General features: G+C 42.0%; 1 protein-coding gene across 1 annotated transcript; it reads left to right on the forward strand.

Moving 5' to 3' along the window:
- The first annotated feature begins 2,782 nt into the window (after positions 1 to 2,782).
- On the forward strand, positions 2,783 to 53,216 carry LOC138646214 (transmembrane protease serine 9-like). Its single transcript, XM_069735677.1, has 15 exons — positions 2,783 to 3,234; positions 4,086 to 4,115; positions 19,096 to 19,258; positions 19,340 to 19,611; positions 21,290 to 21,459; positions 25,317 to 25,625; positions 33,213 to 33,330; positions 33,777 to 34,319; positions 36,785 to 36,899; positions 37,789 to 38,159; positions 38,638 to 38,661; positions 47,998 to 48,154; positions 49,407 to 49,678; positions 51,985 to 52,154; positions 52,240 to 53,216. The coding sequence occupies exons 1-15, from the start codon at positions 3,183 to 3,185 to the stop codon at positions 53,101 to 53,103; spliced, it is 3,630 nt and encodes a 1,209-aa protein (XP_069591778.1). The 5' UTR covers positions 2,783 to 3,182; the 3' UTR covers positions 53,104 to 53,216.
- The last annotated feature ends 5,645 nt before the right edge of the window (positions 53,217 to 58,861 follow it).

Below are 58,861 nucleotides of genomic sequence, written 5' to 3' on the forward strand. Positions count from 1 at the left end.
TCCGCATGCATTTTTTGCGCGCTTTTGATGCGTTTTTTTCCGTTTTTTCCAAATGCATAGAATAGCGGGAAAAACGTGAAAAAAACGCAAAATTAATGAACATGCTGCTTTTTTTTTACCGCAATGCAATTTTTTTTTGCAGAAAAAACGCATCATGTGCACAAAAATTGCAGAATTAATTCTAAATGATAGGATGCATAATGTATGCTGTTTTTAAGGAGTTTTTATCGTGAAAAAAACCCGCGAAAAAAACCTGAACGTGTGCACATAGCCTTACTCTGGTTTTGGCAAACTATTTCACAGTGGGAGGGGCTTAGTATAATGGGCGTGGCCTACAGGAAATATCCGCTATTTATCTCAGAAATCTCTGCCCAAACCTACATCGGCCAATCACATTTCTGCTGCATGTAGAGGCGAAGCGTAAGTGTATAGAAAGCATCCGCCTCATTGTGAAGGGATCATATTGTACTAAGTCCAGCCGGGGAGAACGCGGGCGAAATGTCACCGGTGGGCACAGACAGAAGAGGCCCCTGTGCAGACCACTCAGGAGAGGCCCCTGTGCAGACCGCTCAGAAGAGGCCCCTGTGCAGACCCCTCAGGAGAGGCCCCTGTGCAGACCGCTCAGGAGAGGCCCAGTGCAGACCGCTCAGAAGAGGCCCCAGTGCAGACCGCTCAGGAGAGGCCCCAGTGCAGACCGCTCAGGAGAGGCCCCAGTGCAGACCGCTCAGGAGAGGCCCCTGTGCAGACCGCTCAGGAGAGGCCCCTGTGCAGACCGCTCAGGAGAGGCCCCTGTGCAGACCGCTCAGGAGAGGCCCCTGTGCAGACCCCTCAGGAGAGGCCCCTGTGCAGACCGCTCAGGAGAGGCCCCTGTGCAGACCCCTCAGGAGAGGCCCCTGTGCAGACCGCTCAGGAGAGGCCCCTGTGCAGACCCCTCAGGAGAGGCCCCTGTGCAGACCCCTCAGGAGAGGCCCCTGTGCAGACCGCTCAGGAGAGGCCCCTGTGCAGACCCCTCAGGAGAGGCCCCTGTGCAGACCGCTCAGGAGAGGCCCAGTGCAGACCGCTCAGAAGAGGCCCCAGTGCAGACCGCTCAGGAGAGGCCCCTGTGCAGACCGCTCAGGAGAGGCCCCTGTGCAGACCGCTCAGGAGAGGCCCCTGTGCAGACCGCTCAGGAGAGGCCCCTGTGCAGACCGCTCAGGAGAGGCCCCTGTGCAGACCCCTCAGGAGAGGCCCCTGTGCAGACCGCTCAGGAGAGGCCCCTGTGCAGACCCCTCAGGAGAGGCCCCTGTGCAGACCGCTCAGGAGAGGCCCCTGTGCAGACCCCTCAGGAGAGGCCCCTGTGCAGACCCCTCAGGAGAGGCCCCTGTGCAGACCCCTCAGGAGAGGCCCCTGTGCAGACCGCTCAGGAGAGGCCCCTGTGCAGACCGCTCAGGAGAGGCCCCTGTGCAGACCGCTCAGGAGAGGCCCCAGTGCAGACCCCTCAGGAGAGGCCCCTGTGCAGACCGCTCAGGAGAGGCCCCTGTGCAGACCGCTCAGGAGAGGCCCCTGTGCAGACCGCTCAGGAGAGGCCCCTGTGCAGACCGCTCAGGTGAGGCCCCTGTGCAGACCGCTCAGGAGAGGCCCCTGTGCAGACGGCTCAGGAGAGGCCCCTGTGCAGTGGTAGTGGTCCCTTATCTCTTGGGCCCCTGTGCAGTGGCACAGTGTCTGCTGCTTGTGCTGTGCAGTGACTGAGCCCCGTGCCCGTCCTATATGTATTGCCATAAATACACCGCCACTTAGTGGCCGGGTCTGATGTAGAAACTAGTGATGAGTGATTATACTCGTTGCTCGGGGGTCCTCTGAGTATTTGTTAGTGTTCGGAGATTTTGTTTTCCTCACCTCTGCTGAATGATTTACAGCTACTAGCCAGCCTGAGTACATGTGGGGGATGTCTGGTTGCTAGGGAATCTCCACATGTAATCAAGCTGGCTAGTAACTGTAAATCATTCAGCTGAGGTGAGGAAAACTAAATCTCCGAACAGATGAGTGATGACAGAAAAACGACTGGTACATCCAAACTAGTGTGAATAGGGGCAGACCAGGAGCAGCTACCTCCTTATATAATATACAAAAAAGGTTGCACTCTATCGTGCCAAAGCATTGTCTAATATGGAATACATGAAATATGAATAGCAAAATGGCTTTTGAACATTAGGAAAATATATTTGAGAGACGCTTTGCACAGAATTTGGCCAAATAGTGTGAGCCCATCAACCATCGTCAAGGTGGTCTCATTAATCTGAAGGGTCTCTGACATGGTGACGGGAGGAGTGCTCAGTCAGTAGGCTAACATTGGCCTTCAGTAAGTGTTCACATTTGGACAGGGACCCATCAGTTTTGCGTCTCTCAAATATTTTCCTAATGTTCAAAAGCCATTTTGCTATTCATATTTCATGTATTCCATATTAGACATGCTTTGGCACGATAGAGTGCAACCTTTTCTGAACAGTTACAAATACTCGGAGACCCCCGAGCGTGCTCCGGAAAACCCGAGGAACGACTACTCTCGCTCATCACTAGTAAAAGCCTAATTTTAATCACCGAGTATTTCCTTTTCCAGTTTCAGTTGGGGTCCCTTAATGTAGCCCCCCATGAATGAGCTGCAGTGGCAGTGACTATACAGAGCCTCCCTCTGTGGGGGTCCCGGCGTCTCCCAGCATTACACAGGTGATGCCTTGGCTTCGTTTCTCCTGGGGGGGGGGGAGTGCGCTGCAGGGAAGCTCAGCTTCGGATTGTCCGGGTTCCCAGCTCTACCAGATCTGTCATGAAGAGAGCGATTACATTTTCAGCAGCACAGAGGGTTTAAGAAAGAATGGTAAAAATAAAGGCTGAGAGGGCGGGCGGTCCCAGCGGAGTCAGTGCGCTGCGCCTATTAATAGCTCCGTGTATCTGGACAGACGTCACATCTGATTGTCAGCTCCGCGGATGTTCTCCAGGAACCGGCTCTTCAGGTTACGGGGGGTGATCACGTCACAGGGCGACAATACTGATCCGTGGGGCTCGTTCCTGAGACCGCAGGGCGAGGTGCAGCGTCATCTATCTGCTGGAAATGTGCATTCAGGGCAGAAACTGGTTACCCCACATTCCCCCGAGACCGGCGGCGGAAGATCCGATAGTGGTCAGCGAGCGCAGAGCCGGAGCCGAGGATGAACTCACCGCCAGCGGCCTGGAGCCTGAGCCTGATCCTGGTCCTGCTGGGTGAGCGACCCGAGACCTCAACCATCTGTCTGTCTGTATCTATCCTTCTATCTATTATCTATCCATCCATCTATCATCTATCTATCTATCTATCTATCTATCTATCTATCTATCTATCTATCTATCTATCTATCTATCTATCTATCTATTATATGTTTATTATCTATCATCTCTCTATTATCTATGATCTATCCATTATCTATTATCTATCTATTATCTATCTATCTATCTATTATCTATCTATTATCTATCTATCTATTATCTATCATCTATCTATTATCAATCTATCAATCATCTATCTGTCTGTCTGTATCTATCCTTCTATCTATCTATTATCTGTCTGTCTGTATCTATCTATCTATCTATCTATCTATCTATTATCTATCATCTATCTATTATCTATCTATCATCTATCTATTATCTATCTATCTATCCATCTGTCTGTCTTCTGCCCACACCCTTGCATCACAGCACCGACCAGCAGAGATGAATCTTTCTGACCATTGGCGCCTTCCGCCGTCTCCCCTGGTCCCGCCGTGTGTTATGGATCACGTCACTGTTGCATTCTGGGGATTCTGTAACTTGCTGCTAAGTCCTTTCCCTATTCGGTGCCTTCCATACTCTGCACTGGCCGCTTTGTGTTCCTTGAGAAAGATCCACTCGTAGGACGAAACGTCGCCACATGGGCTAATAAATAGCTCCGCGATACTTGCTCTATGGCGCTGCTTCTACTTTTCTTCTATTATGTGTCTCTCTTCATGCTGATTCTTTGTCGCCGTCTCTTACATCTTGGATACTTTATCCTTGGAGGAGGCTAAATGTTAATTTAACCCTTTATTTCCCACCTGCAGGGACTTTTGGCGTTTGTTCATCTACACAAGGTGAGTCCAGACCTACAATTGTCTACAGATCAGAAAAACTAATATCAGATGTATAAGGGTTTATGTGTGCTGTAAGTGTGCGTCACCCACAGATCCCCCATAACAGCGCGTCACCCACAGATCCCCCATAACAGCGCGTCACCCACAGATCCCCCATAACAGCGCGTCACCCACAGATCCCCCATAACAGTGCGTCATCCACAGATCCCCCATAACAGTGCGTCACCCACAGATCCCCCATAACAGCGCGTCACCCACAGATCCCCCATAACAATGCGTCATCCACAGATCCCCCATAACAGTGCGTCACCCACAGATCCCCCATAACAGCGCGTCACCCACAGATCCCCCATAACAGCGCATTACCCACAGATCCCCCCATAACAGTGCGTCACCCACAGATCCCCCATAACAGTGCGTCACCCACAGATCCCCCATAACAGTGCGTCACCCACAGATCCCCCATAAGTGTGTCATCCACAGATCCCCCATAACAGTGCGTCACCCACAGATCCCCCATAACAGTGCATCATCCACAGATCCCCCATAACAGTGCATCATCCACAGATCCCCCATAACAGTGCGTCACCCACAGATCCCCCATAACAGTGCGTCACCCACAGATCCCCCATAAGTGTGTCATCCACAGATCCCCCATAACAGTGCGTCACCCACAGATCCCCCATAACAGTGCGTCACCCACAGATCCCCCATAACAGTGCGTCACCCACAGATCCCCCATAACAGTGCATCATCCACAGATCCCCCATAACAGTGCATCATCCACAGATCCCCCATAACAGTGCATCATCCACAGATCCCCCATAACAGTGCGTCACCCACAGATCCCCCATAACAGTGCGTCACCCACAGATCCCCCATAAGTGTGTCATCCACAGATCCCCCATAACAGTGCGTCACCCACAGATCCCCCATAACAGTGCGTCACCCACAGATCCCCCATAACAGTGCGTCACCCACAGATCCCCCATAACAGAGCGTCCTCCACAGATCCCCCATAAGTGTGTCATCCACAGATCCCCCATAACAGTGCGTCACCCACAGATCCCCCATAACAGTGCGTCATCCACAGATCCCCCATAACAGAGCGTCCTTTACAGATCCCTATAACAGAGTGTCACCCACAGATCCCCCATAACAGTGCGTCCTCCACAGATCCCCCATAACAGAGCGTCCTTCACAGATCCCCCATAACAGTGCATCCTCCACAGATCCCCCATAACAATGCATCATCCACAGATCCCCCATAACAATGCATCATCCACAGATCCCCCATAACAGTGCGTCATCCACAGATCCCCCATAACAATGCATCATCCACAAATCCCCCATAACAGTGCGTCATCCACAGATCCCCCATAACAGTGCGTCACCCACAGATCCCCCTGATAATCCTTGCCTCACAATAACTCTGTTTTCCGGTACTGAATGTCCTGTGTGATGATTTCGGCCGTGTGTCCCGTTCTATAAGACATTTCGACGCTCGTTCATTTCACTTGTTCTTTCTTGTGATAGTAAAATAATTATCAGCGACCAGATCCAGTAATAAAACCGAGGGAAATGTAAAGTATGAACCGATTAATACCGCATCATCCTGTGCCAGGAAACTGAGCCTGCAGGTCATACTGAAATAAATAGTGCCGCACCCATACACGGTGATAAGGGAACATGAAATAACCGGAGGAAGAAGACGTCATGTGATCACAAGAATCCAGAGAGTCAGGGAGGACACAAACTGCCAACTACAACACAGTCACACATGGGGGGCAGTATTATAGTAGTTATATTCTTGTACATAGGGGCAGTATTATAGTAGTTATATTCTTGTACATAGGGGCAGTATTATAGTAGTTATATTCTTGTACATAGGAGCAGTATTATAGTAGTTATATTCTTGTACATAGGAGCGGTATTATAGTAGTTATATTCTTGTACATAGGAGCAGTATTATAGTAGTTATATTCCTGTATATATGAGCAGTATTATAGTAGTTATATTCTTGTACATAGGGGCAGTATTATAGTAGTTATATTCTTGTACATAGGGGCAGTATTATAGTAGTTATAGCCTTGTACATAGGAGCAGTATTATAGTAGTTATATTCTTGTACATAGGGGCAGTATTATAGTAGTTATATTCTTGTACATAGGGGCAGTATTATAGTAGTTATATTCTTGTACATAGGAGCAGTATTATAGTAGTTATATTCCTGTATATATGAGCAGTATTATAGTAGTTATATTCTTGTACATAGGGGCAGTATTATAGTAGTTATATTCTTGTACATAGGAGCAGTATTATAGTAGTTATATTTTTGTACATAGGGGCAGTATTATAGTAGTTATATACTTGTACATAGGAGCAGTATTATAGTAGTTATATTCTTGTACATAGGAGCGGTATTATAGTAGTTATATTCTTGTACATAGGAGCAGTATTATAGTAGTTATATTCCTGTATATATGAGCAGTATTATAGTAGTTATATTCTTGTACATAGGGGCAGTATTATAGTAGTTATATTCTTGTACATAGGGGCAGTATTATAGTAGTTATAGCCTTGTACATAGGAGCAGTATTATAGTAGTTATATTCTTGTACATAGGGGCAGTATTATAGTAGTTATATTCTTGTACATAGGGGCAGTATTATAGTAGTTATATTCTTGTACATAGGAGCAGTATTATAGTAGTTATATTCCTGTATATATGAGCAGTATTATAGTAGTTATATTCTTGTACATAGGGGCAGTATTATAGTAGTTATATTCTTGTACATAGGGGCAGTATTATAGTAGTTATATTCCTGTATATATGAGCAGTATTATAGTAGCTATATTCTTGTACATAGGGGCAGTATTATAGTAGTTATATTCTTGTACATAGGAGCAGTATTATAGTAGTTATATTCTTGTACATAGGGGCAGTATTATAGCAGTTATATTCTTGTATATAGGGGGCAGTATTATAGTAGTTATATTCTTGTACATAGGAGCAGTATTATAGTAGTTATATTCTTGTACATAGGGGCAGTATTATAGCAGTTATATTCTTGTATATAGGGGGCAGTATTATAGTAGTTATATTCTTGTACATAGGGGCAGTATTATAGTAGTTATATTCTTGTACATAGGAGCAGTATTATAGTAGTTATATTCTTGTACATAGGGGCAGTATTATAGTAGTTATATTCTTGTACATAGGGGCAGTATTATAGTAGTTATATTCTTGTACATAGGGGCAGTATTATAGGAGTTATATTCTTGTACATATGGGCAGTATTATAGTAGTTATATTCTTGTACGTAGGGGCAGTATTATAGTAGTTATATTCTTGTACATAGGGGCAGTATTATAGTAGTTATATTCTTGTACATAGGGGCAGTATTATAGCAGTTATATTCTTGTACATAGAGGCAGTATTATAGCAGTTATATTCTTGTACATAGGGGCAGTATTATAGCAGTTATATTCTTGTACATAGAGGCAGTATTATAGTAGTTATATTCTTGTACACAGGGGCAGTATTATAGTAGTTATATTCTTGTACACAGGGGCAGTATTATAGTAGTTATATTCTTGTACATAGGGGCAGTATTATAGTAGTTATATTCTTGTATATAGGGGCAGTATTATAGTAGTTATATTCTTGTATATAGGGGCAGTATTATAGTAGTTATATTCTTGTACATAGGGGCAGTATTATAGCAGTTATATTCTTGTACATAGAGGCAGTATTATAGTAGTTATATTCTTGTACATAGGAGCAGCATTATAGTAGTTATATTCCTGTACATAGGGGCAGTATTATAGTAGTTATATTCTTGTACATAGGGGCAGTATTATAGTAGTTATATTCTTGTACATAGGAGCAGCATTATAGTAGTTATATTCCTGTACATAGGGGCAGTATTATAGTAGTTATATTCTTGTACATAGCGGCAGTATTATAGTAGTTATATTCTTGTACATAGAGCAGTATTATAGTAGTTATATTCTTGTACATAGGGCAGTATTATAGTAGTTATATTCTTGTACATAGGGGCAGTATTATAGTAGTTATATTCTTGTACATAGGGGCAGTATTATAGCAGTTATATTCTTGTACATAGAGGCAGTATTATAGTAGTTATATTCTTGTACATAGGAGCAGCATTATAGTAGTTATATTCCTGTACATAGGGGCAGTATTATAGTAGTTATATTCTTGTACATAGGGGCAGTATTATAGTAGTTATATTCTTGTACATAGGAGCAGCATTATAGTAGTTATATTCCTGTACATAGGGGCAGTATTATAGTAGTTATATTCTTGTACATAGCGGCAGTATTATAGTAGTTATATTCTTGTACATAGAGCAGTATTATAGTAGTTATATTCTTGTACATAGGGCAGTATTATAGTAGTTATATTCTTGTACATAGGGGCAGTATTATAGTAGTTATATTCTTGTACATAGAGGCAGTATTATAGTAGTTATATTCTTGTACATAGCGGCAGTATTATAGTAGTTATATTCTTGTACATAGAGCAGTATTATAGTAGTTATATTCTTGTACAAAGGGCAGTATTATAGTAGTTATATTCTTGTACATAGGGGCAGTATTATAGTAGTTATATTCTTGTACATAGGGGCAGTATTATAGTAGTTATATTCTTGTACATAGGGGCAGTATTATAGTAGTTATATTCTTGTACATGGGGGCAGTATTATAGTATTCATATTCTTGTACATAGGAGCAGTATTATAGTAGTTATATTCTTGTACATAGGAGCAGTATTATAGTAGTTATATTCTTGTACATAGGAGCAGTATTATAGTAGTTATAGCCTTGTACATAGGAGCAGTATTATAGTAGTTATATTCTTGTACATAGGGGCAGTATTATAGTAGTTATATTCTTGTACATAGGAGCAGTATTATAGTAGTTATATTCTTGTACATAGGGGCAGTATTATAGTAGTTATATTCTTGTACATAGGGGCAGCATTATAGTAGTTATATTCTTGTACATAGGGAGCAGTATTATAGTAGTTATATTCTGGTACATAGGAGCAGTATTATAGTAGTTATATTCTTGTACATAGGAGCAGTATTATAGTAGTTATATTCTTGTACATAGGAGCAGTATTATAGTAGTTATATTTTTGTACATAGGGACAGTATTACAGTATATAAATAACAGAAATACAAACTGAACAGGTGCATACCAAAAAAAGCAACTTATATATCAAAATACGAAAATGGTTGCCCTCAATTGTCTAAAGCATGTCAATGTAAAATAGATGAAGTGGGAATAGCAAAATGACTTTTGAAATTTAGGTAAAAGACACGAGACGTTTATCACAACATTTGGGTAAATAATGTGAGCCCATCCACCATGGTCAAGGTAATCTCATGAATCTGATGGGTCCCTTACCTACCTGCCACGTGTGAACACTTGCCTATGGCTAATATCTGAATGCGTGGGTGAACATAAACACCTCTCTAGGTAAAGCCTACATTGATGAGTTGGTCGGAACGTAATGTGATTAGATGTAATTAAAGTCACTAATGTTGGAGTGTGACAGCCTGAGGGTGTGCACAGGTGTCTTTTATACTGATAACAAGATCAAACAGGTGCCATTACTACAGGTAATGAGTGGAGGACAGAGGAGCCTCTTAAAGAAGAAGTCACAGGTCAGTGAGAGACAGAAATCTTCCATGTTTTTCAGTGACCAAATACTTATTTTCCACTATAATTGGCAAAATCAATCTTACCAATTCAGACAAGGTGATCTTCTGGATTCGTTTTCTCATTTTGACTCTCATAGATGTGGTTTACATACGATGTCAATTACAGGCCGCTCTCATCTTTATAAGTGGGAGAATTTGTACAATTGGTGGCTGACTAAATACTATTTTTCCCAACTGTATATTCTTGTACATAGGGATCAGTATTGTAATGTATGTACACAGTGACTGCACCAGCAGAATAGTGAGTGCAGCTCTGGAGTATAATACAGGATGTAACTCAGGATCAGTAATGTAATGTATGTACACAGTGAGTGCACCAGCAGAATAGTGAGTGCAGCTCTGGGGTATAATACAGGATGTAACTCAGGATCAGTAATGTAATGTATGTACACAGTGACTGTACCAGCAGAATAGTGAGTGCAGCTCTGGAGTATAATACAGGATGTAACTCAGGATCAGTAATGTAATGTATGTACACAGTGACTGCACCAGCAGAATAGTGAGTGCAGCTCTGGAGTATAATACAGGAGGTAACTCAGGATCAGTAATGTAATGTATGTACACAGTGACTGCACCAGCAGAATAGTGAGTGCAGCTCTGGGGTATAATACAGGAGGTAACTCAGGATCAGTAATGTAATGTATGTACACAGTGACTGCACCAGCAGAATAGTGAGTGCAGCTCTGGAGTATAATACAGGATGTAACTCAGGATCAGTAATGTAATGTATGTACACAGTGACTGCACCAGCAGAATAGTGAGTGCAGCTCTGGAGTATAATACAGGATGTAACTCAGGATCAGTAATGTAATGTATGTACACAGTGACTGCACCAGCAGAATAGTGAGTGCAGCTCTGGGGTATAATACAGGAGGTAACTCAGGATCAGTATTGTAATGTATGTACACAGTGACTGCACCAGCAGAATAGTGAGTGCAGCTCTGGAGTATAATACAGGATGTAACTCAGGATCAGTAATGTAATGTATGTACACAGTGACTGCACCAGCAGAATAGTGAGTGCAGCTCTGGAGTATAATACAGGAGGTAACTCAGGATCAGTAATGTAATGTATGTACACAGTGACTACACCAGCAGAATAGTGAGCGCAGCTCTGGAGTATAATACAGGAGGTAACACAGGATCAGTAATGTAATGTATGTACACAGTGACTGCACCAGCAGAATAGTGAGTGCAGCTCTGGGGTATAATACAGGATGTAACTCAGGATCAGTAATGTATGTACACAGTGACTGCACCAGCAGAATAGTGAGTGCAGCTCTGGGGTATAATACAGGATGTAACTCAGGATCAGTAATGTAATGTATGTACACAGTGACTGCACCAGCAGAATAGTGAGTGCAGTTCTGGAGTATAATACAGGATGTAACTCAGGATCAGTAATGTAATGTATGTACACAGTGACTGCACCAGCAGAATAGTGAGTGCAGCTATGGCGTATAATACAGGATGTAACTCAGGATCAGTAATGTAATGTATGTACACAGTGACTGCACCAGCAGAATAGTGAGTGCAGCTCTGGGGTATAATACAGGATGTAACTCAGGATCAGTAATGTAATGTATGTACACAGTGACTGCACCAGCAGAATAGTGAGTGCAGCTCTGGGGTATAATACAGGATGTAACTCAGGATCAGTTATGTAATGTATGTACACAGTGACTGCACCAGCAGAATAGTGAGTGCAGTTCTGGAGTATAATACAGGATGTAACTCAGGATCAGTAATGTAATGTATGTACACAGTGACTGCACCAGCAGAATAGTGAGTGCAGCTCTGGAGTATAATATAGGATGTAACTCAGGATCAGTAATGTAATGTATGTACACAGTGACTGCACCAGCAGAATAGTGAGTGCAGTTCTGGAGTATAATACAGGATGTAACTCAGGATCAGTAATGTAATGTATGTACACAGTGACTGCACCAGCAGAATAGTGAGTGCAGCTCTGGAGTATAATATAGGATGTAACTCAGGATCAGTAATGTAATGTATGTACACAGTGACTGCACCAGCAGAATAGTGAGTGCAGCTCTGGAGTATAATACAGGATGTAACTCAGGATCAGTAATGTAATGTATGTACACAGTGACTGCACCAGCAGAATAGTGAGTGCAGCTCTGGGGTATAATACAGGATGTAACTCAGGATCAGTAATGTAATGTATGTACACAGTGACTGCACCAGCAGAATAGTGAGTGCAGCTCTGGGGTATAATACAGGATGTAACTCAGGATCAGTAATGTAATGTATGTACACAGTGACTGCACCAGCAGAATAGTGAGTGCAGCTCTGGGGTATAATACAGGATGTAACTCAGGATCAGTAATGTAATGTATGTACACAGTGACTGCACCAGCAGAATAGTGAGTGCAGCTCTGGGGTATAATACAGGATGTAACTCCGGATCAGTAATGTAATATATGTACACAGTGACTGCACCAGCAGAATAGTGAGTGCAGCTCTGGAGTATAATATAGGATGTAACTCAGGATCAGTAATGTAATGTATGTACACAGTGACTGCACCAGCAGAATAGTGAGTGCAGTTCTGGAGTATAATACAGGATGTAACTCAGGATCAGTAATGTTATGTATGTACACAGTGACTGCACCAGCAGAATAGTGAGTGCAGCTCTGGAGTATAATACAGGATGTAACTCAGGATCAGTAATGTAATGTATGTACACAGTGACTGCACCAGCAGAATAGTGAGTGCAGCTCTGGGGTATAATACAGGATGTAACTCAGGATCAGTAATGTAATATATGTACACAGTGACAGCACCAGCAGAATAGTGAGTGCAGCTCTGGGGTATAATACAGGATGTAACTCAGGATCAGTAATGTAATATATGTACACAGTGACAGCACCAGCAGAATAGTGAGTGCAGCTCTGGGGTATAATACAGGATGTAACTCAGGATCAGTAATGTAATGTATGTACACTGTGACTGCACCAGCAGAATAGTGAGTGCAGCTCTGGGGTATAATACAGGATGTAACTCAGGATCAGTAATGTAATGTATGTGCACAGTGACTGCACCAGCAGAATAGTGAGTGCAGCTCTGGCGTATAATACAGGATGTAACTCAGGATCAGTAATGTAATGTATGTACACAGTGACAGCACCAGCAGAATAGTGAGTGCAGCTCTGGAGTATAATACAGTATGTAACTCAGGATCAGTAATGTAATGTATGTACACAGTGACTGCACCAGCAGAATATTGAGTGCAGCTCTGGCGTATAATACAGGATGTAACTCAGGATCAGTAATGTAATATATGTACACAGTGACTGCACCAGCAGAATAGTGAGTGCAGCTCTGGGGTATAATACATGATGTAACTCAGGATCAGTAATGTAATGTATGTGCACAGTGACTGCACCAGCAGAATAGTGAGTGCAGCTCTGGCGTATAATACAGGATGTAACTCAGGATCAGTAATGTAATGTATGTACACAGTGACAGCACCAGCAGAATAGTGAGTGCAGCTCTGGGGTATAATACAGGATGTAACTCAGGATCAGTAATGTAATATATGTACACAGTGACAGCACCAGCAGAATAGTGAGTGCAGCTCTGGGGTATAATACAGGATGTAACTCAGGATCAGTAATGTAATGTATGTACACTGTGACTGCACCAGCAGAATAGTGAGTGCAGCTCTGGGGTATAATACAGGATGTAACTCAGGATCAGTAATGTAATGTATGTACACAGTGACTGCACCAGCAGAATAGTGAGTGCAGCTATGTCGTATAATACAGGATGTAACTCAGGATCAGTAATGTAATGTATGTACACAGTGACAGCACCAGCAGAATAGTGAGTGCAGCTCTGGCGTATAATACAGGATGTAACTCAGGATCAGTAATGTAATGTATGTACACAGTGACAGCACCAGCAGAATAGTGACTGCAGCTCTGGAGTATAATACAGGAGGTAACTCAGGATCAGTAATGTATGTACACAGTGACTGCACCAGCAGAATAGTGAGTGCAGCTCTGGGGTATAATACAGGATGTAACTCAGGATCAGTAATGTAATGTATGTACACAGTGACTGCACCAGCAGAATAGTGAGTGCAGCTCTGGGGTATAATACAGGATGTAACTCAGGATCAGTAATGTAATGTATGTACACAGTGACTGCTCCAGCATAATAGTGAGTGCAGCTCTGGGGTATAATAAAGGATGTAACTCAGGATCAGTAATGTAATGTATGTACACAGTGACTGCACCAGCAGAATAGTGAGTGCAGCTCTGGGGTATAATACAGGATGTAACTCAGGATCAGTAATGTAATGTATGTACACAGTGACTGCACCAGCAGAATAGTGAGTGCAGCTCTGGGGTATAATACAGGATGTAACTCAGGATCAGTAATGTAATGTATGTACACAGTGACTGCACCAGCAGAATAGTAAGTGCAGCTCTGGGGTATAATACAGGACGTAACTCAGGATCAGTAATGTAATGTATGTACACAGTGACTGCACCAGCAGAATAGTGAGTGCAGCTTTGGGGTATAATACAGGATGTAACTCAGGATCAGTAATGTAATGTATGTACCCAGTGACTGCACCAGCAGAATAGTGAGTGCAGCTCTGGGGTATAATACAGGAGGTAACTCAGGATCAGTAATGTAATGTATGTACACAGTGACTGCACCAGCAGAATAGTGAGCGCAGCTCTGGGGTATAATACAGGATGTAACTCAGGATCAGTAATGTAATGTATGTACACAGTGACTCTTTGGTTTGTTTATCTCAGTTGTATGAGCTGTACGTGTTTGTGTGACTTCAGTTATTGATATTGGTGTCTGTTTGTTTCTTTAGATAAACTTCTCTTTGTTTTTTTACCTAGGGCACAATTTTTGTGTATCTTCTTTACTTATATGTGACCAGTAGATGTCAGTGTTCTCTGCATTTAGTGTGTCCATTTAGCTTTCATGCACCAGTCTTCAGGCGCTTTCACACTGAGCTCGCACTCGTTCTTTGGTCTCATTCCTTGATTTTATTCTTTGGTCTCATTCCTTGATCTCGTTCCTTGGTCTTGTTCCTTGGTCTTGTTCCTTGGTCTTGTTCCTTGGTCTCGTTCCTTGGTCTCGTTCCTTGGTCTCGTTCCTTGGTCTCGTTCCTTGGTCTCGTTCCTTGGTCTCGTTCCTTGGTCTCGTTCCTTGGTCTCGTTCATTGATTTTATTCTTTGGTCTCGTTCTTTGGTCTCGTTCCTTGGTCTCGTTCCTTGGTCTCGTTCCTTGGTCTCGTTCCTTGGTCTCGTTCATTGATTTTATTCTTTGGTCTCGTTCTTTGGTCTCGTTCCTTGGTTTCGTTCCTTGGTCTCGTTCCTTGGTCTCGTTCCTTGGTCTCGTTCATTGATTTTATTCTTTGGTCTCGTTCTTTGGTCTCGTTCCTTGGTCTCGTTCCTTGGTCTCGTTCCTTGGTCTCGTTCATTGATTTTATTCTTTGGTCTCGTTCTTTGGTCTCGTTCCTTGGTCTTGTTCCTTGGTCTCGTTCCTTGGTCTCGTTCCTTGGTCTCGTTCCTTGGTCTCGTTCCTTGGTCTCGTTCATTGATTTTATTCTTTGGTCTCGTTCTTTGGTCTCGTTCCTTGGTCTCGTTCCTTGGTCTCGTTCCTTGGTCTCGTTCATTGATTTTATTCTTTGGTCTCGTTCCTTGGTCTCGTTCCTTGGTCTCGTTCCTTGGTCTCGTTCCTTGGTCTCGTTCCTTGGTCTCGTTCCTTGGTCTCGTTCCTTGGTCTCGTTCCTTGGTCTCGTTCCTTGGTCTCGTTCCTTGGTCTCGTTCCTTGGTCTCGTTCATTGATTTTATTCTTTGGTCTCGTTCTTTGGTCTCGTTCCTTGGTCTCGTTCCTTGGTCTCGTTCCTTGGTCTCTGTCTTTGGTCTCATTCCTTGGTCTCGTTCCTTGGTCTCGTTCTTTGGTCTCGTTCCTTGGTCTCGTTCCTTGGTCTCGTTCCTTGGTCTCGTTCCTTGGTCTCGTTCCTTGGTCTCGTTCCTTGGTCTCGTTCCTTGGTCTCTGTCCTTGGTCTCATTCCTTGGTCTCTGTCCTTGGTCTCGTTCCTTGGTCTCTGTCCTTGGTCTCTGTCCTTGGTCTCGTTCCTTGGTCTCGTTCCTTGGTCTCTGTCCTTGGTCTCATTCTTTGGTCTCATTCTTTGGTCTCATTCCTTGGTCTTACCGGAGCTTATGTCCGACCTCTCACACAAAATGGGATTCGGGTGTTTTTTGCCTTAGGGCAGGGGTCCCCAACTCCAGTCCTCAAGGCCCACCAACAGGTCATGTTTTCAGGATTTCCTTTGCATTGCACAGGTGATGCAATTATTACCTGGGCAAGACTAAGGAAATCCTGAAAACATGACATGTTGGTGGGCCTTGAGGACTGGAGTTGGGGACCCCTGCCTTAGGGACCCCAGGTTGTTATGGTGCTGACAGTGACCGTGTGCTCTGTCGTGCATCATTTTCAGGCATGTACGCCTACTGGAGGTGGACACATAGATAAAGTAAGTGCCAGAACACAGAGTGAAAAAACCCTAAGAATTAAAGAATAATTTACAGTGATTCGCACTGTGTTTAAAACATTTTTGCATTTTTCCTCACTTGCCAACATCTTGTTGTCAATTGTAATTTTATTTTTATTTAGCCAAAATCAGATGTAAACTAATTAATAAATGTTTAGGTTTCTCTTTTACACATGGACATCAGTGAGAAAAGTGATAAATTGTTTTAGAAGTCTGTTCCTTTTCTATCTTTACTGTTTCTCTTTATCCTGACCTTCACCACTTCCTTTTTTTCTTCTCGCTTTTTTCATACTTTCTTTGTCTTTTATCACTGTCCTAGTTCTTCTTAACACTTGGTCTTTCTTCTTGTTCTCTATCTCTTGCTTTGTTCTTCTTCACTTTTTAATTTTTATTTATTTTCTTCTTGCATTTTATCACTTTGTTCTTGATTTGTATTCAGCCATTGTTCCTTTTCTTTTGCATCGTACCTCGTTGTTCCTCCTCTTCTGCGTCACGCCCCATCATCCCTCTTCTGCTTTGTGCCCCATCGTCCCTCCTCTTCAGTGTCGCGCCCCGTCGTCCCTCCTCTTCAGCATCGCGCCCCGTCATCCCTCCTCTTCCTTGCCGCGCCCAGTCGTCCCACCTCTTCTGCATCATACCTCGTTGTACTCCCTCTTCTGCTTCACACCTCCTCACTCCTCCCCTTCTGCATCGCACCCCCTTTTCTGCATCATTCCTTGTCATACCTTCTCTTCTCCTTCATACCTAGTCTTTACTCCTCTTCGTATCTTGTTGTACCTCCTCTGCTGCGTCGTGCCTCCTTGTTACTCTTTTTCTGCATCATGCTTCATTCGTTACTCTTCTTCTGCATCATGCTTCATCGTTACTCTTCTTCTGCATCATGCTTCATCGTTACTCTTCTTCTGCATTATGCTTCATCGTTACTCTTCTTCTGCATTATGCTTCATCGTTACTCTTCTTCTGCATTATGCTTCATCGTTACTCTTCTTCTGCATTATGCTTCATCGTTACTCTTCTTCTGCATTATGCTTCATCATTACTCTTCTTCTGCATTATGCTTCATCATTACTCCTCTTCTGCATCATTCCTTCTCTTCTCTGTCGTATATTGTTGAACCTCCTCTTCTGCATCATGCCTCTACATTCCTCCTCTTCTGTGTCATGCCTCCTGGTGCCTCTTCTTCTGCATCATGCTTCGTTACTCCTCTTCTGCATCATTCCTTCCCTTCTCTGTCGTATATTGTTGTACCACTTCTTCTGCATCATACCTCATCATTCCTCCTCTTCTCCTTCGTATCTCGTTGTACCTCCTCTTGTTGTGTCTCATCGCTCTTCCTCTGCTGCGCCATGCCTCCTCGTTCTTCTTCTGCGTCATGCCTCCTTGTTCCTCTTCTTCTGCATCATGCCTTTTCATTCCTCCTCTTCTGTGTCATGCCTAATCGTTTCTCCTCTTCTGCGTCATGCCTCCTCGTTCCTCTTCTTCTGTGTCATGCCTGATTGTTCCTCCTCTTCGGCATCATGCCTCATCGTTCTTCCTCTTCTGCATTGTACCTCGTCATTCCTCCTCTTCTCCGTCGTATCTCTTTGTATCTCCTCTTCTGCATCGCACCTCCTTGCTCCTCCTCTACTGCGTCATGCCTCCTCGTCTTTCCTCTTCTGCATTGTACCTCATCATTTCTCCTCTTCTCCGTCATATCTTGTTGTTCCTTCTCTTCTGTAATGTACCTCCTCACTCCTCCCATTCTGCGTCGTACCTTCTCCTGCATTGTACCTCATTGCTCCTGTTCTCCATTGTATCTTGTTGTACCTCCTCTTCTGCATCGTACCTCTTCATTCCTCCTCTTCTGTCATGCCTCATCGTTGCTCTTCTTCTGCTTCATACCCGTTCTGCATCGTACCTTGTCGTTCCTCCTCTTCTACATCATACCCTTCTTCTGCATCGTACCTCATCATTCCTCCTCTTCTCCGTCGTATCTCGTTGTATCCCCTCTTCTGCATCATACCTACTCATTCCCCCTCTACTGCATCATGCCTCCTCATTTGCGTCATACCTCCTCATTCCTCCTCTTTTGCATTGTACCTCCTTGTTCCTCCTCTTCTGCTTCGTGTCTCATCGTTGCTTCTCTTCTGCGCCATGCTTCATTGTACCTCCTCTTCTGCATTGTACCTCCTCATTCCTCCTCTTCTTTGTCATACCTCCTCATTCCTCCTCTTCTGCTTCGTGCCTCATCGTTGCTTCTCTTCTGCGCCATGCCTCATTGTACCTCCTCTTCTGCATTGTACCTCCTCATTCCTCCTCTTCTTTGTCGTACCTCCTCATTCCTCCTCTTCTGTGTCGTGCATCATTGTTGCTCCTCTTCTGCATCATACCTCCTCATTCCTCCTCTTCTGCTTCGTGCCTCATCGTTGCTTCTCTTCTGCGCCATGCCTCATTGTACCTCCTCTTCTGCATTGTACCTCCTCATTCCTCCTCTTCTTTGTCGTACCTCCTCATTCCTCCTCTTCTGTGTCGTGCATCATTGTTGCTCCTCTTCTGCATCATACCTCCTCGTTCCTCCTCTTCCTGCATCCTTCGTCTTTCACTTTGTTGTTTGCCTCTCTTTAACAACCCAAAATCTTGTCTCCTCTTCTCTTAAAATCCCCAAACTTTATTTTATATTTTCCCATCTGTAGAATGTGGAAAACCTCAAGTCTCCAATCGAATCATGGGTGGACAGAACGCCCAGGCCGGTGAGTGGCCGTGGCAAGTGAGCTTACGGTTGAACGGTCGTCACTTTTGTGGAGGGTCTCTCATCAGTACGACGTGGGTCGTGTCAGCGGCGCACTGTATAACAAGGTTACGTCCTTCTCTTCTTATTCTGCACCAATGTTGGTCTCAACATTTCTCCTAATCATTGTATTGTTGGTCTTTTTCTAGTGCAGTGACGACCTCCTCGCTCACCGTCCATCTTGGTTCATATAAAATCTCTTTGCCAAATTCCAATGAAATCTCTGTTAATGTGAAGAAAATCATGAGGAATCCTAGTTTTAGTGACATAGGATCATTAGGTGACATCAGCCTGATCGAGCTGGCGAACAACGTGAACTTCACATCTTACATCCTCCCCGTCTGCCTCCCTACAGCCAATGTAACCTTTCCCATGGGCCTCATGTGTTGGATCACCGGCTGGGGAGACACGCGATCTGGTGGTAGGTATTCATATTCTGATGTGAAGGGCGTCGTGTTCTTCCTGTCATGAGTGTTACAGACAGAGGGAATCTTGCTGGTTGCGACTCCGGTGAGGTGTGCAGCTTTACGGTTACACTCCGATTAGATACAGCAAGGAGACAACTATTGTAGCGAGACAATCCATTAACTGTCCACTTCTCACTGATGACCTGGAGTCAAGTAGTGCCTTCCTGGCATAGCCTGTCTCCATGCTTGGTGCTTGTCCATGGCACTTAGGTGATTGCAACCACAGCACCCTGGATAGAGTCTTATGTTCTAGCTACATGCTACACTTTGCCGTCTAGTCTCCACTCGTTCTTCACAATCTGGTACACACATTCTACCCCAGAAGACCAGACTCCGATCTGACTCGGCCTTGTCTCTCTCAAGGGCTGGCATGATTTCTCTCCAAGTTCTCCGTCACACACCGGCATGTGACCACTTCTCATGGAGCTTGTGTGCTGAACACAGGCGTGTGCCCAGTAGGGTTTCTAGCATCAACCTTGGCTCTTTGTAAGGTCTGACTTATTTGTCCCACGGTAGATACAGCACAATGTCCTTGCCTTCCTCAACATCATCACAAGATTACAAAGATGGCGCTGCCCATGACAAACCTCACGTGGAACCGCAGCTGGGACAGAAGTGCCCTCTATCTGTCCCTGAACGATGACCATGAGGTTATGTTCCAAATAAGTCACCCCAGCTGAATCCTTTCCACATTTGCAAAAACTCACAAACAAGGAAAACTCTTCACCTGCATTATCTGAAGGCGTCCACTCATGATAAATGTAACCATACGATGACTTGTAATGTTTCCCTTGGAGATGTGACTCAAGTCATAAAATGTTATATAGAAAAACTCTAACATATGAGCAAATTGTGCCGCCGCACAGGGGCCGAGAACGTGGAGAAGCCTCGTGGCCACAGGTAGCGTCTTAGGTTAGCTTGTGATGAGGTCTCTTCTCCAAACGAACCCAATGAATCTCACGTTGAGTTGGCGTTCCTCTGCCCGAGCTGTGCTGAGGATGTCACATTCTGGAGGCCTCCTAGACTCTGTCCTGAGAGAGGGGTGTGAAGCATTGTGGTCTTTGTGTCTGGTTCCCAGGATCACACAAGGTAGATTTTCCACCCAGATTTCCTGCCTGACTCTTATTGCTGCAGTATTTAAAAACTGGATGAGAATTTACCATATTTTACTGAGCGAAGAGATCGATGACTGGAGACGGATATCGTGGTCGAAAGAATAGAAGGAACAAGACGAAGCGGAAGACCAAGAACCGATGGCTGGATAAAGTCACGATGTCGTCGGAGAAGACCCTGGTGGACGTATCTAGGCTGCACGACATCGATCTTCCTACAGATCGTTCCTCCATCAAGTCTCCATGGCTGGAGACAAAGCTGAAGGCTGTTAAATAATAACAACGGTGCAAAAAAAAAAAAAATAAGATGAAATCTGCACTGAGAAGTTGATCCCTCTGAAATTCACTCTTAGCAATAAAATCTGTGGAAAGTTTGCGACAAATCCTCCTGTAAGTGTCGCAGATGTTGCTGCTGATTTGTCCCAGATTTTGACTCATGTCGTGCGGATGTTTCCTAAAATGTCCTGGATGATAATTATGGGATGAGCCATGAATGAATGTGTGAGATCTTTTCTTGCAGTGAGTCTCCCAAGTCCCATGACTTTGCAGGAAGTGTCGCTGCCTCTGATCGATACCCAGACCTGCGATGAACTCTATCACATCTCGTCTACGACCAGCAACTCAACTCCAATTATCCTGGAGGACATGATCTGCGCAGGGTACAAAATAGGGGGCACAGACTCGTGTCAGGTAGGTGTCCTTATGTCAGATATCGGTCCCATGCGATATAAGATGATACTGGATACAATGATGAGTGAATCTGCCGAAATCCGAATTTGGCCAGGAAATGTGATTTGCATTCAAGTGATTCAACGCAACTTGAATGTTCCATATTCTGCCTCTGGGGTTTGGAGAGAATAAATGTAGGGTAGCAAAAAATACTCCCTGCGCCGTCCACCTGTCCTGCCGCCCACCTGTCCTGCCGCCCACCTGTCCTGCCGCCCACCTGTCCTGCCGCCCACCTGTCCTGCCGCCCACTTGTCCTGCCGCCCACCTGTCCTACCGCCCCGGCCTGCCGCCTATCTGTCCTGCCCGACCACCTGGCCTGCCACCCACCTGTCTTGCGCCCACCTGTCTTGCGCCCACCTGTCTTGCGCCCACCTGTCCTGCTGCCCACTTTTCCTGCCGCCCATCTGTCCTGTCACCCACCTTTCTTGCCGCCCACCTGTCCTGCCGGCCACCCACCTGCCCTGCCGCTCCAGCCACTCTTTCAGCCATGCGTCTCCCTCCGGCCTCATCTTTCCATCAGTGCACAACGTCCTCTTCCATGTCAACATGTCATGGCGTAAGGATGTGCAATGCCCGAGGTACTGACTGTAGGAGGAACACGTGACGTCAGAGCTCGGCTCTGCATGGAAGTTACCGCACAAAGTGAAGATGCTGGAAGAGGGCGCTGCACATTGAGGAGGACAGACGCAGGCATACAGCGACGGACGAGATGAGCAGTCAAGTGTGAGTATTTTATTCTCCTTTCCCAGCCCTCTAAAAATCTGCAAAGTAAAGTCCAGCCGGGGCCATTTCATTAAATTCTCATGAAATGAATCACAAAAAATTTTGAAAAGGGAAAATCTCAATTTTTTGGAAAACTTAAAGCGACTCTGTCACCCCCCTCCAGCCGTTAGAAACTAAAAGAGCCACCTTGTGCAGCAGTAATGCCGCTCTTTTAGCTATTGGTGCAGTCAAAGCAGTAATAATGCGTTTTATAATTTCGCAAAAATACCTGTCTTTAGTCCCGGAGGCAGGTCTTAACCCCCCTGCTGCACACGCCACACTGCCGTCACTCAAGGCTTCTTCGGCGTCGGGCGCCGCCCCCTCCGCGCTGTTTTCAAATCAAATCCGGCGCCTGCGCTGTTTTGTTCTGCCAGGGGCAGGCGCAGGGAGCGCTGCCCGTCTGACCTCACATGTAGTCTTGCAGACTGCGCCTGTGCGGCCGCCCTGCCTGTGAATCCCAGCCCCGCACTCTGCATAATGCATAACACACTACGGGGCTGGGATTCACAAGGTGGGTGGCCACACAGCATGGAGGTTTTTGGTTCTTTCATAGGCACCATGTAGAATCCCCTTAGGGTAACCCCTCTCCAAAAAAACCCTGTTCAAGAAATGTGTCTCTCTCCGAAAATCTTCATTCCTTGTACAATTTTTTCCCGTGCGCCAATATTGTCCATATTTTATCCACTCGGAAGATGGCCGCTGGATAATCCAAGTAACTGTTCACTTTCTTGAAATGAGTCAATGTATAAATTTCTCCATCGTCATTTCTTGAAATGATCAAATCGAGGAATTCAATGCAATTATTTGAGAAGGTGGATGTGAATTCCAGCCTCCGTGAGTTCTTATTCAGATCATTTATGAAGGATTGAGCCTCACCTTGGGTTCCTGTCCAGATGAATAATAAATAATCTATAAATCTCCTGTAAAAGAAGATGTGACCCCCCCGGGAAGGAGAGATCACCCAATGTGTAGAGAATCAAAAGGCCCCATTGAGAGATTGGCATTACTGGGCACGATCTCGTCCCCATGGCACAGCACTGGTCGGCCGACAGGTCAAACCCTCAAAGGAGAATATGTCATGCTCAGGTCTAAACTCAATACTCGAAAAAGAAACTCTCACTGGTGGTCTGTAATGGGGTTATCCCGGTGAAGGTAGGACTCCACCGTAGTCAGGCCTAGTTGATGGTCAACGGTAGAATATAAAGAGCTGACATCTATGGTAAAGAGAATACATTGAGGAATGGGTGGGAGTCTTTTCAGTTCCATGATCAGAGGTGATGAACCCCGTATATGAGAGTCAAGTTGTTACTTATTCTGGTGGAACAGATCAATATAATGGGACAAATTTGTCGTAATGCATTTTACCCCTGAAATGATAGGGCACCCAAGGGATGAATTATACTTTCCATGAAGTTGGGGAAATGTCTTAATTTCTTTAGTAAAAGATAATGAAAAGATAATGAAAAATGTTCAATCTAAAAAGTCCCATTACTTCCAGTTATATCTCTGGAAGGAAGGGGCCGTGTGACCCCTCCAATCACTGCTCACCGTCCCCTGAATTACAGCGGGTCTATAGGAGTGGGAATTCCAAATGTGCTAAAACTTGGCTGCAAGAGCGTTCAATCTAAAGTAACTGGGAGGTTTCCCCATCAACCAGTTCTTGGATTGCAACATATCATTTGTCCTCTATTGGAGAGTGGCGGTGGTCTCCAGTGTGGGGGGACGCACAATCCACCCGGGTCGCAGCAGAATAAATGCATAGATGCCACATAAGAAATGGAATAACAAACCAGAGCTAGCCAACATTATTAATAAATTATCAAAATATTCTGAGAGTTCACGTCTCACTATCTGAGAGCAAATACCGGAGACCACCCAGACCAAGGACTAAACAACGGGGGAACCCTCCGGAGTTTTATATCAGCTGCTTCCTGTCCAGGACTGAACCTCAGTATTGAGCGCACCCATTCATCCTAACCACAGCCACCCTGACGACAACCGGCCTCTGACCACAGCCTCTCTGACCACAGCCGGCCTGACCCCAGCCTCCCTGACCCCAGCCTCCCTGACCCCAGCCTCCCTGACCACAGCCTCCCTGACCACAGCCGACCTGATGACAGCTGGCCTCTGACCACAGTTGGCATGACCACAACCGGCATGACCCCAGCCTCCCTGACCACAGCCTCCCTGACCACAGCCTCCCTGACCACAGCCTGCCTGACCACAGCCACCCTGACCACAGCCGGCTTGACCACAGCCACCCTGACCACAGCCTCCCTGACCACAGCCTCCCTGACCACAGCCTGCCTGACCACAGCCACCCTGACCACAGCCGGCTTGACCACAGCCACCCTGACCACAGCCTCCCTGACCACAGCCTCCCTGACCACAGCCTGCCTGACCACAGCCACCCTGACCACAGCCACCCTGACCACAGCCACCCTGACCCCAGCCTCCCTGACCACAGCCTCCCTGACCACAGCCTGCCTGACCACAGCCACCCTGACCACAGCCGGCCTGACAGTATCCAGCCTCTGACCACAGCCAACCTGACGACAGCCGCCCTTACCACAGTCACCCTGACGACAGCTGCCCTGGCAACATCCTGCCTTTCTATTGTCTCATCTCACTCTGTATCATGGCTCCTGTGCTCGGAGTTTGGGGCAGGCGGAAGGTGCAGCAGTGCTTTAAGACTGCCATCTATCTGCTCGAAGCACCATTATGCCGGCACGTTCCCGCTCCCATGCTTCTGTCCTTTGTGACCTCCACGTGGAGATGTCTCATGTTTTGGTTGTCTTTCCTTAAAGTGACAGGATACAGTTTAGAGAAGTTATAGGGTAAGTTAGTCAGTGTGAGATGCTGGATGAGGTCGGGCCCTGGTCAGAGAAGCCACCATCAAGACACTGATTTGTAATGGAGTTGTGGACAGTGGTGTCCATATTGACCACTATGACTGGGAGACCAGTTGTGCCCGGGTCCTATGGGACCTCTGATAAGGTTGGATATATCAGGGTGTGCTGTGTTATCTGACCATCTTTCTGTTTCCCTTTCTCCAGGGTGACTCGGGTGGCCCCTTGGTGTGTTCGCAGGAAGGACAATGGTTTTTGGCCGGGTTGGTGAGTTGGGGAGAAGGATGTGGCCTGTTGAATCGTCCTGGCGTCTACACCAAAGTGACTTCCCATATAGACTGGATTAATATGAACGCTGCAGACTCAGAAGAGAATACTTTGGATGTTACGTTCACCGGCGTGGTCAATAAAAATGCTTATCTGTACCCCACGAGCGTGACCACGAGCCTGACCACCAGCAGAGCTACGGGCCTCCTCTGTGTGTTTCCGCTCCTGTCTATCCTGGCCTCACTTTTCATATAATGCTAAGGGAAAGTGGAGAGCTGTCGAAGAGCCAAGAAGCAGAGACCACCCACCTACCCCCACACCAGCAATGATCCCAGTCAGCCTCATATTACTGGGAATCTAACAGATGAATACTTGTATAGAGTTTTTTTTATTTTCTGGGTTTTTTTTTTTACTCATGGGTTATTATATTAAAAGAAGCTGATATCTTGGCAGGTTTCTTTCTCGTCACTGAAAGTCACATTAGGTTGATAATTTGTTCTGGGCTCATCTCATTATTATCAAGGGCACCATGTGAGCACAATAATGATGGTAACAGATCACCTCCTCTTCCTCCCTGCAGAGGACACAAAGCATGCCTCTTACAATCTCCCATTGAAGTCAATCGGTGTTGTCACAGGTCACTTCTATCCTCTCATTGACTAATAACATCTGCACTAATAAGTGATCACCCACAGCAATCTACCATAGAACCCATTGTTACAGCTCACCTCCTCCCCCCCTTCTTGTAGAATGACTATTTCCCAGGTGACAGAGCGTGCTCGTAACACTTTCCTATAGAAGTCAATAGGTGATAGTCAAAGCTCTCCTCCTCCTCTATGTATAATGACCTCTGCACAGATCACAGAGTATACCTACAACATGTTCCTCTCCATTTGGTAGAATGACCTTTGCACGGGTCATAGAGCATGCCCACAGTGCCATCCCATTTAAGTCACTGGACAAAACTCGCCTCCTCCCCCTCTCTGCACAGTGATATCACAAAGCATGTCCACAACACTCTCCCATGGAAGTCACTGAACATTTCAGAACTACTGTTGTTTGTGGCCCCGTGCCATAAATGTTGACGACCGCAGCTCACATCTGCTTTACACGTTATCTATAATCAGTCCTAATAAAGGTTGAATGAATGGTTTCATTAGTCCTTATATATTGGCCTCCGGACAACTAATATGTATGGGGCATGTCAAAACAACAGTAAGGGCTGCGGCAAATCCTAGCACTGCAGGTCTGGATTAGAGGCACCTAACTAAGAACCAGGATGTGGGGTCACTGCTGGTGTCAGTCTGCCGGATATTGAGCAGAGTCCATCTTGCTGCTGGCGAGTGACCAGCCAAAATGTGAGCTATAGCTGAGAAAGAGATGTGCCAGGAGATCACTCACAATGTGCGGGGGCTTCTCACCCATGGAGGGGGTCACTCACAATGTGTGGAGGCTTCTCATCCATGGAGGGGATCACTCACAATGTGCGGGGGCTTCTCATCCATGGAGGGGTCACTCACAATGTGTGGGGGCTTCTCATCCATGGAGGGGTCACTCACAATGTGTGGGGGCTTCTCATCCATGGAGGGGATCACTCACAATGTGCGGGGGCTTCTCATCCATGGAGGGGGTCACTCACAATGTGTGGAGGCTTCTCATCCATGGAGGGGGTCACTCACAATGTGCGGGGGCTTCTCATCCATGGAGGGGGTCACTCACAATGTGCGGGGGCTTCTCATCCATGGAGGGGTCACTCACAATGTGCGGGGGCTTCTCATCCATGGGGGGTCACTCACAATGTGCGGGGGCTTCTCATCCATGGAGGGGGTCACTCACAATGTGTGAGGGCTTCTCATACATGGAGGGGTCACTCACAATGTGCGGGGGCTTCTCATCCATGGAGGTGATCACTCACAATGTGTGGAGGCTTCTCATCCATGGAGGGGATCACTCACAATGTGCGGAGGCTTCTCATCCATGGAGGTGATCACTCACAATGTGTGGAGGCTTCTCATCCATGGAGGGGGTCACTCACAATGTGCGGGGGCTTCTCATCCATGGAGGGGGTCACTCACAATGTGCGGGGGCTTCTCATCCATGGAGGGGTCACTCACAATGTGCGGGGGCTTCTCATCCATGGGGGTCACTCACAATGTGCGGGGGCTTCTCATCCATGGAGGGGGTCACTCACAATGTGTGAGGGCTTCTCATACATGGAGGGGTCACTCACAATGTGCGGGGGCTTCTCATCCATGGAGGTGATCACTCACAATGTGTGGAGGCTTCTCATCCATGGAGGGGATCACTCACAATGTGCGGAGGCTTCTCATCCATGGAGGTGATCACTCACAATGTGCGGAGGCTTCTCATCCATGGAGGGAATCACTCACAATGCGTGGGGGCTTCTCATCCATGGGTGGGGGGTCACTCACAATGTGTGGAGGCTTCTCATCCATGGAGGGGGTCACTCACAATGTGTCGAGGCTTCTCATCCATGGAGGGGATCACTCACAATGTGTGGGGACTTCTCATCCATGGAGGGATCACTCACAATGTGTGGAGGCTTCTCATCCATGGAGGGGATCACTCACAATGTGTGGAGGCTTCTCATACATGGAGGGGATCACTCACAATGTGTGGGGGCTTCTCATACATGGAGGGTTCACTCACAATGTGTGGAGGCTTCTCATCCATGGAGGGGATCACTCACAATGTGCGGAGGCTTCTCATCCATGGAGGTGATCACTCACAATGTGCGGAGGCTTCTCATCCATGGGTGGGGAGTCACTCACAATGTGTGGAGGCTTCTCATCCATGGAGGGGATCACTCACAATGTGTGGGGGCTTCTCATCCATGGAGGGGGTCGCTCACAATGTGTGGGGGCTTCTCATCCATGGGGGGGGTCGCTCACAATGTGCGGGGGCTTCTCATCCATGAGGGGGTCACTCACAATGTGCGGGGGCTTCTCATCCATGGAGGGGATCACTCACAATGTGCAGAGGCCTCTCATCCATGGAGGGGATCACTCACAATGTGTGGGGGCTTCTCATCCATGGAGGGGCTCACTCACAATGTGTGGAGGCTTCTCATCCATGGAGGGGGTCACTCACAATGTGTGGGGGCTTCTCATCCATGGAGGAGATCACTCACAATGTGTGGGGGCTTCTCATCCATGGAGGGGATCACTCACTATGTGTGGAGGCTTCTCATCCATGGAGGGGGTCACTCACAATGTGTGGGGGCTTCTCATCCATGGAGGGGTCACTCACAATGTGTGGAGGCTTCTCATCCATGGAGGGGATCACTCACAATGTGCGGGGGCTTCTCATCCATAGAGGGGGTCACTCACAATGTGTGGGGGCTTCTCATCCATTGCGGGGATTACTCACAATGTGTGGAGGCTTCTCATCCATGGAGGGGGTCACTCACAATGTGCGGGGGCTTCTCATCCATGGAGGGGGTCACTCACAATGTGCGGGGGCTTCTCATCCATGGAGGGGGTCACTCACAATGTGCGGGGGCTTCTCATCCATGGAGGGGGTCACTCACAATGTGCGAAGGCTTCTCATCCATGGAGGGGATCACTCACAATGTGTCGAGGCTTCTCATCCATGGAGGGGATCACTCACAATGTGTGGGGGCTTCTCATCCATTGCGGGGATCACTCACAATGTGTGGGGGCTTCTCATCCATGGAGGGGGTCACTCACAATGAGTGGGGGCCTCTCATCCATGGAGGGGATCACTCACAATGTGTGGGGGCTTCTCATCCATTGCGGGGATCACTCACAATGTGTGGGGGCTTCTCATCCATGGAGGGGTCACTCACAATGAGTGGGGGCCTCTCATCCATGGAGGGGATCACTCACAATGTGTGGGGGCTTCTCATCCATGGAGGGGCTCACTCACAATGTGTGGAGGCTTCTCATCCATGGAGGGGGTCACTCACAATGTGTGGGGGCTTCTCATCCATGGAGGAGATCACTCACAATGTGTGGGGGCTTCTCATCCATGGAGGGGATCACTCACTATGTGTGGAGGCTTCTCATCCATGGAGGGGGTCACTCACAATGTGTGGGGGCTTCTCATCCATGGAGGGGTCACTCACAATGTGTGGAGGCTTCTCATCCATGGAGGGGATCACTCACAATGTGCGGGGGCTTCTCATCCATAGAGGGGGTCACTCACAATGTGTGGGGGCTTCTCATCCATTGCGGGGATTACTCACAATGTGTGGAGGCTTCTCATCCATGGAGGGGGTCACTCACAATGTGCGGGGGCTTCTCATCCATGGAGGGGGTCACTCACAATGTGCGGGGGCTTCTCATCCATGGAGGGGGTCACTCACAATGTGCGGGGGCTTCTCATCCATGGAGGGGGTCACTCACAATGTGCGAAGGCTTCTCATCCATGGAGGGGATCACTCACAATGTGTCGAGGCTTCTCATCCATGGAGGGGATCACTCACAATGTGTGGGGGCTTCTCATCCATTGCGGGGATCACTCACAATGTGTGGGGGCTTCTCATCCATGGAGGGGGTCACTCACAATGAGTGGGGGCCTCTCATCCATGGAGGGGATCACTCACAATGTGTGGGGGCTTCTCATCCATTGCGGGGATCACTCACAATGTGTGGGGGCTTCTCATCCATGGAGGGGTCACTCACAATGAGTGGGGGCCTCTCATCCATGGAGGGGATCACTCACAATGTGTGGGGGCTTCTCATCCATGGAGGGGGTCACTCACAATGTGTGGAGGCTTCTCATCCATGGAGGGGATCACTCACAATGTGCGGGGGCTTCTCATCCATGGAGGGGGTCACTCACAATGTGTGGAGGCTTCTCATCCATGGAGGGGGTCACTCACAATGTGCGGGGGCTTCTCATCCATGGAGGGGGTCACTCACAATGTGCGGGGGCTTCTCATCCATGGAGGGGGTCACTCACAATGTGTGGAGGCTTCTCATCCATGGAGGGGATCACTCACAATGTGTCGAGGCTTCTCATCCATGGAGGGGATCACTCACAATGTGTCGAGGCTTCTCATCCATGGAGGGGATCACTCACAATGTGTGGAGGCTTCTCATCCATGGAGGGGATCACTCACAATGTGCGGGGGCTTCTCATCCATGGAGGGGGTCACTCACAATGTGTGGAGGCTTCTCATCCATGGAGGGGATGACTCACAATGTGTGGAGGCTTCTCATCCATGGAGGGGATCACTCACAATGTGTGGAGGCTTCTCATGGAGGGGATCACTCACAGTGTGTGGGGGCTTCTCATCCATGGAGGGGATCACTCACAATGTGTGGAGGCTTCTCATTTATGGAGGGGATCACTCACAATGTGTGGAGGCTTCTCATCCATGGAGGGGATCACTCACAATGTGTGGAGGCTTCTCATCCATGGAGGGATCACTCACAGTGTGTGGAGGCTTCTCATCCATGGAGGGGATCACTCACTGTGTGTGGGGGCTTCTCATCCATGGAGGGGATCACTCACAATGTGCGGGGGCTTCTCATCCATGGAGGGGGTCACTCACAATGTGTGGAGGCTTCTCATCCATGGAGGGGATGACTCACAATGTGTGGAGGCTTCTCATCCATGGAGGGGATCACTCACAATGTGTGGAGGCTTCTCATCCATGGAGGGGATCACTCACAATGTGTGGGGGCTTCTCATCCATGGAGGGGATCACTCACAATGTGTGGAGGCTTCTCATCCATGGAGGGGATCACTCACAATGTGTGGAGGCTTCTCATCCATGGAGGGATCACTCACAGTGTGTGGAGGCTTCTCATCCATGGAGGGGATCACTCACAATGTGTGGAGGCTTCTCATTTATGGAGGGGATCACTCACAATGTGTGGAGGCTTCTCATCCATGGAGGGGATCACTCACAATGTGTGGGGGCTTCTCATCCATGGAGGGGGTCACTCACAATGTGCGGGGTCTTCTCATCCATGGAGGGGATCACTCACAATGTGCGGAGGCTTCTCATCCATGGAGGGGATCACTCACAATGTGCGGGGTCTTCTCATCCATGGAGGGGATCACTCACAATGTGTGGAGGCTTCTCATCCATGGAGGGGATCACTCACAATGTCTGGAGCCTTCTCATCCATGGAGGGATCACTCACAGTGTGTGGGGGCTTCTCATCCATGGAGGGGATCACTCACTGTGTGCGGGGGCTTCTCATCCATGGTGGGGATCACTCACAATTATAACTAAGAACATGGTCTATACCAGCTGTACATATATAATTATATACCAGAGATATCGTAGAACGTGCTATACCTGCAATAACTCTACTTTTTCACTTTTCAGGGGGATTCGGGGGGGGGGGGGTTGGTTATTGCATGCCAAATTGTTAATTTCTGGTTTCTTGCTGGAATTGTAAGCTGGGGAGATGGATGTGCCAGGCCGGGAGAGCCAGGAGTCTACACCAAGGTCTCCAGCTGATCTCGCCGGAATATCTGAGAGAAATGTCAATGCGACAACCATCAATATCAATACAATCCGCACCAGGGAGCCAGCGACCGCCGCATGAAACTTCTCCTTCTTCATAAACATCCGCGGAGGGACCAACCGCGCCGGGCAGAGGCCTGACATGGACGTGGCGCAGTTACTGCTCCGCATTGCTCTGATCAGCACATTTCGCTTTGTAACAATGTAACAGATCTGTTCTGTCATGAAGGTTCTGGAACATTTGTGTCCTGAGGGCAGAACTGAGAGATAAGTGTGAAAGGTCCCCACCCTCCGTCCCGCAGGTCCTGTGCATGCGCTCACCGGTCCCTACTGGTCCATCCATGCCCAAGGTCCTGTCCTGGACACACTGGGAATGCCCCCTGGGTGGTGGGTGCCGCACACACGACAGGTTGTACACATTACTACAAATTGTGGCTGATGTGAAGGGCTGATTACATTTTTCTTTCTAACCCGTGTGCAGACTTTAATATTTTTTCTTTATTCCCTGGGGACCCCTTTAATCATAAACCCCCTGCAGTCCCTTTAATCACCCTGACAGCAACCTGTAAATCTCTCTGACTAATGAAGAATTCATGGTCTTGGTCAACTTTGATCCGGATGGCCTTGGGCCTTTTTAGCCTTCTTAAAGGGTTTTTTATAGGACTTATAAATTGATGGCGTATCCTTAGAATATTAGATTAGTGGGGTCCACCACGTGGCAGCCCCCCGATCAGCTGCATGTAGGCTGAGTATAGCACAGCGCCATATACCGAGCTGTGGCCGTTATTGGTACTGCAGCTTAGATCACATTATTGTTATTAGACATTTTTATAGCCCCATTTTTCCATGGCGCTTTACATGTGAAATTCACTTTAATGGAAGCTGAGCTGCAGTTCTGAGTACGGCCACTCCACAACGTGTGGCGCTGTGCTGTTCTGATTCCGTTCACTGTGTATTTCAGGCCGCAGCAGAAGATGATTATAGTTGATCGTGAGGTTGGACCCCACTGATCTGATATTGAGAGCCCACCCTTGAGAGCGATGTTGCACCGGACTGGGGATGAATACGGGGGGGTTGGATGAGTTCCCGTCATGGGAAACGACGGAGTTCAGTGAGTTATGTAACAGGCGGCAGTGAGATCACATTGTCCTTGTCATCACATCTCTTAGACTTATTTATATGAATATTTCTGGACTCGTTCCGTCCTCGATTGTTCCCTCTGAGTACCTTCATTATGTAACGCCTGTCTATAAGTTACTTATTGTTCTTCTTTGCTCCTTACACTAATCACTTCCATGTGAGTCCTGCCGTGTGTCCTGCCACCAGCATGTGCCACAGCTCTGACCTCACGTGGTCCTCACCTCCAGGAGATCCTGTCCTTCCGGGTCCCTATCAATGAGGCTTCTCACACAGAGGTCCGGGAGCAGCAAGAAGAAGAAGATCATTGTTCTTCCTGTGATCTGCGCCAATTACTCCTCTGTTATAGTGATACATTTACACTAATTGTCCCGGTACTTACCTACTGAGCCACCACACGGCTTCATCTTCTATCCTATCTGGAGAATATAAAGAGCTGATCCTTATGTAGGGGATGTGGCGGTACATTTTATACTCCACCCCCTTCTCCTGTGATAAAGTTCTTATAGCTGCTATGTGCCTAATATATATAATGTTATATTGCTAATACTTGTTATATAGGGAAAGCATAGTACTGAAGTTTGTCCATTAGATGGAGTACTTTAGAATAGTGTACATAGTACTAGATGGAATTCCACATAGTTAGGAACTAGTTAATGTAGGAGGGGTCAGCTGCAGCCAAGAGAAGGAGCATTTCCTGAATTAGGGAGAAGGCCAGGGTGCCCACACAGTCCACACAGGCTTAAGTGCCCAGGACAATAAGCAGCAACCACGCAACATTGTTTTACTAAAAGGAGAAAGCCCAGACATCCACAGCAACAGCAGAGGCCAGTACAGCAGCGGGAAAGGAGAAGCAAGACAGTACGGGGGCACCCGTAGCTCCAGGATGTGGCAGCTTATAGCTTGGGCTGATGCCCTCAGTATCGGGGCGAAACGGTTGCTGGGGGAACTCCCAGATGCAGTAAGCTTGGAACAGGAGGATGCTGGGTCACCACAAAGCACAGTACTGAAGGGCAGGTCATGTGCCAGGTGTCAACTAGCTTCGGAGATGGAAATTCTCTTGTCTGGGGTGAAACAGACTAAGGAAGGTCTAACCGTGGCAGAGAAGAAATGGGAGGATGCTGAGGAACTGTGCGGCACGGTCCGACCCTGGTGTGTGCTGTGTGACAGGAAGGAAGGCGCAGGGAAAGAGAAGATGTGCAATGTGAATGCTTTTGTAAATGCTGTGAAGAATCTAGATGTGCATAAAGCTAACAGTAAAGTTTATTTGAAAGTTGCAAAGGATTGTGTCTCGATCTTTATTACACCGACTGACGGGAACCTACAGCAAAACAGAGGTGACTCAGGCGGCACAGAAAGCAGAACCACAGGTACACAAAGTGATGGACAATGTTTTCATGTATTGGGAGGCCAGGGCGCAGGCACACAGGAGTGTTCGGCCATGACTATGGCCCTGGTCGTGTCTCTTATGCTTACTGTCTGTAAGGCAGAAAGAAAAGTCATAAAAGTTAAAGAGAGGGAACAGACACTGCAGATGCCGGTTATCACTGCCCACCACTAGGGGGCGACTGTGAAGGAGGGATCGAGGCAGTAACTGCGTATAGAGCGCGTCCTGCCCTCAGCTGTGTGTAGACAATGCTCTGTGAGCTAAACAGCCCGGACTCCATAATGATACATTGTAACAAACTAGAGCTTTGTGCAGATCCTCGTGTCTACAGCGTTGTCTTGACCACATTTGCCAAGTTTTTGAAGTTGGCATCCGAGGAGAGGTCCAGAAATGTGGCGTGCATAACGCCAAATACCAAGGAGTCCACGCTCCACCCTCTCCATGCCCAGTGTCTAACCCCTCACCACCTCACCTCCGAGACAGCGAGCCAGGCCAAACCTTCAGGAACTGCAGATTTCTTGAAGGCTTCAGAGGCACAATTGCCGAGTCTTCCGGGAGTCTGAGTTTTGCTCCTCTTTGCCCTGAGCCTCCTCTGTGGTCTACACTGGAGATTGGTTTCTACTCCTCAGCTGTATAATGTGATTGTCATTATTTGTCTCTGTAAAATAACGAATGATCACTGGTAACAATCAGACATCTTGGAAATGGCAAAGAACTGTAACAGAAACTGCTACGAAGTCTTTTTTTATTCCAGGTTTTTTGCTGAAATTTAATATAAACTTTTTAAAAAACTTGCACATTATAAATTACCGGTTGGGCCTTTTTATTATTTTTTATGTAACTATTTTGCTACATTAGCATTAAACCTTTTGCTAACCCAAGCCATAAACCTAGCCTAACCCTATCACTAACCCTAGACTGAAACCTAGCTCTAATTCTTATCCTAACGATGCCCTTTTCTCTAACTCTAGCCATAACCCTAAACCTAGCTTTAACCCTTAATCTAGGCCTAACCCTATCACTAACCCTAGCTCAAACCCTTTTCATATCACTATCCTTTTCTTTAACACTAGCCATAACCCTAAGCCTAGCCCTAAACCTAGCTTTAACTCTTATCATAGCACTATCCTTTTCTCCTATCCTAGCCATAATTCTAACCCTAGCCCTATCACTAACCCTAGCTCTAACCCTTACCCTAGCACTATCCATATCTCTAACCCTAGCCCTATCCCTATCACTAACCCTAGCTCTAATCTTTACCCTAGCACTATCCTTATCTCTAACCCTAGCCATAACCCTATCACTAACCCTAGCTCTAACCCTTACCCTAGCACTATCCTTATCTCTAACCCTAGCTCTAACCCTTACCCTAGCACTATCCTTATCTCTAATCCTAGCCATAACCCTAAGAGTATCCATAGACCTATCACTAATCCTAGCTCTAACCTTTACCCTAGCACTATTCTTATCTCTTACCCTAGCCCTATCCCTATCACTAACCCTAGCTCTAACCCTTACCCTAGCACTATCCTTATCTCTAATCCTAGCCATAACCCGAGTAGACCTATCACTAATCCTAGCTCTAACCTTTACCCTAGCACTATTCTTATCTCTTACCCTAGCCCTATCCCTATCACTAACCCTAGCTCTAACCCTTACCCTAGCACTATCCTTATCTCTAACCCTAGCCATAACCCTAAGAGTATCCATAGACCTATCACTAATCCTAGCCCTAAATCTAGCTTTAACCCTTATCCTATTATTAACCGTTTTTCTAACTGTATTCCTAATTACTAACACTAATAGAAGCCCTAACCTTTTCTCTAACCCTAGCCCTAAACCGAGCCTAACCTGATCCTTACCATTGATCCTAACCCTAGCCTTAACTTCTACAATAGCCATAACCATAGTTAGTGTTCGAAAAAGCTCAGTACCATATCAGCAACTCTTAGCTTTATCATCTCGGTCGCTGGCTGTTTATAAAGGGTTGTCTTCTCCTGATCAGCCCTTCCTAGATTATTTTCCCGGTGACTCTTTAGCTTTTCTATCATGGATAAGATGCTGGTGTTTATTCTGTCTCTGATTGTGACTATTTGTATTAGGATATATCTATGGATCTATAGAAATGTCTATTCACAGATCACTTGTTCCATGGCACAATACTGAGACCGGGGCTCATTATCCTCAGGACAATGTTCTCAGCAACCAATGTAAAGCCACTGTCTCTAGTTACCAGACTTTTCAGTATGGAGCTTTGTGTATCTGTGTCCACATATTCGCCTAGAACCACTAATATGCGGCCCTGATACAATTCACACACAAGAGGATCTCATCTGGCCAAGGTTCAGCCAAGTTGACCAAATAACAGATGGAACTCGATGATCTCAAATGGATTTGTCCTGAACTCATGGTCAGAAGAACGTCTCAGCTCTCATGAATCAAGGACAACTCAACAGAACATTTCCATCATGGCTGATGAAGATGTGAAAACAGAAGAAAACCTGCGGATCCTTATAGTGATCAAGGAATGGTGACTAGGCTGTAAACAAACATTTCTAGACATATGGGCCACCACCAATCAATGCTAATTACCAGCCATCTACTCACCACCAACCATACACTAGAAGATGATGAACCAGTGAACACTTGGTTGAGATAGTGGGAGAGTAAAACGTGAAGGGTCGGACACAGACAGAAGAAGCCCCTGTGCCAGAACAATATATGGGCCCTTTGCAGTCAAATTGCTCCTCATAACGCTCCATTCCACCTAATTTGGAGGTGGTGGTGGCCCCTCTACCTCTTTGGCCCCTGCTCGGCTGCCCAGGCTGCACCAATGGTCGGTCCGCCCCAGATTAGGACACCTTAGAGTATTCGATACAGACATTCCCATCAGTTTGCAGATAATATTGAGGAGGATGTCCATAATACTCATTTACTGAGGCCTCTCCCCCAGCTGTGGGACCTTGTTCCCCCCAGGAGAACCTCAATATCAGTGGTCAGGTACAGAGTGGCTCCATCTATGTGGTGGAGTGGACCATGGAGACAAGACTTGGTGTTTTCGTTGACTTGTTCCAGTCGCCACTCTGTGAGATACGTCCTCACTTTCTGCTGTTACTTTGTAAAGGAAAAGTCCTCGGGCGTCCGGCAGCGCCTTGTACAGTCGGTGATGATGGAGTTTCTGACTTTATTGTAGTCGTGCATGGCAGAAAGGTTTGCTCTTGAATCGGCCACTTTATTTCTGCGCGAGGCGATTAATTCCTCATTTGTTCTTCTAATTGTTGATGTGATAATCTTCGGGCGCCGTCATTTATGAATTATTGCTATTATGTAGGAAAGTTGGCGCAGTTCTTCTGGGAGACAATGGAGGCTCAGTCCCCGAGCGAGGACACGGAACGTTCTCTGGACTAACACTGCCTCAGGGAGCCAGGAGGCTACAAAATGCAGGTAGAGATGGTGCAGTCAGTCATTCACCTGCTGGAGGACGACAGGACACCGGTGGGGACTTCGAGGAGCGACTGCGAGGATTTGAGGGCTAGGAGACATCCTGAGAAAGATACAGAGGGAGAAGACTATATTGGGGCGAGGCGGGTGATAGTCTTAGTGAGTCACCGGTGTGAAGTGTATCCAGTGAGAATCCAAGAGTCCGACCAGCTGCATATTCCACTTATCGAGGACACCGCTGCACTGATGATGGAGACCCGTTGGCCGATAAATGGTGTCCGATGTCCCCATGGACAAGGACAACCAATGACCTGGAGGACCACCTCTGCCATTCTACTTCTAGCCCTAGGTGAGTGGTCGGTTATGACGGCTAATGCCATTTTGTATGGTTACAAATTTCCTACATCTAAGACAGGGCTGCGTAGAGACATTTGCCAAGGTCCCCGATTTCTTAGAAGGGGCAAAGATAGTGAGAGTCTGGTCCACCAACTGAGACAACATTGTGAGCCCCAATGGGGACAGTGATGATGGCGAAAAGCTGTGGAGTAAATGGCGCTATGTAAAATAAATAGGGGAGCTCTCTGGACAGTGTGACCTCAGGATCGGCGAGTTTATCTCCGATGACCGCACTGGTGGCCTTATCCTCCAGCTCTTCTCATACATTGATAGGGTTACACAATAGTTCTTCATTCTAAATTCTACAATTTGTGATAATTCAGGAGAACACGAGACATTGCTGGTTATAGACGGTTATTGGAAATGTATTTTATTATCAATATTTTATATATCGGCTCAACAACTAATGGCTCATTGTTCATATTCTCCAGGTATCGTGATGACTACAGTTTCAGGTATCTACCTATTATCTATTATCTATATATTATCTATCTATTATCTATCTATCATCTACCTATTATCTACATATTATCTATCTATCTATCTGTTATCTACATATTATCTATCTATTATCTATTATATATATATTATCTATCATCTTTCTATTATCTACATATCTATCTATTATCTATCTATTATCTATCTGTTATCTACATATTATCTATTATTTATCTATTATCTATTATCTATCTATTATCTATCATCTGTCTATTATCTATATATTATCTATCTATCTATCTATTATCTATCATTTATCTATCTATCTATCTATCTATTATCTATCTATTACCTATCTATCTATCTATCTATTATCTATCTATCTATCTATTATCTATTATCTATCTATCTATTATCTATCTATTATCTATCTATTATGTATCTATTATCTATCTATTATCTATCTATCTATCTATTATCTATCTATTATCTATCTATCTATTATCTATCTATTATCTATCTATCTATTATCTATCTATTATCTATCATCTATCTATTATCAATCTATCATCTATCTATTATCTATTTATTATCTATCTATCTCTCTATTTATTATCTATCTATCTATTATCTATTATCTATCATATATCTATTATCAATCTATCATCTATCTATTATCTATTTATTATCTATCTATTATCTATCTATTATCTATCATATATCTATTATCTATCTATTATCTATCTATTATCTATCATATATCTATTATCTATCTATTATCTATCTATTATCTATCTTTCTATTATCTATCTATTATCTATCTATTATCTATCTATCTATCTATTATCTATCTATTATCTATTATCTATCTATTATCTATCTATTATCTATCTATTATCTATCTATTATCTATCTATCTATCTATTATCTATCTATCTATTATCTATTATCTATCTATTATCTATCTATCTATCTATCTATCTATCTATTATCTATCTATCTATCTATCTATTATCTATCTATCTATTATCTATCTATCTATTATCTATCTATTATCTATCTATCTATCTATTATCTATCTATCTATCTATCTATTATCTATCTATCTATTATCTATCTATTATCTATCATATATCTATTATCTATCTATTATCTATCTATTATCTATCTATTATCTATCATATATCTATTATCTATCTATGATCTATCTATTATCTATCTATCTATTATCTATCTATTATCTATCTATGATCTGTCTATTATCTATTTATTATCTATCTATCTATTATCTATCTATTATCTATCTATTATCTATCTATTATCTATCTATCTATTATCTATCTATCTATCTATTATCTATCTATCTATCTATCTATTATCTATCTATCTATCTATTATCTATCTATCTATCTATCTATCTATCTATCTATTATCTATCTATCTATCTATCTATCTATTATCTGTTATCTATCTATCTATCTATCTATTATCTATCTATCTATCTATCTATTATCTATCTATTATCTATCTATTATCTGTTATCTATCTATCTATTATCTATCTATTATCTATCTATTATCTATCTATTATCTGTTATCTATCTATCTATTATCTATCTATCTATCTATCTATTATCTATCTATCTATTATCTATTATCTATCTATCTATCTATTATCTATCTATCTATCTATCTATCTATTATCTATCTATCTATCTATCTATCTATCTATCTATCTATCTATTATCTATCTATCTATTATCTATCTATCTATTATCTATCTATTATCTATCTATCTATCTATCTATTATCTATCTATTATCTATCTATCTATTATCTGTTATCTATCTATCTATCTATTATCTATCTATTATCTATCTATCTATTATCTGTTGTCTATCTATTATCTATCTATTATCTATTATCTATCTATCTATTATCTATCTATTATCTATCTATCTATTATCTATCTATCTATTATCTATCTATCTATCTATCTATCTATTATCTATCTATTATCTATCTATCTATTATCTATCTATCTATCTATCTATCTATCTATCTATCTATTATCTGTTATCTATCTATCTATCTATCTATTATCTGTTATCTATCTATCTATCTATCTATCTATTATCTATCTATCTATTATCTATCTATCTATTATCTATCTATCTATCTATCTATTATCTATCTATATATTATCTATTATCTATCTATCTATTATCTATCTATTATCTATCTATCTATTATCTATCTATCTATTATCTGTTATCTATCTATTATCTATCTATTATCTATTATCTATCTATCTATTATCTATCTATCTATCTATCTATTATCTATTATCTATTATCTATCTATCTATTATTATCTATCTATCTATCTATTATCTATCTATATATTATCTATTATCTATCTATCTATTATCTATCTATTATCTATCTATCTATCTATCTATCTATTATCTATCTATCTATTATCTGTTATCTATCTATTATTTATCTATCTATTATCTATCTATTAATTATCTATTATCTATCTACATATTATCTATCTATTATCTATCTATTATCTATCTATTATGTATCTATTATCTATCTATTATCTATCTATCTATCTATTATCTATCTATTATCTATCTATCTATTATCTATCTATTATCTATCTATTATCTATCTATTATCTATTATCTATCTATCTATTATCTATTATCTATCTATCTATTATCTATCTATCTATTATCTATCTATTAATTATCTATTATCTATCTACATATTATCTATCTATTAATTATCTATTATCTATCTATCTATCTATCTACATATTATCTATCTATTAATTATCTATTATCTATCTATCATCTATCTATCTATCTATTATCTATCTATCTATTATCTATCTATTATCTATTATATATCTATTATCTATCTATTATCGATTATCTATTGTCTATCTATCTATTATCTATTATCTATCTATTATCTACATATTATGTATTATCTATCTATTATCTATCTATTATTTATCTATTATCTACATATTATGTATTATCTATCTATTATCTATCTATTATCTATCTATCTATTATCTACATATTATCTATCTATCTATCTATTATCTATATATTATCTATCTATTATGTATTATCTATCTATTATCTATCTATTAATCTATCTATTATCTATCTATTATCTATCTATCTATTATCTATCTATTATCTATCATATATCTATTATCTATCTATCTATCTATCTATTATCTATCTATTATCTATCATCTATCTATTATCTTTCTATCTATTATCTATCTATTATCTATCATCTATCTATTATCAATCTATCATCTATCTATTATCTATTTATTATCTATCTATCTCTCTATTTATTATCTATCTATCTATTATCTATTATCTATCATATATCTATTATCAATCTATCATCTATCTATTATCTATTTATTATCTATCTATTATCTATCTATTATCTATCATATATCTATTATCTATCTATTATCTATCTATTATCTATCATATATCTATTATCTATCTATTATCTATCTATTATCTATCTTTCTATTATCTATCTATTATCTATCTATTATCTATCTATCTATCTATTATCTATCTATTATCTATTATCTATCTATTATCTATCTATTATCTATCTGTTATCTATCTATTATCTATCTATCTATCTATCTATTATCTATCTATCTATTATCTGTTATCTATCTATCTATTATCTATCTATCTATTATCTATTATCTATCTATTATCTATCTATCTATCTATCTATCTATCTATCTATCTATCTATTATCTATCTATCTATCTATCTATCTATCTATTATCTATCTATCTATTATCTATCTATCTATTATCTATCTATTATCTATCTATCTATCTATTATCTATCTATCTATCTATTATCTATCTATCTATTATCTATCTATTATCTATCATATATCTATTATCTATCTATTATCTATCTATTATCTATCTATTATCTATCATATATCTATTATCTATCTATGATCTATCTATTATCTATCTATCTATTATCTATCTATTATCTATCTATGATCTGTCTATTATCTATTTATTATCTATCTATCTATTATCTATCTATTATCTATCTATTATCTATCTATTATCTATCTATCTATTATCTATCTATCTATCTATTATCTATCTATCTATCTATCTATTATCTATCTATCTATCTATCTATCTATCTATCTATTATCTATCTATCTATCTATCTATTATCTATCTATCTATCTATCTATTATCTGTTATCTATCTATCTATCTATTATCTATCTATCTATCTATCTATTATCTATCTATTATCTATCTATTATCTGTTATCTATCTATCTATTATCTATCTATTATCTATCTATTATCTATCTATTATCTGTTATCTATCTATCTATTATCTATCTATCTATCTGTCTATCTATCTATCTATCTATCTATTATCTATCTATCTATTATCTATTATCTATCTATCTATCTATTATCTATCTATCTATCTATCTATTATCTATCTATCTATCTATCTATTATCTATCTATCTATTATCTATCTATCTATTATCTATCTATTATCTATCTATCTATCTATCTATTATCTATCTATTATCTATCTATCTATTATCTGTTATCTATCTATCTATCTATTATCTATCTATTATCTATCTATCTATTATCTGTTGTCTATCTATTATCTATCTATTATCTATTATCTATCTATCTATTATCTATCTATTATCTATCTATCTATTATCTATCTATCTATCTATCTATCTATTATCTATCTATCTATCTATCTATCTATCTATCTATCTATTATCTATCTATTATCTATCTATCTATTATCTATCTATCTATCTATCTATCTATCTATTATCTGTTATCTATCTATCTATCTATCTATCTATCTATTATCTGTTATCTATCTATCTATCTATCTATCTATTATCTATCTATCTATTATCTATCTATCTATCTATTATCTATCTATCTATCTATCTATTATCTATCTATATATTATCTATTATCTATCTATCTATTATCTATCTATTATCTATCTATCTATTATCTATCTATCTATTATCTGTTATCTATCTATTATCTATCTATTATCTATTATCTATCTATCTATTAATCTATTATCTATTATCTATCTATCTATCTATTATTATCTATCTATCTATCTATCTATCTATCTATTATCTATCTATATATTATCTATTATCTATCTATCTATTATCTATCTATTATCTATCTATCTATCTATCTATCTATCTATCTATCTATCTATCTATTATCTATCTATCTATTATCTGTTATCTATCTATTATTTATCTATCTATTATCTATCTATTAATTATCTATTATCTATCTACATATTATCTATCTATTAATTATCTATTATCTATCTATCTATCTATCTACATATTATCTATCTATTAATTATCTATTATCTATCTATCATCTATCTATCTATCTATTATCTATCTATCTATTATCTATATATTATCTATTATATATCTATTATCGATTATCTATTGTCTATCTATCTATTATCTATTATCTATCTATTATCTATCTATTATCTATCTATTATCTACATATTATGTATTATCTATCTATTATCTATCTATTATTTATCTATTATCTACATATTATGTATTATCTATCTATTATCTATCTATTATCTATCTATCTATTATCTACATATTATCTATCTATCTATCTATTATCTATATATTATCTATCTATTATGTATTATCTATCTATTATCTATCTATTAATCTATCTATTATCTATCTATTATCTATCTATCTATTATCTATCATATATCTATTATCTATCTATCTATCTATCTATTATCTATCTATTATCTATCATCTATCTATTATCTTTCTATCTATTATCTATCTATTATCTATCATCTATCTATTATCAATCTATCATCTATCTATTATCTATTTATTATCTATCTATCTCTCTATTTATTATCTATCTATCTATTATCTATTATCTATCATATATCTATTATCAATCTATCATCTATCTATTATCTATTTATTATCTATCTATTATCTATCTATTATCTATCATATATCTATTATCTATCTATTATCTATCTATTATCTATCATATATCTATTATCTATCTATTATCTATTATCTATCTTTCTATTATCTATCTATTATCTATCTATTATCTATTATCTATCTATTATCTATCTATTATCTATCTATTATCTATCTATCTATCTATTATCTATCTATCTATTATCTGTTATCTATCTATCTATTATCTATCTATCTATTATCTATTATCTATCTATTATCTATCTATCTATCTATCTATCTATCTATTATCTATCTATCTATCTATCTATCTATTATCTATCTATCTATTATCTATCTATCTATCTATTATCTATCTATTATCTATCTATCTATCTATCTATTATCTATCTATCTATCTATTATCTATCTATCTATTATCTATCTATTATCTATCATATATCTATTATCTATCTATTATCTATCTATTATCTATCTATTATCTGTTCTCTATCTATCTATCTATCTATGATCTATCTATTATCTATCTATCTATTATCTATCTATTATCTATCTATGATCTGTCTATTATCTATTTATTATCTATCTATTATCTATCTATTATCTATCTATTATCTATCTATTATCTATCTATTATCTATCTATCTATTATCTATCTATCTATCTATTATCTATCTATCTATCTATTATCTATCTATCTATCTATTATCTATCTATCTATCTATCTATCTATCTATCTATTATCTATCTATCTATCTATCTATCTATTATCTGTTATCTATCTATCTATCTATTATCTATCTATCTATCTATCTATCTATTATCTATCTATTATCTATCTATCTATCTATCTATTATCTATCTATTATCTATCTATTATCTATCTATTATCTATCTATTATCTGTTATCTATCTATCTATTATCTATCTATCTATCTGTCTATCTATCTATCTATCTATCTATCTATCTATCTATCTATCTATCTATCTATTATCTATCTATCTATTATCTATTATCTATCTATCTATCTATTATCTATCTATCTATCTATCTATCTATTATCTATCTATCTATCTATCTATCTATCTATTATCTATCTATCTATTATCTATCTATCTATTATCTATCTATTATCTATCTATCTATCTATTATCTATCTATTATCTATCTATCTATTATCTGTTATCTATCTATCTATCTATTATCTATCTATTATCTATCTATCTATTATCTGTTGTCTATCTATTATCTATCTATTATCTATTATCTATCTATCTATTATCTATCTATTATCTATCTATCTATTATCTATCTATCTATCTATTATCTATCTATCTATCTATCTATCTATCTATCTATCTATCTATCTATCTATCTATTATCTATCTATTATCTATCTATCTATCTATTATCTATCTATCTATCTATCTATCTATCTATCTATCTATCTATCTATCTATCTATTATCTGTTATCTATCTATCTATCTATCTATCTATCTATCTATCTATCTATCTATCTATCTATTATCTGTTGTCTATCTATATATCTATCTATCTATCTATCTATTATCTATCTATCTATTATCTATGTATCTATTATCTATCTATCTATCTATCTATTATCTATCTATATATTATCTATTATCTATCTATCTATTATCTATCTATTATCTATCTATCTATTATCTATCTATCTATTATCTGTTATCTATCTATTATCTATCTATTATCTATTATCTATCTATCTATTATCTATCTATCTATTATCTATTATCTATCTATCTATCTATTATTATCTATCTATCTATCTATCTATTATCTATCTATATATTATCTATTATCTATCTATCTATCTATTATCTATCTATTATCTATCTATCTATCTATCTATTATCTATCTATCTATTATCTGTTATCTATCTATTATCTATCTATCTATTATCTATTATCTATCTATCTATTATCTATCTATCTATTATCTATCTATTATCTATCTATTATCTATCTATCTATCTATTATCTATCTATTATCTATCTATCTATTATCTGTTATCTATCTATCTATCTATCTATCTATCTATCTATCTATTATCTATCTATCTATTATCTATCTATCTATCTATCTATTATCTATCTATATATTATCTATTATCTATCTATCTATTATCTATCTATTATCTATCTATCTATTATCTATCTATCTATTATCTGTTATCTATCTATTATCTATCTATTATCTATTATCTATCTATCTATTATCTATCTATTATCTATCTATCTATTATCTGTTATCTATCTATCTATCTATCTATCTATTATCTATCTATCTATTATCTATCTATCTATTATCTATCTATCTATCTATCTATCTATCTATCTATTATCTATCTATATATTATCTATTATCTATCTATCTATTATCTATCTATTATCTATCTATCTATTATCTATCTATCTATTATCTGTTATCTATCTATTATCTATCTATTATCTATTATCTATCTATCTATTATCTATCTATCTATCTATCTATCTATCTATCTATTATCTATTATCTATCTATCTATCTATCTATCTATCTATCTATTATTATCTATCTATCTATCTATTATCTATCTATATATTATCTATTATCTATCTATCTATTATCTATCTATTATCTATCTATCTATCTATCTATCTATCTATCTATCTATTATCTATCTATCTATTATCTGTTATCTATCTATTATCTATCTATCTATTATCTATTATCTATCTATCTATTATCTATCTATCTATCTATCTATTATCTATCTATCTATTATCTATCTATCTATCTATCTATCTATTATCTATCTATTATCTATCTATTATCTATCTATCTATCTATTATCTATCTATTATCTATTATCTATCTATTATCTATCTATCTATTATCTATCTATTATCTAACTATCTATTATCTATCTATTATCTATCTATTATTATCTATCTATCTATCTATCTATTATCTATCTATCTATCTATTATCTATCTATCTATCTATCTATCTATCTATCTATTATCTATCTATTTATCTATTATCTATTATCTATCTATCTATCTATTATCTTTCTATTATCTATTATCTATCTATTATCTATTATCTATCTATCTATTATCTATCTATTATCTATCTATTTATCTATTCTCTAATTCCTCAATATTCTGATTGTTTTTATCCAGCTGATTACAGATGAGATCCATTACGGTTTTCTTTCTTGCAGTGGACGGTCATCCGCTGGTCTCCCGTGTTGTGGGTGGGCAGAACGCGGACCCCGGGGAGTGGCCCTGGCAGGTCAGCCTGGTATGGACCTCATACACGGTGTGCGGAGGGGCTCTCATCTCCCCCTCCTGGGTGGTCAGCGCAGCGCACTGTTTCAGGTAAGTTCCTCTCTCTCTTATATCTTTCTACCTCTTCACTCGTCCAATCTACTTGTGGGAGACGTTTTTATGGCCGGGGTGGTGCACCAGAGGGTCCTCCGCCACGCCCATGTGTAATACCATTGCCCACATGGTCCAGCAGAAGAAAACGTAATGATCTAATCTGTGGGAGGATGATACGACCATATAAGGGAAATTAAAGGGAGTGTGTCACCAAGTTTTTGCTACCTAATCTGAGAGCAGCATGATGGAGAGACAGAGACCCTGATTCCAGTGATCTGTCACTTACTGGGCTGTTTGCTGTAGTTTTATCAGCAGGAGGTTATCCCTCGAGACTAGTAAACCTGCTACCAGGCAGTCCTCCATATTGTTAAGCTCTGTGTAACTCCGCCCCCACCCCTGATTGGCAGCTTTCGGCCTGTGCACAGGTGCTCACAGCAAGCAGCCAATCAGTGGTGTGGGGCGGGGTTTTATAGAGCTCAGCATTAAGAGATCTCCTAGATCTGCAGCAGAGAAATCAGAGATTTTATTAAAATGGCAGCAAGCAGACCGGTAAGTGACACGTCAATGGAATCAGCATCTCTGCTGGCATTGAATAAGTTTTCTGTGCTGAGGCCAAATACTTCAGTCAGAGGCCGGCAGTATTTTATGGAAAGAGTCGTTTTGCCTCTCATTTTATGTACCAGGTTTATAATTTACCATTTTAGTTATGATTTGCATTCGTAAAACATTTTAAAAGAGAAGCTAAACTATTTTCTATGTACGGTATTTAATTCTTGATCTGCTTTTGCAAAGTTCCGAATGTTTGTATTATACTCCAATACTTTATTTTTATTACTATATTTATTATTATAACTTATAAAGTGCACAGTTAGCTGCCTCGTTCATGCTCTTTTAGAAGCTGCTTTGAACTGCTGCTCTACAAAGAATCAGTACAATCAAACACTATTTACAAAGACTCTCACTGTCTGAGCATGGGGGAGGCGAGCAGAGAGGCCCATACAGTGAAGTGTTTCTGTATAGTGTTTGGTTACACAGTTTTTGCTAGAGCAGCAGTTCAAAGCAGCTTGTAAAAGAGCATGAACTAGGCAGTTAAAACAGCACTTTAAGAAGGTAACTGCAGTATATTTTTAAGAATTGTATATCTGCTAGCACTTGATGGTTTAACCAAAACTACCTCCAATGATGATCATAAGCTTGATTTTTTTTTTATAACCCATATTGACATTGCTCTTTATTATTTTTATCTCAGTTACAGAAATGCCAGTGACTTCACTGTTGTGTTGGGGGCGCTGAACCTCACCGGAGCGAGCCCCACAAAGGTTTTTATGGCAGTAAAACAAATAATCATGCATCCCATTTTCGATGGCGATGGATCCAGTGGAGACATGGCCCTAGTAGAACTCGCCCTTCCCGTCAGCTATAATGACTATATACAGCCAGTTCCTCTTCCATACCAAGACCAGGAGCTCCCCGATGGAAAGATCTGCTGGCTGACCGGCTGGGGACACACTGCAGAAAAAGGTGAGGAAGACAGAAAATCCCAAATCTTTTGTATCACTTGCTGTCATTTTCTTTTTGTCATTTGATTATTCAAAAAAGAAAAAAGTCAATCAACTGCCATGATATAGGGGCAGAAATCCTGATTCCAGGGATGTGTCACACAGCCTAGTCAGTGATACAGTTTTCTTTGAATGCTAAGCTGTGTATAACTCCGCCCATGCCACTGATTGGCAGCCTTCTACTTTGACAAAAAGCTGCCAATCAGTGGTGGGGCATGGCTGGACTAGGAGGCACCAGGGACCTGGTCCTGTAGTGATAAAATCAGTGTTTAATCAGCAGGAGATTATCACTACAGGACTAGGCGCCTGGTGCCTCCTAGTCCAACCACGCCACCACCACTGATTGGCAGCCTTCTGCTTTGACAAAAAGCTGCGAGTCAGTGATGTGGGTGGGATTACACAGAGATCCGCATTCTGAGTTCTGCTAGATCTTCAGCAGGTAAATCTGTGATTCTGTCACAACTCCACCGAGCAAACCTAGTGATACAGCCCTGGAATCAGGGTCTCTGCCCTGTTGTCAGATTACATAGCAAAAATTTGCTAACAGATTCCTTTTAATCAGAGTGAACTTGAGAAGAATCCAAAAGCTCAATGAAGAAGTCGACCTTGGTTAGTTTATGGCCTTCAGTTCTCTAAAGGAACAAAACCAAAAAAACTGCCAAAACTTATTTCACTATTTGAAGATTTCTTCAGATTCTTCCAATGCGATGCTGAGAAACAGGAAATATATTTCATAGAGATGTCCACATTGTGGTGTCCACATTCTGGTGTCCACATTCTGGAGTCCACATTCTAGTGTCCACATTGTGGTGTTCACATTGTGGTGTTCTTATTGTGGTTTCCACATTGTGGTGTCCAAATTCTAGTGTCCACATTGTGGTGTCCACATTCTAGTGTCCATATTGTGGTGTCCACATTCTGGAGTCCACATTCTGGTGTTCACATTGTGGTGTCCACATTCTAGTGTCCATATTGTGGTGTCCACATTCTGGAGTCCACATTCTGGTGTTCACATTGTGGTGTCCACATTCTGGTGTCCACATTATAGTGTCCACATTGTGGTGTTCACAATGTGGTGTTCTCATTGTGGTGTCCATATTGTGGTGTCCACATTCTAGTGTCCACATTCTGATGTCCACATTCTAGTGTCCACATTGTGGTGTTCTTATTGTGGTGTCCACATTCTGGTGTTTACATTCTAGTGTCCACATTCTAGTGTCCACAATGTGGTGTTCACAATGTGGTGTTCTCATTGTGGTGTCCACATTGTGGTGTCCACATTCTAGTGTCCACATTCTGATGTCCACATTCTAGTGTCCACATTGTTGTGTTCTCATTGTGGTGTCCATATTGTGGTGTCCACTTTGTGGTGTCCACTTTCTGGTGTTCTTATTGTGGTGTCCACATTCTGGAGTCAACATTGTGGTGTCTAAATTTTGGTGTCCACATTCTAGTGTCCACATTCTAGTGTTCACATTCTGGTGTCCACTTTCTGGTGTCCACTTTCTGGTGTCCACATTCTAGTGTCCACTTTCTGGTGTCCACATTCTAGTGTCCACATTCTAGTGTCCACATTCTAGTGTTCACATTCTAGTGTTCACATTGTGGTGTCCACTTTCTAGTGTCCACATTCTGGTGTCCACTTTCTGGTGTCCACATTCTAGTGTCCACTTTCTGGTGTCCACTTTCTAGTGTCCACATTGTGGTGTCCACATTCTGGTGTCCACTTTCTAGTGTCCACATTGTGGTGTCCACATTCTAGTGTCCACATTCTAGTGTCCACATTCTGGTGTCCACTTTCTAGTGTCCACATTGTGGTGTGCACATTCTGGTGTCCACATTCTGGAGTCCACTTTCTAGTGTCCACATTGTGGTGTCCACATTCTGGTGTCCACATTCTGGTGTCCACCTTCTGGTGTCAGCCGTTGTTGATTAACGTGTGCCCCTATACTTGTGGGCGATCCTGTTCTCAGGTTCGGTGAAGGTCAAAGAGGTCAGACTCCCATCAACTGAACTTAGTTTTTAGACACAAGAATAAATGTGCCAAAAATTCTAATTCGGCTATGAAATTCCTTGTATTCAATGGAAATTGAATGAGACTTGGTTGCGGTCACCCTGCTCTCCTCCTGCACTGGATGTAGCGGGGCACAAGGAGCTGCTGAGTCTTAGTGCAGCTAGAATGATGAAATTCCCCTGTAACTGGGGCTAAAATACCAGCTGTAAGTACAAAGGGCGCAGGGTGTTAATATCTCCTTTCTTTGGTTTCAGCTAAACTGCCGGCTCCACAGACGTTACAGGAGGTCCCGCTCCCTCTTATCAATTATATGGACTGTAATAAAATGTTCCAAAAGGCTTTAAACCCGAGTTTACCTTTTGACTATGTAAAACATGACATGATCTGTGCCGGCTATCCCGAAGGCAAGAAAGATGGCTGCCAGGTGAGCGCACTTCCTTTACGCTGAGCTCATAAGTTGCCTTCTGTGTGACTAACCCAATATAACTTTATCCCATTGCATTCTGCAGGGGGATTCTGGAGGACCCTTAGTGTGTGAAATTGATGAATCCTGGATACTGTTTGGGGTCGTGAGTTGGGGCATTGGCTGTGCCCGGCCAAACATGCCGGGAGTCTACACGAAAGTCAGCAGCTTTTCCACCTGGATACGAGATGAATCTGGTGTTTTTACAGTTTCGGAAATTAACAAGGATGCAACTACTGAACACTTGTCCTCCTTGGTCACAGAGGAGACAGCAGTGGACTCTCCGACTGAACACTTGTCCTCCTTGGTCACAGAGAAGACAGCAGTGGACTCTCCGACTGAACACTTGTCCTCCTTGGTCACAGAGATGACAGCAGTGGACCCTCTGACTGAACACTTGTCCACCTTGGTCACAGAGGAGACAGCAGTGGACTCTCCGACTGAACACTTGTCCTCCTTGGTCACAGAGGAGACAGCAGTGGACAATACGACTGAACACTTGTCCACCTTGGTCACAGAGATGACAGCAGTGGACCCTCTGACTGAACACTTGTCCACCTTGGTCACAGAGGAGACAGCAGTGGACTCTCCGACTGAACACTTGTCCTCCTTGGTCACAGAGGAGACAGCAGTGGACAATACGACTGAACACTTGTCCTCCTTGGTCACAGAGATGACAGCAGTGGACTCTCCGACTGAACACTTGTCCACCTTGGTCACAGAGAAGACAGCAGTAGACAATCCAACTGGACACTTGTCCACCTTCGTCACAGAGCAGACAGAAGGAGACCCTCAGACGGTTTCCTCGTCTAACGTGACCAATCGAGGCACCGTCCCAACTGGAAAGAAGCTCCCAATGAGTTTTTTGGTCGGGGTCTTTGCGTTGATCAGAATTTTGGACATTGTGTAAGAAGTTCTCCCCTGTTTGTAAATACGGTCAATTTTAATATCTATGAAATTTATTTTTTTTCCACATGTTTTAGAAACTTGTCAATAAAAAGTGTCAACCATCAATTATCCATTACTTTCCATGTTAACCCCCTCCTTCAGAAACGTTACATAGTAGGAGGAACATTCATAGGGGACAAGAGCGATTAGTTTGCAGTTAGTGTGCCGAGGCCAGACCATGGTAGGTGAGAGCAGCAATGTTCAGTCTCTTGTTGGTGAACCATTTTGGTTTTTTAAGTCCCTTTTGGTTAATTGTGAACCATATAGAGGATTTTACTACATATCTATAATTGCAGGAGTTCTCACAGCCTCTCCAACCAAGAGAACAGAGTCACTGTGTCACCCACATACAGTGCAGGAAATAAGTATTTGATCCCCTTGCTGATTTTGTAAGTTTGCCCACTGACAAAGACATGAACAGTCTATAATATTAACCCCTCTGTGACCTTAGACGTACTATCCCGTCGAGGTGCCCTGGGCTTATCTGACCCTGGACGGGATAGTACGTCATAGCCGATCGGCCGCGCTCACGGGGGGAGCGCGGCCGATCGCGGCCGGGTGTCAGCTGCTTATCGCAGCTGACATCCGGCACTATGTGCCAGGAGCGGTCACGGACCGCCCCCGGCACATTAACCCCTGGCACACCGCGATCAAAGATGATCGCGATGTGCCGGCGGTGCAGGGAAGCACCGCGCAGGGAGGGGGCTCCCTGCGGGCTTCCCTGAGCCCCCCGCAGCAACGCGATGTGATCGCGTTGCTGCGAGGGTCTCCTCACCTCCCTCCCAGCTTGAGCCCCGGATCCAAGATGGCCGCGGATCCGGGTCCTGCAGGGAGGGAGGTGGCTTCACAGAGCCTGCTTAGAGCAGGCACTGTGAAGGCTGCAGCGCTGCATGTCAGATCAGTGATCTGACAGAGTGCTGTGCAAACTGTCAGATCACTGATCTGTGATGTCCCCCCCTGGGACAAAGTAAAAAAGTAAAAAAAAAATTTTCCAAATGTGTAAAAAAAATAAAAAAAAATATTCCAAAATAATGAAAAAAAAAAAAAAATATTATTCCCATAAATACATTTCTTCATCTAAATAAAAAAAAAAAACCAATAAAAGTACACATATTTAGTATCGCCGCGTCCGTAACGACCCGACCTATAAAACTGTCCCACTAGTTAACCCCTTCAGTAAACACCGTAAGAAAAAAAAAAAAAAACGAGGCAAAAAACAACGCTTTATTATCATACCGCCGAACAAAAAGTGGAATAACACGCGATCAAAAGGACAGATATAAATAACCATGGTACCGCTGAAAGCGTCATATTGTCCCGCAAAAAAAGAGCCGCCATACAGCATCATCAGCAAAAAAATAAAAAAGTTATAGTCCTGAGAATAAAGCGATGCAAAAATAATTATTTTTTCTGTAAAATAGTTTTTATCGTATAAAAGCACCAAACCATAAAAAAATGATATAAATGAGGTATCGCTGTAATCGTACTGACCCGAAGAATAAAACTGATTTATCAATTTTACCAAACGCGGAACGGTATAAACGCCTCCCCCAATAGAAATTCATGAATAGCTGGCTTTTGGTCATTCTTCCTCACAAAAATCGGAATAAAAAGCGATAAAAAAATGTCACGTGCCCAAAAATGTTTTCAATAAAAACGTCAACTCGTCCCGCAAAAAACAAGACCTCACATGACTCTGTGGACCAAAATATGGAAAAATTATAGCTCTCAAAATGTGGTATTGCAAAAAATATTTTTTGCAATAAAAAGGGTCTTTCAGTGTGTGACGGCTGCCAATCATAAAAATCCGCTAAAAAACTCGCTATAAAAGTAAATCAAACCCCCCTTCATCACCCCCTTAGTTAGGGAAAAATAAAAAAAAATGTATTTATTTCCATTTTCCCATTAGGGCTAGGGCTAGGGCTAGGGTTAGGGCTAGGGTTAGGGCTAGGGTTAGGGCTAGGGCTAGGGTTAGGGCTAGGGCTAGGGTTAGGGTTAGGGCTAGGGTTAGGGCTAGGGTTAGGGCTAGGGTTAGGGCTAGGGCTAGGGTTAGGGCTAGGGTTAGGGCTAGGGTTAGGGCTAGGGTTAGGGTTAGGGTTAGGGCTAGGGTTAGGGCTAGGGTTAGGGCTAGGGTTAGGGTTAGGGCTAGGGTTAGGGCTAGGGTTAGGGTTAGGGTTGGGGCTACAGTTAGGGTTGGGGCTAAAGTTAGGGTTAGGGTTTAGATTACATTTACAGTTGGGAATAGGGTTGGGATTAGGGTTAGGGGTGTGTCAGGGTTAGAGGTGTGGTTAGGGTTACCGTTGGAATTAGGGTTAGGGGTGTGTTTAGATTAGGGTTTCAGTTATAATTGGGGGGTTTCCACTGTTTCGGCACATCAGGGGCTCTCCAAACACGACATGGCGTCCGATCTCAATTCCAGCCAATTCTGCGTTGAAAAAGTAAAACAGTGCTCCTTCCCTTCCGAGCTCTCCTGTGTGCCCAAACAGGGGTTTACCCCAACATATGGGGTATCAGCGTACTCAGGACAAATTGGACAACAACTTTTGTGGACCAATTTCTCCTGTTACCCTTGGGAAAATACAAAACTGGGGGCTAAAAAATAATTTTTGTGGGAAAACAAAAAGATTTTTTATTTTCACGGCTCTGCGTTATAAACTGTAGTGAAACACTTGGGGGTTCAAAGTTCTCACAACACATCTAGATAAGTTCATTGAGGGGTCTAGTTTCCAATATGGGGTCACTTGTGGGGGGTTTCTACTGTTTAGGTACATTAGGGGCTCTGCAAACGCAATGTGATGCCTGCAGACCAATCCATCTAAGTCTGCATTCCAAATGATGCTCCTTCCCTTCCGAGCCCTCCCATGCGCCCAAACGGTGGTTCCCCCCCACATATCGGGTATCAGCGTACTCAGGACAAATTGGACAACAACATTTAGGGTCCAATTTCTCCTGCTAACCTTGGAAAAATACAAAACTGGGGGCTAAAATATAATTTTTGTGGAAAAAAAAATATTTTTTATTTGCATGGCTCTGCGTTATAAACTGTAGTGAAATACTTGGGGGTTCAAAGCTCTCACAACACATCAAGATGAGTTCCTTAGGGGGTCTACTTTCCAAAATGGTGTCACTTGTGGGGGGTTTCTACTGTTTAGGTACATTAGGGGCTCTGCAAACGCAATGTGACGCCTGCAGACCATTCCATCTAAGTCTGCATTCCAAATGGCACTCCTTCCCTTCCGAACCCTCCCATGCGCCCAAACGGTGGTTCCCCCCCACATATGGGGTATCAGCGTACTCAGGACAAATTGGACAACAACTTTTGGGGTCCAATTTCTCCTGTTACCCTAGGGAAAATACAAAACTGGGGGCTAAAAAATAATTTTTGTGGGAAAAAAATTTTGTTTTATTTTTATGGCTCTGCATTATAAACTTCTGTGAAGCCCTTGGTGGGTCAAAGTGCTCACCACACATCCAGATAAGTTCCTTAGGGGGTCTACTTTCCAAAATGGTGTCACTTGTGGGGGGTTTCAATGTTTAGGCACATCAGTGGCTCTCCAAACGCAACATGGCGTCCCATCTCAATTCCTGTCAATTTTGCATTGAAAAGTCAAACGGCGCTCCTTCCCTTCCGAGCTCTCCCATGCGCCCAAACAGTGGTTTACTGCCACATATGGGGTATCAGCGTACTCGGGACAAATTGGACAACAACTTTTGAGGTCCAATTTCTTCTCTTACCCTTGGAAAAATAAAAAATTGGGGGCAAAAATATAATTTTTGTGAAAAAATATGATTTTTTATTTTTACGGTTCTGCATTATAAACTTCTGTGAAGCACTTGGTGGGTCAAAGTGCTCACCACACATCCAGATAAGTTCCTTAGGGGGTCTACTTTCCAAAATGGTGTCACTTGTGGGGGGTTTCAATGTTTAGGCACATCAGTGGCTCTCCAAACGCAACATGGCGTCCCATCTCAATTCCTGTCAATTTTGCATTGAAAAGTCAAATAGCGCTCCTTCCCTTCCGAGCTCTCCCATGCGCCCAAACAGTGGTTTACTGCCACATATGGGGTATCAGCGTACTCAGGACAAATTGGACAACAACTTTTTGGGTCCAATTTCTCCTGTTACCCTTGGTAAAATAAAACAAATTGGAGCTGAAGTAAATTTTTTGTGTAAAAAAGTTAAATGTTCATTTTTATTTAAACATTCCAAAAATTCCTATTAAACACCTGAAGGGTTAATAAACTTCTTGAATGTGGTTTTGAGCACCTTGAGGGGTGCAGTTTTTAGAATGGTGTCACACTTGGGCATTTTCTATCATATAGACCCCTCAAAATGACTTCAAATGAGACGTGGTCCCTAAAAAAAAATGGTGTTGTAAAAATGAGAAATTGCTGGTCAAAAAAAAAAATGGTGTTGTAAAAATGAGAAATTGCTGGTCAACTTTTAACCCTTATAACTCCCTAACAAAAAAAAAAATTGGTTCCAAAATTATGCTGATGTAAAGGAGACATGTGGGAAATGTTACTTATTAAGTATTTTGTGTGACATATCTCTGTGATTTAATTGCATAAAAATTCAAAGTTTGAAAATTGCGAAATTTTCAAAATTTTCGCCAAATTTCCGTTTTTTTCACAAATAAACGCAGGTACTATCAAAGAAATTTTACCACTATCATGAAGTACAATATGTCACGAGAAAACAATGTCAGAATCACCAGGATCCGTTGAAGCGTTTCGGAGTTATAACCTCATAAAGGGATAGTGGTCAGAATTGTAAAAATTGGCCTGGTCATTAACGTGCAAACCACCCTTGGGGGTAAAGGGGTTAAGGGAAGGTTAATTTTAACATTGAGGGATAGAATATCAAAAATAAAATCCAGAAAATCACATTGTATAAATTTTATAAATGTATTTGAATTTTGCAGTGAGAAATAAGTATTTGATCCCCTACCAACCATTAAGAGATCTGGCTCCTACAGACCAGTCAGACTCTTAATCAACTCGTTACTTGTATTACAGACAGCTGTCTTACATCGTCACCTTTATAAAAGACTCCTGTCCAGACTCAATTAATCAGTCAGACTCTGACCTCTACAACATGGGCAAGACCAAAGAGCTTTATAAGGATGTCAGGGACAAGATCATAGACCTGCACAAAGCTGGAATGGGCTACAAAACCATACGTAAGACGCTGGGGGAGAAGGAGACAACTGTTGGTGCAATAGTAAGAAAATGGAAGAAATACAAAATGACTGTCAATCGACATCGATCTGGGGCACCGTGCAGAATCTCACCTCATGGAGTATCCTTGATCACGAGGAGGGTGAGAGATCACCCTAAGGCTACTTTCACACATCGGGCTTTTTGATTCAGGCACAATCCGGCAATTTTTGGAAAAAAACAGATTCGTTTTTTTTTTTTATGCCGGATCCGTTTTTTTCCGATAGAGTTGCATTAGCCGGATTGTGCCTGATCGCCACACGTTTCATCTGTTTTTTTCCGGATCTGTCCAAATAGTCGTTTCCGGCGAACTGAGAAAACGTCCACTGCAACTTTTTTTGTCCACCGGAAAAAAAACGCACAGTGACGGAATCGGCAAAAAACAAATGAAACAGAGATGTGAAACAATGATCCGGCTCCCGGATCCGGTTTTCAAAGCATTTTCCATGCAAATCAGGCAGATTTTCCATCTCTCTCGCTCTCTCTCCAGGAAGTAAAAA

Source organism: Ranitomeya imitator, chromosome 7 (genome assembly GCF_032444005.1).
Source record: "Ranitomeya imitator isolate aRanImi1 chromosome 7, aRanImi1.pri, whole genome shotgun sequence".
NCBI lineage: Eukaryota > Metazoa > Chordata > Amphibia > Anura > Dendrobatidae > Ranitomeya > Ranitomeya imitator.

What these genes read in the sequence shown, in the direction of transcription:
- LOC138646214 (XM_069735677.1), top strand. Translation starts at nt 3,183, where the DNA reads ATGAACTCACCGCCAGCGGCCTGGAGCCTGAGCCTGATCCTGGTCCTG. An exon ending in CTATCCTGGCCTCACTTTTC is followed by an intron (nt 25,626 to 33,212) that starts ATATAATGCTAA and finishes CCTCACCTCCAG; the next exon opens with GAGATCCTGTCCTTCCGGGT. An exon ending in GAACCTACAGCAAAACAGAG is followed by an intron (nt 34,320 to 36,784) that starts GTGACTCAGGCG and finishes ACTCATGGTCAG; the next exon opens with AAGAACGTCTCAGCTCTCAT.